General features: G+C 48.6%; 3 protein-coding genes across 15 annotated transcripts; 1 reads left to right on the top strand and 2 right to left on the bottom strand.

Moving 5' to 3' along the window:
* Positions 1–28,684: 28,684 nt before the first annotated feature.
* On the top strand, positions 28,685–32,605 carry LOC123167642 (oxysterol-binding protein-related protein 4C). 4 transcript variants are annotated; one of them, XM_044585477.1, is made up of 6 exons: positions 28,685–29,120; positions 30,135–30,326; positions 31,117–31,362; positions 31,482–31,578; positions 31,686–32,187; positions 32,282–32,605. In XM_044585477.1, the coding sequence occupies exons 1-6, from the start codon at positions 29,118–29,120 to the stop codon at positions 32,493–32,495; spliced, it is 1,254 nt and encodes a 417-aa protein (XP_044441412.1). In that variant the 5' UTR covers positions 28,685–29,117; the 3' UTR covers positions 32,496–32,605. The 4 variants fall into 4 exon arrangements, with proteins under 4 accessions (XP_044441412.1, XP_044441410.1, XP_044441409.1 ...); XM_044585475.1 differs by lacking the exon at positions 28,685–29,120 and adding an exon at positions 29,230–30,043; XM_044585474.1 differs by lacking the exon at positions 28,685–29,120 and adding an exon at positions 29,232–30,049.
* Positions 32,606–33,182: 577 nt separating this feature from the next.
* LOC123164410 (thaumatin-like protein 1b) lies at positions 33,183–55,020 on the bottom strand. 10 transcript variants are annotated; one of them, XM_044581874.1, is made up of 10 exons: positions 54,075–55,020; positions 48,419–50,559; positions 48,137–48,235; positions 46,460–46,543; positions 40,527–40,689; positions 39,718–40,114; positions 35,657–35,790; positions 34,462–35,530; positions 34,118–34,379; positions 33,183–33,930 (listed from the first exon to the last, which is right to left on the bottom strand). In XM_044581874.1, exons 8-10 carry the CDS (start codon positions 34,985–34,987, stop codon positions 33,522–33,524), a joined length of 1,197 nt encoding a protein of 398 aa, XP_044437809.1. In that variant the 5' UTR covers positions 34,988–35,530; positions 35,657–35,790; positions 39,718–40,114; positions 40,527–40,689; positions 46,460–46,543; positions 48,137–48,235; positions 48,419–50,559; positions 54,075–55,020; the 3' UTR covers positions 33,183–33,521. The 10 variants fall into 10 exon arrangements, with proteins under 10 accessions (XP_044437809.1, XP_044437812.1, XP_044437811.1 ...); XM_044581877.1 differs by having other exon boundaries at positions 34,462–40,114; positions 48,419–50,012; positions 50,417–50,559; XM_044581876.1 differs by having other exon boundaries at positions 34,462–40,114; positions 48,419–50,012; positions 50,457–50,559.
* A 123-nt stretch (positions 55,021–55,143) lies between these two features.
* LOC123164411 (RING-H2 finger protein ATL16) lies at positions 55,144–56,413 on the bottom strand. Its single transcript, XM_044581881.1, has one exon. It carries the CDS (start codon positions 56,133–56,135, stop codon positions 55,245–55,247), a length of 891 nt encoding a protein of 296 aa, XP_044437816.1. The 5' UTR covers positions 56,136–56,413; the 3' UTR covers positions 55,144–55,244.
* Between the last annotated feature and the right edge of the window lie 14,313 nt (positions 56,414–70,726).

Here is a 70,726-nt window from a genome sequence, read left to right as displayed (position 1 = left end):
ACCGACACAGCAATAGACGAAATGGTTAAATCCCTTCTGAATGAAGACCCAGAAGATTGCACTAAAGTAGGCCTGGCTCCTTTCTGCAAGCTTAACCCGCCACCGGATGTGAGTCTCTAAACTTTCTTACTTTTACCTCATTATTCCAATACGTTATTAACTCAACTTTTGATGACCTATACAGGCTAAATCTGAATTTTGGAAGACGGAATATGATCATGAAGCTGCCAAAAAGGCCAGGGCTGCCAAAAAAGCCGCTAAGAAAATCGCCAAGAAGACCACCAAGAAGAAGAAGAAACCAAGCACCTCTGATCTGCTTAAACTGGATGATACCTCTGAGTCGGAGGTAGCCCTTGACTCCCTTGGCTCTTTTTTCAATCATCTTATTGACACTGACTATTATCAGGATGACACGGGAGCCAGCCAAGCAGCTGAAGAAGAGGTAACTATTATTTCCTCCGGCTCAGAATCTTTGCCAAGACAGAAACTTCGACAAGTAACCCAAAGAGTAAGGTTTTCACACCCCTTGGCTTATTTAGATCCTCACTTTCTTTTGAAACAACAGCAACACGAGAATCGTCGTCAGGCCCGGACCAGTGGAGGTGACGAGTTGTCCTCCGGCTTACCAAACACTCCCGCTCCTCGCAAACATCGAAACGAGGTTCTTTTTAACTTTAAACTCTTCCCACCCGCCGCAGGTCTTATATTCTTACCACTTAACTCTGTTGATTCAGTTGACTAGGAGATTGCCCGTTCCTCCTCTGGCGACTCATCGCAAACCGAGTTGCCGGCTTTTAAAACTGCCCCTGGGTAATGGCAATTAATTTTACTCTGTAACTCTTTATACTCTTATATTTGTACTGACTTGTCATAACCCGTGTAGTGGTCAAGCAAAGCCTAACAAGAAGGCGAAGGTGACCAACCCAATTGAGGATCCTAAAGCTGCTGAGCCGGAGAAACAAGTCTCTGGACCTGAAGTTTCTGACAAACAGCCGGAAGAACCTGCCACTGACGCTCCGTCTGAGATTCCTGACCTTTCTCGTGACCACACGGATGTTAATCCTGTGCCCACCGAGTCATCCAACCCTTTTAAGCCGCCAGAAGAACATGGTGAAGACATTATGATTACTGGCACCAGCTTCAGAGAACCGGGACATCCAACCGTCTTGGCCAAGCACTCCGCTAAAGACAAGTTCATTGAGAGGCAAAAAAGGAAATTTGACATTGCTGATTATTCTCAACTGACCGTCAATGAAGTATTCTCTGGTTATCTTAACCAAGTTCATTCCAGTCGCGACCTTGAGATTGATATGGTGAAACAGATGCACCAGAAATATGAGGTATGACTTCCGGCTTTTCAATAAGTTATGTACCTCCTGCCAGCCCCCAAGTCTACTGGTTATGATAATATTGAATAGGCTGTAGACTTAGAAGAATCCATAAGCTTCTGTCATATACTCCCTCCAAGTCTGGTTTAAAATCAAACCAGATGTTTAAGCTGTTTAATTTTGCATCTGTAGTCTCCAAGGGCCGGTTTAATCAGCATAAATGAGCCGGTCCTATTTATCATTGTGTAAGAAAGGAGAGCTTACCTGCATAGCCCCCATGAGTCGGCTAGTACTGTTTACAGCACAGCCGGCTCATCATTAAGAAGATACAATCGATATGCATTAGCCCCCAAGTGCCAAGTAGTCTTGCTTGCAAAGTGCTTGGGACTTTATAAGAGCCGTTTCCTTGAAAAATTCATTTGGCATACATTAGCCCCCAAGTGCCAAGTGTTGTTGCTTGCAAAAGACTTGGGACTTATATTTTGATATAAATGTGTTGATAACTCTGTACTTCATACAGGCTGCTACTGCTGAACTGGAGTCTCAATTAAATGATGCAAAGCCACGGCTCGCAACTCAGGAAACCGAGACCCGGAAAGCTGAGTCAAAGTTCCAGTTTAGCGTGGCTGAGTCGGAAAAGCTGAAGACTAGTTTTGAGGCGGAGAAAAAGACTTGGGCTGAAGAAGAGACTGCTTTAACGCAGTGGGCTGAAAAAGCAGAGGCGGCTCTTGAAGAGGTGACCACTGAACTAACCGACTTAAAACACCGTGTATCTCAGATGGTTTCTGCTATCTTTGGTGAGCCACCTTGCTAGTCATCAAAAGTGAATCCTTGTTGTGAAAATATAAACCGTCATTTAACCAGTCTGTAATGTATCCAGGTCCCAGGAGCAGCAACTTGAACCAAGACATGCTTGTGAAGCTCAAGGCTGTCTACACACTTGTTGAACAGCTGTATACCAGAACCCAACGTGCTTTGGCCGCAATTTCTCCAACAAACCAGGCGCCCACTCTGTTGATAGATGTGTTGAAAAAGCTTTCTGTGCTGCCTGCCAAGTTTGAAGAGATGAAGCAATCATCTGCAAGAGCCGGCGCAGTGACGGCTTTGAGCCGGCGCAGTGACGGCTTTGAGCCGGGCCAAGGCATGGGTACCAGACCTTGACCCGTCTGAGGTAGCCACTGGATACCCAAGTTTAAAAGAAGATGGCACTCCGTTTGATCAGAAAGATTTCTCAGCTTGCGTAAAGGAAATACGTCCAATGGCGACTCTGATTGCCAATGATTCTGATCTTGTGAAGTACCATCCGGCTTATAACCAGGAGAATCAGAAGATGCCGACCCCGGCTTATAGAGTGATGGACTTAATCCCCCCAATCCGTAAGCACACTTTTGCCCCTGAAGTTGAGCCGTCTGATCTTATAGATGATGAAGCTGAATTTCAAGCTTTATCTGCCATCAATTGGTCATCACAAAACTTTCAGACGGCGGAGGAGGACAAAGAACTGGAAAGGGATGAATCAGAGGCCTCCAATCAGTAAGGCCAAGAAGGTTGAACCGCCTGGTGGTTTATATATTTGATCCTTGAAAAACTTGATCTCATTCAGCTCATGGAGCCATGTAATAGGGTAGTGAAAACTTCAATCTGTCGTGCCATCGTGCATGTTTCTTTCTTTTGTGCAAGACTGCTGATCTCCATTGTGGAAAAAACATCACCTCATGCTTATGAGATTATTTGATTTATGTAGATCTGTCTGATTATTATCCTGCACACAAAGAAAGTACAAGTGCCCTGGCGGCTTACCGCCGGGTGGGTCATGATATCTAATTGAAGACACTGGGGACAAATAGTCCATAACCAGGGCTAGTCTGACCGTAATATTTAACATAAAATATCATACCTGTGGCTTTATGCTTAGACTGCCGGTTGAGCAACCTTATGCAGTTAGAGGCGGTAGAGCCGTAATTGTAAACATAAGAGTATGATATTCTGGCGACTTAGAGTCTGCCATCCTGGCGGGTTATAGAGACCCAAAAGATGCTTCAAATATGAGCCATAAGCAGGGCAGCTGGGCCCGACTTGTAAAAAACCAGAAGTCAAAGAAAAGACCATAGAATATAAATGAGAAATCAAAAGAAATTTGAGGCTTTTGTAGGCTGCCAAGCCAAAGTGTCTTCTTCGATGAAACTAGCCGGAGCCACTGGATTGTTCGTGCGTTCCGTGAGCCTGACTCACACTACCCAATCGACATTTGAACCCAGATAAAGTCAGGGCTTGCTTAAAGACCTTTATCAGGAGTACACGGGGTCAGAGTAACATCATACATCACGTGCCGATTTATCCAAGTTTCAAGGAAGGCGGCTTACGAAGCCTGTATCTATCCTGACTATCTGTAAGCTGTGCTCCCACATGACAAGCCACCATTTGAACCTTAACAAGCTCAGATCTTGGTCGAATACGCCGTAAGATTGATCGTTAAGAGTTCAACGGGTCAATCGGTATAACCCGATGGAGCTGAAGCAGCTGGCTACAGGTAGGATGACCCGGAAAGGTTATGTCCTCTTTGGTCGAATACGCCTATGTTTGGACAAACCTGGTCAAGAGGGTAGTAATGCTATGTTCTCTTTGGTCGAATACGCCTATGTTTGAACAGGAAGCCCCCAAGTGACAAACTGACAAATCGTGCTCACCAGGGACCTATGTTTGAGCTATCCTCTGCATCCAACTCTCTTTGGTCCCTGAAGTTTGGGCGTCAAGCCTCTTAAATGAATATGATGATAAAGACTCAGCTTCGAGGAAGTGAAACGGCAGAGGCCCTGAATTATCAGGGATGCCGACTTTATTAAACTGCTTATAATATATACATCATGTAACTATGTACATCATGAGAGCCGGTGGCTCAAGTATAGTAGGGCCGAAGATGAGCAATATTCCATGGCCGATGGGTCTCCTCCTCCGACTTACGTGAATCCTTGTGTAACGCCCACGATGCGGCTATATCTCCCACGTGTCGAGGCACGACTTAGAGGCATAACCGCATTGTGGTTTTGTCGCAAGAAGGGTCATCTTCACACAATCCCATGTAATGAACAAGAATGGGATAAAGAGTTGGCTTACAATCGCCACTTCACACAATACATAAATAAATCATACATCAATCAGAGTACACACATAGGTCCGACTACGGAACCAAAAGAAAAGAAGACAACCCCAAATGCTAGATCCCCGATCGTCCCAACTGGGCTCCACTACTGATCATCAGGAAACGAAACATAGTAACGACCAAGGTCCTCGTCGGACTCCCACTTGAGCTCGGTTGTGTCATCTGCACTGGTATCATCGGCACCTGCAACTGTTTGGAAGTATCTGTGAGTCACGAGGACTCAGCAATCTCACACCCGCGAGATCAAGACTATTTAAGCTTATGGGTAGGAGAAGGTAGTGAGGTGGAGCTGCAGCAAACACTAAGCATATATGGTGGCTAACATACGCAAATAAGAGCGAGAAGAGGAGCAACGGAACGGTCGTCAACTAGTAATGACCAAGAAGTGATCCTGAACTCCTACTTACGTCAAACATAACCCCAAAACCGTGTTCACTTCCCGGACTCCGCCGAAAAGAGACCATCACGGCTACACACGCGGTTGATGCGTTTTAATTAAGTCGAGTGTCAAGTTCTCTACAACCGGACATTAACAAATTCCCATCTGCCACATAACCACGGGCACGGCTCTCGAAAGTTTATACCCTGCAGGGGTGTCCCAACTTAGCCCATTATAAGCTCTCACGGTCAACGAAGGATAAACCTTCTCCCGGGAAGACCCGATCAGTCTCGGAATCCCGGTTTACAAGACATTTCGACAATGGTAAAACAAGACCAGCAAAGCCGCCCGATGTGCCGACAAATCCCGATAGGAGCTGCACATATCTCGTTCTCAGGGCAACACCGGATGGGACATCCTACGAGTAAAACCAGACCTCGAGTTTCCACGAGGGGGCCCCGCAGTCTACTCAGTTCGGACCAGCACTTAGAGGAGCACTGGCCCGGGGGGTTAAAATAAAGATGACCCTTGAGTCTGCAGAACCCAAGGGAAAAGGGGATAAGTGGCAAATGTTAAAACCAAGGTTGGGCCTTGCTGGAGGAGTTTTATTCAAAGCGAACTGTCAAGGGGGTCCCATAAATCACCCAACCGCGTAAGGAACGCAAAATCAAGGAACATAACACCGGTATGACGGAAAACTAGGGCGGCAAGAGTGGAACAAAACACCAGGCATAAGGCCGAGCCTTCAACCCTTTACCAAGTATATAGATGCACTAATTAAATAAGAGATATTGTGATATCCCAACAAAGTTCATGATATCCATGTTCCAACATGGAACAAACTTCATCTTCACCTGCAACTAGCAACGCTATAAGAGGGGCTAAGCAAAAGCGGTAACATAGCCAAACAACGGTTTGCTAGGAAAGGTGGGTTAGAGGCTTGACATGGCAATATGGGAGGCATGATATAGCAAGTGGTAGGTAGCGCGACAAAGCGATAGAGCGAACAACTAGCAAGCAAAGATATAAGTGATTTCGAGGGTATGGTCATCTTGCTTGAGATCCCGCAAAGAAGAAGAACGAGTCAATGAAGAAGACAAGCGGACGTAGTCGAACGAATCCTCACAAACGCGACGTTATCGGAACTAACTCGAAGAAGCAACACCGGAAAGAAGCAAAAAACATGGTAAACAACCATCACATAAACATGGCATGATGCACAACCAAGTATGATGCATGTCCGGTTTAATGAGGCATGGCAAGGCAAAGTGCAACAAACAACACTACAAATTAAGTGTAGCTCAATATGCAAAAAGTTGCATATTGACGAAACACCACATGACTTATTTAGTTCTCTCTCGTTTATGTACCCAACAATATTAAATGTTGATTAACATGGCAAGAGGTGAAGCATAAGTAAACTAACTATTTAGGCAAGTTTAAATGAGGCCGGAACAACAAATAACAATTCCGGAAAATCCTCATGTGCATATTTAAGATTTGGTACTGTTCTGCCCTAAACACAATTTTAATGTTGTTAAACAGAAAAATAAAGTGCACCATGTTCAACTAGGCATTTTTCTACCCCATTTACATATAAATTTTATTAAATTTGGAGCTACGGTTATTTAGTTATGAAATAAATCATTTTAACATGGCATTTAAGCAAAATTAAACAAATAGCATTTTAAACATTTTAAACATGGATGCAAGCAGCATATTATGAAACTAGATAAAATTCTAAGCATTTTTCATATATAATGTTTTTACAAATGATGCATGGTTATGGAGTTATTGTATGCATGATCTAGAGGGACTTTTCTGCAAAACGGTAATTCTCTGGATAATTGGCAAAATTCGCAGGACCAGGAAAAAAACATATCGGGCCGAATTAGAGCTACAGGCCGGAACAGGACATGGGCGCTAGGGGTTTCTCACCATGGGCTTGGCCCATCTGCAGAGGAGGCCAGCTTGGGGCGCTGGGCCTCGCGCGACGGAGGGGAGCAGCTGGGCCTGGGCGCGGTCAACGGGCGCTGCAGGACTTGGCGCTGGTCGTCCTGCTCGTGCAGGAGCGAAGCAGGGAGGTGGCGCGGTGAGGGACTTGGCGAGGAGGCGACCTCCGGCGACAAGTGGGTGGCGGGGACGACGGGATCCGGCGGTGAGACGGCGACCCGGCGAGAACTAAGGCGAGGCAGGGGTCGGGGCGCGTCTCGTCCTCCTGCTCGAAGCAGAGGATGCAGGGGAAGCAGAGGCCGGCGGCGAGGGATGCAGGGTCGTGAGGCGGTGGCGCTCGGGCAGATGGGAGGAGCGGGCGCGAGGGCTTCCCTCCCTGGAACGAGGCGGAGGCGACGGGAACCTCCAGGAGATCCATGGGCGGCAGGCTCCTACAAAACGGCGGCGTCACGACACCATCAGAGGGAGTGAGAGAGAAGAAGTGGAGGAAGGAAGGAGAGGGGTGACGGGGCTGGTCCTGCTGGTATTGCTCCGGCGAGGGCAATGGGTGGTGATGGAGCTCCGACCTGGAGCTGCTGCTACGCGGGTGGCTGGCAGCCATCGGCGCGAGGAGGAGCATGGAGGAGCTCCTCTCCTCCGGATCGAACAGGAAGGAGAAGGCAACGGGGCGCTGGTCTCCGACGAGGCCGGTCGAAGACGTCGGGTTCAGGCAGGGGAGCTCGGGCTCCTGGATCGAGAGGGGCGCTGGAAAACGGGCACCTTGGTGCTTTGCTCCCCGGCGAGCTCAAGCGAGGCAAGGGGATCCATGGGCGCGAGGAGAAGCAGAGGAGGCCGAGGCAGGGAACGACGAGGTGGTGGCTGCTCCTGGGATCGAGCGAGGACGAGGGAAGCAGAGGAGACCGCGGTGCCTTTGGGATTGGGTTGAGGAGGAGACCGAGGAGAAGGGGATCTGGGAGGATCCCGAGGAAGAAGGGAGTTGGTCGGCTGGCGGCGGAGGCGGGATGGATGGATTGGACTAGGGTTAGCTATTTATATATTAGGTTGATATTTGGGTAGGTGTTCCCTCATCCCTCCGATCGCAATCGGACGATCGAGAAATAAATAGGTAGAGAGTCCAAACAAGAAAACAGAGATGTTTTATAGATATTTGGGGATGATCCGGATCCAATGGTAACAACAACCCGGGTCGGGTTCGGGACAATTTTCGGACGCGCGCGAGGAGGGGTTTTGTGCATTGTGCAGAGAGGCTCAAACGGTCGGACAACAAAAGAACGGTTGGTCTCGAAAGGGACAACGAAGGCAACAGGGAGAAGCGGGAACTATGAACGGATGCAAGTTTTGAAAACAAATGCGGATGCAGTGCACATGATGCGATGATGAATACAACAAACAAATAATTAACATAGCTGACACGCAAAACATGGAAGGCGACTGGAGCGTCGGTCTCGGGGCGTTACAACACTCCACCACTACGAGAGGATCTCGTCCCGAGATCTAGGATGGCACCAGAGAGAAACGGAAGAGGAAGAGGTAAAACAAAGTTGCTTCTTTGACAAACGAGTGAAACCACGAACCTTGAGAGATTGAACGAACGAAAAGAGAGAATACAAGGGAGATGAACGAGATTGAAAACACTCTGTTATCAAAGAGGAACAAGGAACATTGCGAGAACCTTTGTAGGTTGAAGAATATGGAACAAGAGATGGATCAAAAGGAATATGAAAGCACACCGGTAGAAAAGAGAAACAAGGATCTCCATGTGAACCTTGGAGTTTGCAAAGCTATGAATGACGAGAACAATGGACGAGAAGTACATGCAAGCACTCCGGTTGAAACGAGATGTACAATGAACGATAATGATCAATTACGATAATGCTCCGGTTGGAAAATGGAAGGGGTAGAATATGAACTTGGCAAAATGAAAGCACTTGGATGAGACTCCGGTTAAAAGAGGAATGATAGACACGGCACTCCAGTTAAATGGATAAGTAAGAAAAGAACACGATCCTCACAATTCGAGAAGACGAGTGAAGAGAGAAACATCACAATGCCACCGGAAGAAACAAATAATAGAAGATAGATCATTGGAATAAAGAATGGAGAAGAAAATGACAACTTCTGCCACAAATGAGCTTGGAAAGCATCCTTCCAAGAAGGTTATAACGGAGTTGTTGGGAAATCAACAACGAAAAGAACAAGCTTGTTGTGGGCTTATGGAACACATCTCAAAATTATGAGGTGACAACGCGCCACTAACGGAAACAGTTGATTGGATTGAGATCAACAAGGAGATGAAAACTTCTTCACCAAGATGAGAAGGAGAAAATTTGATCATTGATAAACACCACAAATAGCTACATTCCTTAGGGAAGGCTATAGGTGAAATATAACCCAATACAACTCCAACAAAAAGATTGATTGGTTGAAAAGATCTCTTGAACGAAGATAAAATGATGGATTTAAATATGTCACTCTTGAAAACTTTGTGAATCATGAACCCGAAGGGAAATTATCCAGAATGACATAGCACCACCTCAAAAGATAAGGTAGAAAGAATTGCACTTCGGAATGCGAGATGAAGAATGCTTGAACTCCTCAAGACAAACATGTGTTGAGCACCATGTTTATTTTAGAGTATAGCTTGACGGATCATAACTCTGAGAAAATCTTGAAGAACAAAACGAGAATGAAAGGAATCCTTGATGAGCCACCATGTTGATCCTCCATGAAGAACTCCGATAATAAAAGAATGATCAAACGAAAGGGAAAGTTGAAAAGAACTCCGGGAGAAGCCTTGCAATGATTAGATGAAGCTTTGAAATGATATAATTGAAATAACTTGGAGCTCCGGAAAGAAAATTGAACAAATGAGATCAAGAATTTTGATGAATCCCCGGAATAAGGAATTGAATTTACTCGATGAAACAAGAATAAGAATTACATTATGCTCATCCTTCACCAATTACATTGATGACAAGCAATGGATTTGTCATACTACTTATTCTCGTAGAAAGGATTAAGATAGATATGGCGCAAACTTGGGAAGGTCTTCAACGAACCACCGGTAGGATTGGAAAGAACGAATGAATCTATATGATAACGAAGGAAGAGAACTCTTGAACGAACCACTGTAAGAATTGAAAATGAACGACGAAAAGATAAAGAAACACCGGGAAGAATTAGAAAATGAACGAAGATACTTGAGAGAATTTAGATACAAGTGAACGAAGAGATCACGAGCTGATTAGAGAATACTTGAACGATGCACCAGAATAATATGGAGATGACCGAAGAGACATCAATTTAGAATAATTGGAGAACGAGGCTGAAAACTTAGAACGAAGAGATCTTCTGAAATGATGGCCTTTGGATGATCAAGAAACGAAAACAACTCATGAAATGCTCCGGATGGGTATGAAAATAATTTTCACAATCGAAAAACAATTATGAGAGGATGGCATCAAGCTTGAACTACGCATCTTTGGAAATACGGGTAAGGATTTGGAGGAAAAATTCTTCTTCGGTCTTCAAATGTTGAGAATGATGACAAGAAACACCACCATATATTGTTGAGATACTCCAGAATGACAAATAGAAAGATTGAACGAGCGATGAAAAGAATTTGAAAGATCTTGGAGAAAGACATTTGACTGATGATAACCCATTCTTATGTCAAACTTTGCAATGAATTTGAGAATAACTCCGAAAAGAATTAGAAGAGTCAGGTAAGATCCTGGGAAAAGACCTGTGGGTTAGGGCCCACTCAAAAGAACCATCGTTGAATGATTAAAAGAAAGATTGCGCCGGTTGAATTAAATGGCTTGAATGAGATAACAACCTCGAAATAACTTGAACGGGTCTTGAATGAAATCACGAATCTCCTGAGATATCTTCAACACTCCAGAACACATGGAAAGCGAGAGGTGAATGATTAAGAGATACACCGGCATGAGAAAGCATTTGAAAGGACGAAAGGAATGTGACCAACATTGAAGGCTAGAATTTAGTCCACCGGAGAAGAAAAACAATGAAGAATGATAAACTTGAAGAACATCTTCATGAGAACCATCGGGTAAGAACATTGATTGAAAAGAATGAAGGGACTTCACATGAATAAAATGGATACTTGGTTAAGAAATCTGATTCCTTGAAGAAAAGGGTGGGAGGGCGGGAAAACAAAGGCAACTTGGGATGAATGAAACATACATCATTGAGAGAACTTAGAATTGATCTTGTAGATGGCAAGACTGATGGGATCATCTTGAAGAGAAGCGCACCGGTTAGAAATAGAATTGGGATGGCACTCTTGATGACCAAGAAGGATTAACACTCCCATAGAAATATGAGAACACCGTTTAGGGAAGGTATGGATCAACACTTGACAATGAAGCAACTCGAATACCACAACTCAAGACAAAACAAAGGATTGGCTTGCAAAATAAGCCGGAACAAACATATGATAGAGATTTCGTCCGAAGTTTTCGTGGTGGGGCCCACACGGGCTCGATCGTACAGTGCCATCATGTACAAGGCAGTGCACATGACATACGAAGCGTCCCCGAGTCGGCATAGCCAAGGACTCTTTAAGACACTACGAGACCACTGTAAAACCAACCGTGGAAAGGCGGACCACTAGGCGTCGAACCCCAATCTCATATCATGCATCTGTCGGAAAGATATCCTAGGAGCTACTTGAATTCCCACTTATAAACTCCCGAAACGTTCTGGTTATGCAATCTGGTGTTGGGGATACAGGGGACGCAATATATCTCACCCAAACTAACAATACCTAGATCCAGTTGTATCCATCCTTCAACACATAACCAAGAAACCTTCGGAAATCATTTACCTCAACCTTCGAAAAGCATCCGTTATACGAGTTATGGAAATACTCCCGAACTCCCGCCCCAGTACTGGGTGGCGTCGAGGTGATCTCACCAACAACGGCATAAAAGAGATTTTCGATGTCGGCGAAACTCAGGTATTCCAGAACTGCAACGATAAAATTGTGACGACAACACCTCGGAGCTCAACTCCCCGGGACACTGCCACAACCCCTAAATGTCAGGAGGCACCAAGAACAATGTTCTCGTCACAAAACCATCGGAACGATTCCAAGATACCCGCGTGATCCTAAAAAAATTTAGTGAAATTTGAGGAGAGGACAGTCGAAACTTCTACGTCAGGGGGCCTCACCAGAGCGACGAAGGGACTGAGGAGTAAAAAGAATCCTACTCTCCGATATATATAATCCTAAGACTCAAAACATTTTTGTTCTAGACTCAACAACGCCAGCGATTCGATCAAGCAGGGGGCTCCTAAGTCGGGGATGGCTCTGATTACCAACTTGTAACGCCCACGATGCGGCTATATCTCCCACGTGTCGAGGCACGACTTAGAGGCATAACCGCATTGTGGTTTTGTCGCAAGAAGGGTCATCTTCACACAATCCCATGTAATGAACAAGAATGGGATAAAGAGTTGGCTTACAATCGCCACTTCACACAATACATAAATAAATCATACATCAATCAGAGTACACACATAGGTCCGACTACAGAACCAAAAGAAAAGAAGACAACCCCAAATGCTAGATCCCCGATCGTCCCAACTGGGCTCCACTACTGATCATCAGGAAACGAAACATAGTAACGACCAAGGTCCTCGTCGGACTCCCACTTGAGCTCGGTTGTGTCATCTGCACTGGTATCATCGGCACCTGCAACTGTTTGGAAGTATCTGTGAGTCACGAGGACTCAGCAATCTCACACCCGCGAGATCAAGACTATTTAAGCTTATGGGTAGGAGAAGGTAGTGAGGTGGAGCTGCAGCAAACACTAAGCATATATGGTGGCTAACATACGCATAAGAGCGAGAAGAGGAGCAACGGAACGGTCATCAACTAGTAATGACCAAGAAGTGATCCTGAACTCCTACTTACGTCAAACATAACCCCAAAACCGTGTTTACTTCCCAGACTCCGCCGAAAAGAGACCATCATGGCTACACACGCGGTTGATGCGTTTTAATTAAGTCGAGTGTCAAGTTCTCTACAACCGGACATTAACAAATTCCCATCTGCCACATAACCGCGGGCACGGCTCTCAAAAGTTTATACCCTGCAGGGGTGTCCCAACTTAGCCCATTATAAGCTCTCACGGTCAACGAAGGATAAACCTTCTCCCGGGAAGACCCGATCAGTCTCGGAATCCCGGTTTACAAGACATTTCGACAATGGTAAAACAAGACCAGCAAAGCCGCCCGATGTGCCGACAAATCCCGATAGGAGCTGCACATATCTCGTTCTCAGGGCAACACTGGATGAGACATCCTACGAGTAAAACCAGACCTCGAGTTTCCACGAGGGGGCCTTGCAGTCTACTCAGTTCGGACCAGCACTTAGAGGAGCAGTGGCCCGGGGGGTTAAAATAAAGATGACCCTTGAGTCTGCAGAACCCAAGGGAAAAGGGGATAGGTGGCAAATGTTAAAACCAAGGTTGGGCCTTGCTGGAGGAGTTTTATTCAAAGCGAACTGTCAAGGGGGTCCCATGAATCACCCAACCGCGTAAGGAATGCAAAATCAAGGAACATAACACCGGTATGACGGAAAACTAGGGCGGCAAGAGTGGAACAAAACACCAGGCATAAGGCCGAGCCTTCCACCCTTTACCAAGTATATAGATGCACTAATTAAATAAGAGATATTGTGATATCCCAACAAAGTTCATGATATCCATGTTCCAACATGGAACAAACTTCATCTTCACCTACAACTAGCAACGCTATAAGAGGGGCTGAGCAAAAGCGGTAACATAGCCAAACAACGGTTTGCTGGGAAAGGTGGGTTAGAGGCTTGACATGGCAATATGGGAGGCATGATATAGCAAGTGGTAGGTAGCGCGACAAAGCGATAGAGCGAACAACTAGCAAGCAAAGATAGAAGCGATTTCGAGGGTATGGTCATCTTGCCTGAGATCCCGCAAAGAAGAAGAACGAGTCCATGAAGAAGACAAGCGGACGTAGTCGAACGAATCCTCACAAACGCAACGTTATCGGAACAAACCCGAAGAAGCAACACCGGAAAGAAGCAAACAACATGGTAAACAACCATCACATAAACATGGCATGATGCACAACCAAGTATGATGCATGTCCGGTTTAATGAGGCATGGCATGGCAAAGTGCAACAAACAACACTACAAATTAAGTGTAGCTCAATATGCAACAAGTTGCATATTGACGAAACACCACATGACTTATTTAGTTCTCTCTCGTTTATGTACCCAACAATATTAAATGTTGATTAACATGGCAAGAGGTGAAGCATAAGTAAACTAACTATTTAGGCAAGTTTAAATGAGGCCGGAACAACAAATAACAATTCCGGAAAATCCTCATGTGCATATTTAAGATTTGGTACTATTCTGCCCTAAACACAATTTTAATGTTGTTAAACAGCAAAATAAAGTGCACCATGTTAAACTAGGCATTTTTCTACCCCATTTACATATAAAGTTTATTAAATTTGGAGCTACGGTTATTTAGTTATGAAATAAATCATTTTAACATGGCATTTAAGCAAAATTAAACAAATAGCATTTTAAACGTGGATGCAAGCAGCATATTATGAAACTAGATAAAATTCTAAGCATTTTTCATATATAATGTTTTTACAAATGATGCATGGTTATGGAGTTATTGTATGCATGATCTAGAGGGACTTTTCTGCAAAACGGTAATTCTCTGGATAATTGGCAAAATTCGCAGGACCAGGAAAAAAACATATCGGGCTGAATTAGAGCTACAGGCCGGAACAGGACATGGGCGCTGGGGGTTTCTCACCATGGGCTTGGCCCATCTGCAGAGGAGGCCAGCTTGGGGCGTTGGGCCTCGCGCGACGGAGGGGAGCACCTGGGCCTGGGCGCGGTCAACGGGCGCTGCGGGACTTGGCGCTGGTCGTCCTGCTCGTGCAGGAGCGAAGCAGGGAGGTGGCGCGGTGAGGGACTTGGCGAGGAGGCGACCTCCGGCGACAAGTGGGTGGCGGGGACGACGGGATCCGGCGGTGAGACGGCGACCCGGCGAGAACTAAGGCGAGGCAGGGGTCGGGGCGCGTCTCGTCCTCCTGCTCGAAGCAGAGGATGCAGGGGAAGCAGAGGCCGGTGGCGAGGGATGCAGGGTCGCGAGGCGGCGGCGCTCGGGCAGACGGGAGGAGCGGGCTCGAGGGCTTCCCTCCCTGGAACGAGGCGGAGGCGACGGGAACCTCCAAGAGATCCATGGGCGGCAGGCTCCTGCAAAACGGCGGCGTCGCGACACCATCAGAGGGAGTGAGAGAGAAGAAGTGGAGGAAGGAAGGAGAGGGGCGACGGGGCTGGTCCTGCTGGTATTGCTCCGGCGAGGGCAACGGGTGGTGATGGAGCTCCGACCTGGAGCTGCTGCTACGCGGGTGGCCGGCGGCCATCGGCGCGAGGAGGAGCATGGAGGAGCTCCTCTCCTCCGGATCGAACAGGAAGGAGAAGGCAGCGGGGCGCTGGTCTCCGACGAGGCCGGTCGAAGACGTCGGGTTCAGGCAGGGGAGCTCGGGCTCCTGGATCGAGAGGGGCGCTGGAAAACGGGCGCCGTGGTGCTTTGCTCCCCGGCGAGCTCAAGCGAGGCAAGGGGATCCATGGGCGCGAGGAGAAGCAGAGGAGGCCGAGGCAGGGAACGACGAGGTGGTGGCTGCTCCTGGGATCGAGCGAGGACGAGGGAAGGAGAGGAGGCCGCGGTGCCTTCGGGATTGGGTGTAGGAGGAGACCGAGGAGAAGGGGATCTGGGAGGATCCCGAGGAAGAAGGGAGTTGGTCGGCTGGCGGCGGAGACGGGATGGATGGATTGGACTAGGGTTAGCTATTTATATATTAGGTTGATATTTGGGTAGGTGTTCCCTCATCCCTCCGATCGCAATCGGACGATCGAGAAATAAATAGGTAGAGAGTCCAAACAAGAAAACGGAGATGTTTTATAGATATTTGGGGATGATCCGGATCCAATGGTAACAACAACCCGGGTCGGGTTCGGGACAACTTTCGAACGCGCGCGAGGAGGGGTTTTGTGCATTGTGCAGAGAGGCTCAAACGGTCGGACAACAAAAGAACGGTTGGTCTCAAAAGGGACAACGAAGGCAACAGGGAGAAGCGGAACTACGAACGGATGCATGTTTTGAAAACAAATGCGGATGCAATGCACATGATGCGATGATGAATACAACAAACAAGTAATTAACATAGCTGACACGCAAAACATGGAAGGCGACTGGAGCGTCGGTCTCGGGGCGTTACACCTTGTGTTCTCCAACGTCGATAAGATAGTATGACCCGTTATGCAGGTTCTTGCTGACAACAAAAGGTCCTTCCCAGGGCGGCGAGAGCTTATGCATGTCTGTTTGATCCTGGATGAGCCGGAGCACCAAGTCGCCTTCTTGAAAGGTTTTGGTTTTGACTCGGCGGCTGTGATAACGACGTAGATCTTGCCGGTAAATCGCCGAGCGAGCCGCCGCAAGGTCACGCTCCTCATCTAACAAGTCAAGCGCATCTTGACGTGCCTTTTCTTTGTCAGCTTCAACGTAAGCCGCCACCCGGGGAGAATCGTGACGGATGTCACTAGGGAGAACCGCCTCTGCTCCATAAACCATGAAGAAAGGTGTGTAACCCGTTGATCTGTTGGGGGTTGTATTGATACTCCATAACACTGAAGGTAACTCCTCCACCCAACAACCCGGCGTTCTTTGCAAAGGAACCATAAGTCGGGGCTTGATACCTTGCAAAATTTCTTGGTTAGCCCGCTCCGCTTGACCATTGGACTGAGGGTGAGCCACAGAGGAGACGTCAAGCCGGATATGCTCCCGTTGACAGAATTCTCTCATAGCACCTTTAGAAAGATTAGTGCCATTATCTGTTATGATGCTGTGTGGAAAGCCAAAACAGAAGATCACCTTCTTGATGAATTGAACCGTCATTGCCGCATCACACTTACTGACCGCTCTGCTTCAACCCACTTAGTGAACTTGTCAACTGCCACCAAAAGGTGGGTCTTCTTATCCTTGGAACTCTTGAAAGGCCCAACCATATCAAGCCCCCAAATTGCAAACGGCCAAGTAATTGGAATCATCCTCAATTCTTGAGCCGGCACATGAGCTCGTCGTGAAAATTTCTGACAACCATCACATTTGCTCACCAAATCCTCAGCATCAGCATGAGCCGTCAACCAATAGAACCCATGACGGAAAGCTTTGGCTACAAGAGATTTAGAACCGGCATGATGACCACAATCTCCTTCGTGAATCTCCCGTAGAATCCCAGGCCTTCTTCACGAGAGACGCAACGCTGAAACGCCCCTGTGACACTGCAATGGTGCAACTCCCCATTGACAATTGTCATTGACTTAGACCGTCGGGTTATCTGTCTGGCCAAGATCTCATCCTCCGGCAACTCACCCCGGGTCATGTAAGCCAAATACAGAACTTCCCAATCAGGAATAGCATGAAGAGCCGCCACCAATTGCGCTTCCGGGTCAGGGCCAGCAAGATCTTCCTCTGTAGGCAATTTGACAGAAGGGTTAAGCAAAATATCCAGCAACATGTTAGGTGGCACCGTCTTATGCTGAGACCCTAGCCGGCTTAAAGTATCAGCCGCCTCGTTCTTCCTGCGATCAATATGCTCAACTTAATAACCCTTGAAATGACCCGCAATAGCATCAACCTCTCGATGATAAGCCGCCATGAGCAGATCTTTAGAATCCCAGGTGCCGGAGACCTGTTGGGCTACCAGATCTGAATCGCCAAAACACCTCACCCGGCTTAAATTCTTCTCTTTAGCCATCCAAAGACCATGTAGCAAGGCCTCGTACTCAGTTGCATTGTTAGTACAAGGGAACATTAGTCGGAGAACATAAGAAAATTGATCACCTCAGGGGGGGAGTCAAGACAACTCCTGCCCCCGAGCCCTCCAATTGCCTGGATCCATCAAAGTGAATAGTCCAATATGTGTTATCCCGCTTTTCCTCAGGTGCTTGCAACTCTGTCCAATCATTGATGAAATCCACAAGTGTTTGGGATTTGATGGTTGTACGAGGCACATACTTTAAACCGTGAGGTCCAAGCTCAATGGCCCATTTAGCAACTCGGCCTGTGGCTTCCCTGTTTTGAATGATGTCTCCTAAAGGAGCAGAGCTAACCACGGTAATGGGATGACCCTGAAAATATTGTTTGAGCTTCCGGCTTGCCATGAAAACCCCATACACAAGCTTCTGCCAGTGTGGATATCTCTGCCTAGACTCAATAAGCACCTCACTGATATAATAAACCGGCCGTTGAATCGGGTACTCCTTGCCTGCCTCTTTCCTTTCCACCACAATGGCTACACTGATGGCCCGGCTATTCGTAGCCACATATAACAATAGAGGCTCTCTATCAATAGGGGCAGCAAGCACGGGCGGCTCAGCCAATTGTTTCTTCAGATCCTCAAACGCTTGATCAGCAGCATCACTCCAAACAAAGTGGTCTATCTTCTTCATCATCTGATAAAGAGGAATAGCCTTCTCACCCAGCCGGCTTATGAACCGGCTCAGAGCCGCAATACGACCCGCCAGACGCTGAACATCATTAACACATGTCGGCTTAGCCAATGAAGTGATGGCTTTGATCTTCTCCGGGTTAGCTTCAATGCCTCTATTAGAAACCAAAAAGCCCAATAGCTTGCCTGCTGGTACACCAGAAACACACTTGGCCGGGTTAAGCATCATCTTGTAAACCCGGAGATTGTCAAACGTCTCCTCCAAATCATCAATCAGGGTCTCCTTCTTCCTGGACTTCACCACAATGTCATCTAAATAAGAGTGAACATTGCGCTCAATCTGATTGTGAAGGCAATTTTGCACACACCGTTGGTAAGTCGCCTGGGCACTCTTGAGCCCAAAAGGCATAGATACATAGCAGAAGGCTCCAAACGGAGTAATGAAAGCCGTCTTCTCCTGGTCCTTAACTGCCATCTTGATCTGATGATAACCAGAATAAGCATCCAAAAAACTCAGACGTTCACAACCCGCCGTAGCATCAAAGATTTGATCAATACGGGGGAGAGCAAACGGATCAGCCGGACAAGCCTTATTTAAGTCCGTGTAATCCACACACATGCGCCAAGTGCCATTCTTCTTAAGCACCAGCACCGGGTTAGCCAACCACTCAGGATGAAAAACTTCAACAATAAACCCGGTCGCTAAAAGCCGGGCCACCTCTTCACCAATGGCCTTTCGCCTCTCCTCGTTAAATCAATGAAGAAACTGCTTGACCGCCTTAAACTTTGGATCAATATTAAGAGTGTGCCCAGCGAGTTCCCTCGGTACACCCGGCATGTTTGAAGGCTTCCATGCAAAGATGTCCCGGTTCTCACGGATGAACTCGATGAGCGCGCTTTCTTATTTTGGATCCAGATTAGCGCTGATGCCAAACTGCTTAGATGAGTTGCCAGGGACAAAATCAATCATTTTAGTGTCATCCGCCGACTTAAATTTAAGCGAAGGATCATGCTCTGTGGTTGGCTTTTTCAAGGATGTCATGTCTGCCGAGTCAACATTATCCTTGTAAAATTTCAACTCCTCCGCTGCACAAACTGATTCAGCATAGGCAGCATCACCTTCTTCACACTCCAAGGCCACCTTGGTGCCCTTGTAACCCGGCATCTTAAGTTGTAAGTAAACATAACAAGGCCTCGCCATGAACTTAGCATAAGCCGGCCGCCCAAACAGAGCATGAGAAGGGCTCTTGATCTTGACCACTTCAATGGTTAAAGTCTCAGACCTGGAGTCATGCTCATCTCCAAAGGCCACTTCCAAAGATATCCTACCCATTGGATAGGCTGAATTACCCGGCACCACGCCATGGAAAACAGTGTTTGACGGCTTAAGATTTTTATCAGTCAGTCCCATGCGATGGAAGGTCTCATAATAAAGTATGTTAATGTTGCTGCCCCCATCCATGAGTAACTTAGTAAATTTGTAGCCCCCAACCTGAGGCGCCACCACAAGAGCCAGCTGACCCAGATTATCAACCCGGGGCGGGTGATCCTCACGAATCCACACTATAGGCTGCTCTGACCACCACAAGTAACGTGGCACTGCCGGCTCACAGCATTGACTGCCCTCTTATGAAGCTTCTGATCCCGCTTACATAAGCTAGTGGTGAAGACGTGGTACTTTCCACTATTCAACTGCTTCGGGTTGCTCTGATTACCAGATTGCTGCTGGTGCTGATTTCCCTGATTATTCTGCTGGTCGTATCCGCACTGGTTACCGTGGCCTTGAAACCCGGAATTTGAACCGCCACCTCCTTGACCCGGACCATGAGAGCCGGACCCTGGACCGCCGTTCGGGCCGTGGTTGCGTTGGATGGACTCCCTAAAGCTTCTCATTATGCTGCAATCTCTCCACGTATGGGTAGCCGGCTTCTGATCCGTTCCGTGTTTTGGACATGGGTGATTTAACACTGCATCAAGGTCAAACCTGGCCCCTTGAACCGGCGGCCCCTTACGACGCTGGTTATAATTGCGCGCCCCGGTATTGGCCACAAAATCATCAGCCTTACGCTTCCCGTTGCCGCCCTGATTGGCAGGGTTGTACTACTGTCCCTTCATGCCGCTACTCTTCTTTCCCTTTCCCGATCTTTCATCCTCAGAGTCGGGGTCCTTGGTACCATCAGAGTCGGCATACTTAACAAGAGCCGCCATAAGCTCCCCCATGTCTTTGCAATGACGCTTGAGCCTCCCAAGCTTCTACTTGAATGGAACAAAACGGCAATTTTTCTCCAACATTAGAACCGCTGAGCCGACGTTGATGTTATCTGAAGAATGTATAATAGTCGAGACCCAGCGCACCCAGCTGGTTGTTGATTCGCCCTCAGCTTGAACACAAGAAACCAAATCCACGACCGACATTGGCTGCTTGCATGTATCTTTGAAATTCTGGATAAACCGGGATTTCAGCTCTGCCCATGATCCAATGGAGTTATCCGGCAGCCCCTTCCACCATGTACGAGCCGTCCCTTCCAGCATCATGGTGAAGTACTTAGCATACACAGCCTCACTAACATCCAGCATCTCCATAGCCATCTCATAACTCTTAACCCAGGCCTCAGGGGGCTCATCTGCTGTGTAATTGGGCACCTTGCGAGGGCCTTTGAAGTCCTTGGGCAAACGCTCGTTTCGTAGAGCCGCCGTCAAACACGGCACACCGAAAGCTCTAGAAGTTACACCCGCCTCAACTGAAACCATCGGGTAAAACGGCGCGTGCCGGTGAGCCGCCAGCTCGGCCTCCCGGCGCGTTCTGCCCTGGTCCACCAAATCCTGTGCATTGGCACCATTGCACGCCGGGTCATGTCCATGAGGTTGGTTACGACGCCGCTCAGTACTCGAAACCGCTGGTGAGTCGATGTGTCGGCTGTAGCTCTGGCTCGGACGAGGGGTCAAATGAATCCGGTCACGACTATAGGAATAAGCCTGCTGCTATACCAAAGCTTTTTTAAGAAGCTCCCTGGCCCTTCGGGTTTCAATCGCCGTCGGTCACTTGCCCTTGACCGGCAGAGCCGCCAACCGTGTTGCTGCCGCAATCATGTTGTCCAGAGAGGTGGAGTAATGACCTGGTGGTGTTACGACATGCTGAGACGGGGTGTTATCCAGGTGCGGAGAATCTGCTATGCGCGGCTGACCCGTCACCCCACCCCCTGGCGCCTCAAGCGTCTGGTTTATCACCGGCGGGTTACTAGCCCCCGCTCTGGGTGTGTTGAAGATGTTCCTTGACTCATAAATCGAGGGCAGACGACTCTGGCGTTTTCTCCTCAAGACTTCATTTGAAGCGTTCTGATCCACCATAAGCCGGTACGAATCTGCTTGAATCCGCTGTGCCTGGGCGTTTAAGACGGCCCGCTCTGCAGCCATCCTAGTGTTTTCCGCTGCCAATTCCGCCTTAGCTTGCGCTTTCTCATCACGCAACTTAGCCACATCCACCTTATGCTGTTCCTGGTTGTCTGCAGTTACCTCCACTCCCATCAGAGTCGCCAGATTGTCCAACAGATCTGTTAAAACTTGAGCCGGCGGGCGAGCTGACCCGCCAGCACCAGCCGCTGTTACCGCCGCTGCATTGGAAGTCATGGCCGCGGCGGCTGTTGAACCAAGAACCGGCTGTGTGCTAGCCATGAAAATCGCCACTCTATTCGGCGGCTCGTCGGGGTCCGGAATACTGTCGCCACCGGAACAGCCCCCAAGCCGTCCGTCTTGCAGTTGATACATCGAATCGGTTTCGCCTGTGGATGACTCACCATCGGAGTAGATGGCCGTCTCACCGCCAGACGCAGAGCCTTCAAACTCAGCCCCATGGATACATCCAACAAAGGCATGCTTCACGGTGGGTCTAACCCGGGAGGGTCGTGCACGCTGAGCCGTCTCGATGATGTCGGTGTAGATGTCCGGCTCAGGGCCCGATTCGTCGATCTTGCTGATGAAGATGTGGATTCCGCCGAAGGGGACCCGGTACCCGTACTCAATTGAGACGGCCTCGGGGCCCCAGCCTGCATCGTCGATGTAGAGCTTGCCGCGACGACTCTTGGTCATCCGGCCCACAGCGTATCCCCTGATCCCTTCGAAGCTACCCTTTAAGAACTCGAAACCACCGTGCGCGAGCCCCACGGTGGGCGCCAACTGTCGTGGAAGTGTCATGGAAGATGTCCTCATGGAAGGACTTAGTTGTGGAACCATTGCGACGAGGTTAGCTTAATGGGGTTAAATGGACAAGGACACGAGGAGTTTATACTGGTTCGGCCCCTTGCGGTGAAGGTAAATGCCTAGTCCAGTTTGAGGTGGTATTGCTATGGTTTCGATTACCAGGGAGCAAACACGCTTTTCCTGGCTCTCGAGTTGTTGTTTCTTGCCCTAAGCCACTGCCGGGCCGTCCCCTTATATACATGGGTTGACACCCTGCGGCCTACAGAGTCCCGCCCGGCTCATACAACGTGTCCGGCTCGGTGACTTATCTTACATGCCTTACTATATAAGCCTACGCATACATGGCGGTTTACACTTATGGGCCTTAAAGCCGCCTTTGGGTTTGGCCCTTTAACAAGCCTATCTATGAACCGCCATCTTTAATATCCTCTTGGGCTTCATTTAGATGAACCGCCATACGGATGACCCGGCCCCTCCTGGGCGGGTCATATCTGATAGTCATATCCCCAACAATATTTGTCACACTTGATGCATCAGAACTACCATGATCATTCTCAGTAGTTTCAACACTTAGAATATTTCTTGAATCAGACTCTCTAATTGGCGTTACAGCATCTAAACCTGCAAGTGAACATTTACCAAGGACAATATCGTTCATGAAAAAAAAGATGTAATAATTATAGCGAAGTAACACCTTTACCATCTCTCACACTTATTGTACTTTGCCATTCTCTTGTATTTTGGCTTCATATTTGTCATTGAATTTCCTCTTTGAACCAATTGCATTGTTACAAGTAGAAGTTTCATCTGTAGAGCCAACAACTAATGAATTAGAATTTTATTTAACATAAGCAACAAACAACGGATTCTAAAAGTATTTACCTTTTGAAGTTGCAACACTATTACTGCGAACAGATACTTGTTTCAATACAGCTGATTGAATTTCATTGTCTGACACAATAAACTAAAATACATACGTACAAACAATAATTTTAAAAGTCAACAGAATACACAATTTTATTTGTGCTCACAATACCTGTTGCCTTATTTGACTTCTCAAGCAAGCATGGAGTCAAACCTCATTGAGTGGAACAAATGCAAGTTTTCTTTAATAGTAAGAAAATGTTGTCTATAAATTCAATATCGTCTCTAATTATATCATACTTTTTTAAACTCCGTTCACAAATTCTTTTAGCATGCCTCAGTTTCAATTCATGAGTTAAAAATGACGTACCTTCAAATATAAGCCATATTAGAGTACATACATTAACAACATTTCAAGTTTCAAAATATATAAATGAAAATTTACCATATGTGGATAAATATCTCTTACATGATCACTCAATTTTCCATTTGATATAGGTTCTAGATTTGTTGAAGGTAAAACTGCATGTTTGTTTTGAACAACTTCAAGCTTGTTGACATTTGAAGTACTCTTCATTGATTCTTTAGTCAAAATATGACAAACATATCCAATTGAGTGTGATTTCTGTGAAACCATTAACCTTTTAGACTTTTCAACAATAATATTATTTGGCTTCCTCTTAGTGATGCTCCTCTCATAACATACAACTTGAACTCTTTCAATCTACAGAGCAGTAAAAATAGAGTATTCTTGTTAGTTACAACAACATTTGTGCAGACCAAGTTATCCAAAAACACACTACATACCATGCATGCATCATATGTTGGGGGTCCATCTCTTGTTTTCTAACAAGCTGGGATCATAAAATTAATGTGCCTCTTATCATAGTCTATAATCCTAGGGAGATTTGTGTGTCTCCTCGGTACAAACTGGTAATGATTATCAAGATAGAATATCTGCATACATAATGTATATGTTTGGAGAATTATTAAACTTAGTTATCGTAAATAATATGGACATGATAACTCATTTGTAGAAAGAAGTGACATGCATACAAATATATGGGGCTATTTGATTGTGTATTTGTAATAGCATCAAGGAGATAATTCATTGCATACTCACACCAGTTATATTATTCTATGTAATCGGTCCTACACAGAGCTCCCAGATAATCAACAATAATGTGGTCATCTTTAAAAGAAGGTGTCCCCAAATGGCCCATAAAAAATATAACACATGCTGCCTTAAAGCATGCGTTTTTAGCTTTACTTGATAACTCAATTATATCTCTGGCTAAGAAATTTTCTGCTGCCTTCAAACCGTGAGAATCATTTCCAACCATACCTATATTTTTCTTCAAGAAGTCAATAGAAGCAGTTGTCTGAGCATCAATACCATGAATATTTGTACGTCCACAAGGAAACTCAAAAACTTTGTGCATATCTGGAGCACATAATTTGAGTTTCCTATCCTGAGACATCTGAATGCGTTGATCTCTGACATCTGTTGAATTTACCAGAAATGCACTAAACTTAAGATGAACTTAATTGTAGCTAGGTTCAACAACCCATCAAATTTGATTTCGCACAACATAAATTTCTTGTAATCAGTGAATCCATTTGAAACAGCACGAACATGATCTATTTCAACATAGATTCATAGTTACACTTGCCATCCTCATTTTCTCTGCCCGAGTCATCTCCTTCAGTGTAATAATATCTCAAATCTCTTTTACATTTTGTTGTACCACTTGCTGAATGACTTGACTTATAGGACATACTTTAGCACTAGAACGTAAACGAAGACAATAAGAATAATAAATAAGTTTACTTCCAAATACAAGTGAATTAATATATAAAGTCATTTTCCAGTATAGGAGTAGATATTATTCACAAACTTAAATATGTGCTCTTTCTATATGTTGCCTTCTTATTATATTTCTAAATACTTTTCATAAACTTAAGTAACTTTTAATATACATATTTTAAATTTACATTCTTTAAGTATTTAAGAATTTATTTTCATATTTCTTCTAAAGGTACAACACAGTACATGTGTGCTATAAGTTTTTCTCTAATTAACTAACATAACCTCGTAAGTTTCAATGTTGAGAACGGACATACTTTTCAAGTTTTTTACTTTTAATTTCCAATATATACAATCACGTCCTAGATTCGTAAACCTCAGACCTACCATATTATTTATTGTTCTCAGATCCATACCAATTTTTTTTGTTCCAACAAAATTGCCTAAGGCAGGGCTTTATGTTGTTCAAGAAAGAGAAAGTGAAACAAAAGGTTACAGAAGGAGCTATCAAATATCGAACAAACTTATGTTGACACTGTGCTTACGAAAACATTGGAAGAACAGCAAACATACAACGGAATACATGATTGACTAACCTGTGCTGGGTAACTGTACGCAATACTTCGCCTTGTGTCTTTCAGTCGTTGCCGACTCTACGTATTTCGGAGCAAATAGCTTCAATCTGTTCTCCTCTATAGCGATGCTTCTTTAGCAAGAGTTCTAAGAAAGTATTCTAAGAAGAGAAGCAGAGTGTACTTGAAGAGAACAATGAGATGGAAGAACAGAATGAACACTTTAAGGACAACCGTAAAGTTTAGTAGCCACTTGTTGCAGAAACTGTTCCTCGTAATATCTATATCTTAGAAACAGGACCCACAAGAAAACATATAATACTTTAGCTTTACAGTAAGAATACAGATATATGAGAAACGATACACGCTAGCGAATACAAGAAATGCAGCCCTGAATATACGAATCTTGACGTAGATCAATGGCTCACAATCCGCGTGCCCGGTACTTGCTTGCCCTAAATCCTCTCCCCGAATTCTACCGAGGCAGTACAGAAGATTCTTATGTTGGTCCATTTCAAGATTCCATCAAGGTGGCGTAATCAGTCAATGAAATGTGGGCGTTGAGAGTCGAGAGCCGGCAGGTGGACCGAGCAGCAGTGCGGCTGATCCGGTCTTCCCGCAGAAAAAAAGAAAAAAACAAAGTCAATAACCGGTCTCGGGTGGAACCAAGAGCAGCAAGCCAGCAAGTTAAGCAGACGGTCTCTGCTTTCCATGATACTCGAGGGTTTGCACGTTAATAATTCTTGTAACACGCGATGAAGCTAGATGGTCATGCCTCCTTCGTGTCGCTTTTGCTTGCTTCGGATTTGCCGTGGATTGTAACGCAAAGGCTCGGTCTCGCTTGCAAGCATGCTCCAACACCATCTTGGCACCGCTTCGACGTCTCGCTTTCCGCGTGGCTAAAATTATTCTGTGTGACCATAGAGTGTCACACGTTAGACATGGGATTTTCGGAGCATGTACCTTCTTAAAATACGCAGTTAACTTCGTATTGTGTTGATCAGAAAATACTGCAACTATTTCTTTCTTATTGTTTGAGTAGGTAGTGCGTCTGCAGTTTTCCCGGGGAAGAAGCGAGTTGCGATTTTTCTTAACACGGTACAGACGCAGACGCTTATACATACGCACATACATTCATCCTTATAAACACACACGCGCACCACACCCTACCACTATGAGGGGAAAATATCCAGTACTACCAAGGCTCAGGTACTATCGTGATAGGGACTTCTAGGCCGTCGGATTATCAGATCAGACGGTTCCTAGTAATTCTGTAACATTTGCAGAAAAGCCTTCTAGGAATACAAAAAATACACATAGGTCTAGCAGATCCAACAGCTATCAGAAGCAGTCCGATTTGAGAATCCGACGGCACGGAAGCCCGTATCATGGTAGCACTTTATTCTTGGTAGCACCAGATGCTATCTCCCCGTATGAGCACCTCCAAGAACTGAGCCGGGCACATATAATCAAGCTTCTAAATAAACAAGTAAACAACAGTAATGCACAAAAGAACCCCTAAAAAAGGTAATGCACAAAAGAAGAGGATGGCCCGTTTAGAATTGAAAAGAAAATGACTCAAACCAGATACTATGAGCCAACAACAATGCTACTACTATCGGCGATGCAAGAGCTGTCCTCATGAAACAAGCGCAGACGAGTAACAATCGAGAAGCAAATCGTCACCGACATTGCTCCAAAGATCTTTGACCTATCCAGGAAGAAAAGAAGCTCCGTCTACTTGGCTCTCACCGACAAAACTTGGGTTCGCAACATTATTACCTCTCAGGGCCTCACTTTTGAGCACATTGAGCAATTCGCCACCCTTTGGGAGAAGCTCTCTAATGTCATACTCACCCCTGGAGTCGACGATAAAATTATTTGGAAGTTTTTTTTTTGAAACATAAATTATTTGAAAGTTTACTAAAGATGATGTCTACTCCGCGTTTTCTGCGTCCAATACTCGGTTTGAGGGTCTCATCGCCTCGACCATGATCTCAACAGTTTGGAAAGCTTGCCCCCCTCCCCCCCCTCCCCAAAGTGCAATTTTTTTGCTTGGTTGATAATCCAGAATAGGGTGTGAACCGCCGATAGGTTGCAACGTAGGGGTTGGCCGAGTTGCAACCTTTGCCCTCTTTGCAAGCAGGTTCAAGAGGACAGGGCGTCAACCCGTTGGCTGGGCAGCTGAGGTTGCTGCCAGCCTACCCGAGTTCGAGTCCCGACTCGGACACGCGGTCCTCACGGAGTTTCTCCTATAAAAAAATGTCAATGAGGGTTAGTCCTTGGGTTGGTCTCTTTTTTTTGCAAGCAGGTTCAAGAGACGGCGGCCCACCTCATCTTCCAGTGCCGGTTCATTGTGAGAGTGTGGACGGAGATTAAAACTTCGCTTGGTTTTCACGACATCGACCCGACAGATTGGAGACTTGTGCCCTCGATGAGGGTTTGGTGGGACGAGGTTTGTCACAAGAGGGGTGACTCGCGCAAGGCTCGTAACACCTTGATGATGCTTGTTGCGTGGGAAATCTGAAACAAGCGCAATGCGAGGATCTTCCGCAACACCGCCGCCCCTACTACCGTAGTCATCGCCAAGATTAAGGATGAAGCCTCTCTTTGGGCTCGTGCGGGTGCGAAGTATTTGAGTGATATAATGCCGTGAGAGTAATTTGTAATCGCCCGCTTAGCAAAACCATGTCTACTCCTCTTCTTAATTAATAAAAATGGTAAATCTTTTGTCTTGTTTAAAAAAAAAAGCAAATCGTGTTGGATTGCCAGCGAATGATGTGAGGTCGACGGCCGATTGAACCACGCTCCAGCGCTATGTGATTTGCGAAGGAAGAAACAGAGTCCACATCTTCCCAAATCAGGCGGGCAGCCGTGCGCGCTTTACTCGCGATTGCACTGGCCCGGAAAGGCGGAAACGTTTTGGCCCGTGCCGAGAAGCGTTCACACGCACGCGCCGACGGGACACGGCGAGGCCGACGTCACCGCGCGCGGCCGCCGCCAGCAACGGCTCAGACAGAGGCCCGTGCCTGCCTCTGCCCCAAGGAAGGCGAACACCGCACGCACGCACGCGGCCTCAAAAAAAGGAGAGCCTCCTGCTAAAAAAGAGAGGAAGGAGGTCAATCCAGCGATCTGCTTGCTTCTTCCCCGCCCGCCCGCCCTTATCGAGGATTCCATTCCAACCCCCCGTCGCCAGCCCACGCACCCACCATACCCAGCTCGAAAACGAGAGGATCATCCGCAGGCAAGGCCGGGGAGAGGATCGAATCAAGGAGGGCTCGCGTCGGGGATTGGAGCTCACGCGAACCAACCATGGTACGCCCTCTTCTCGATCAATTGGACGTTCTCGCAAGCTTGGCCTTTCTTTCAGCAAGTACCGTCGGACTGCTCTCCGCCGGCGGCCAGAGCGCGAGATTCTCTCGATCGAAGATTTGGGGGGCGGCGCTTCGAGCGTCAGGTCGTGGCCTGCGTCCACGTCATGGTTGCGAATATCGCCCATGCTTTTGCCTCTGGCCCGCCCGCCGTTCCGGGCCTTTTTGTCCTGTCGCGCCAATTTCCCCCTTCCGCATTCACCTTTTCACCTGTGCGCTTCCACGTGTACTTTTACTGGGCGGTAAAGGTGGTCATCCGTTTTCCTTCCGTCGGAAAACAGAGCAAAGAAATCATAGACGCCGGCCAAATCAATACCGGGCGATCGAGCTAAGCATGTGACGTCAGATAAGATTTTATTCGGCAGGGGCAATAATCTTTGATAACCTCGTGCGCTTAGTCGCGATGTAACAGACGGCTTTTCTGTTTTTTCTTTTTTGAGTTGTTGATTGTCTTTGCAACGAAGAAAGAGGAAGAGGCACCCACGAAATGGAGTCCCCGTTCCGTCTCCTTTCCATAGCCGCGTCGGGGGCGTGCACTCCCATGTAAACGCAACGCCAAGACACATACACATAGCACCAGCTTTCGGCTGGCCGGCAAATAGCAGCAGCATCTTCAGCCGGCACTGACCTCTTCTCCACTTTATTTAGTACAAACACACACCTAGCTACTCCTACATATTCGACGGCAGGTGGACACGTGAAGGGGAGGGAAACCACACGGGTTTGATTTCGTTTTCGTTCCCGTTCATCGGCCAACTCGATTGGACCGGACTTTTCTTGGAGCCTCCCCTCCAAGGAAACGAAACCTGAATGCAACAAGCAAGAGCCTACATGGGGCGACGGCGGCGCCGACGAGCGATCCGCCATGTCTCGGTTGCTGCTACCATTCAGTTAGCACTAGAACATCACAATTGGAGCCCGTATGTATCTGACTGTATTGGTAATTGATTGGATGCAGGTTGAATCGGAGGTCGACGCATCGGCGGCACCGACCGCCACGGCCACGGCCAGGGCCTCGGCGGCGGTGCTCACCGCGCCGCTGTCGCTGGAAGGGGGCCTCGCGGCGGAGCTCCAGCCGGCGAACCTCGTGCAGCGGGTGCTCAGCCTCTTCGGGAACGTCAGGCCGGGCGCCGATCTCTCGCACTTCCAGGTAAAAACTAAACACCACCACTGCTCACTCTCATGTGTGAATTGATCCTACAAAATCAGCCATGCATGTGAGACTCCGATCTCGAGAGCCAAATTTGAATTCACTTGCTAGTTTACTTACTCCAAGATTAGGAGCACTAGGTACTACCCTGAATCCGGCATAATTCAGGGGGCTGGGTACTGTACTATAGTAATCAATTAATCAGGGCAGGTTGATTTGCTTATGGGAGATTGGAGTAGGTGGGGTTCAGCTAGGCATCAAAAACAAGTTCAATGAATTCGCGCGGATTTGAAACAAACCAAATGGGGCCCCAAAGCTTGGACTGTGCTGTACATGATTAAACATGGGAGCTTCTCTCATGGTTTAAGAATTAGAGTGATTGGGTCATGTCACTTTATGTGCCAAGATAAGCTTATTAGGGGTTAGTTAGTGGTGTGGAGATCACTCCTACTAATGATTTGGTTAGTCCTTTTCCAGGGACACTAAATCGTCGGTTAGCTCCCAGATTAAATTCATGAAAGTCTGATAGGTGCACTTCACAATCTTAATTTTGTAAGAAAAATTTCTACACTTTAAATGTGCCACATGTTGTTTTGTTATCTTATTCTTTTATTCGTTGAACACTACTCTTTTGTATAATTTGTTTGAAAATTAATAAAAATACACAGCAGAGTCCTGCTGCTTCCCTAAAAGAAGATCTATGTTCACCGTCGCCGCATTACTATTTCACGCAAGGTTTTAAGCACACTACTTCACTGATGAAATGACTGACGAGCCTCATCATTTCCAGCTGCCTGCTACGTTCAACCTGCCAAAATCGCAGCTCCAGTTGTACGGGGAAATAGTCTACTGCGACGGAGACGACTACCTGAGCAGATGCGGCAAAGGCAAGGACAGCCTCGAGCGCTTCACGGCGGTCGTCGCATGGAGCATCTCGACGACGAGGCCGCCCATCTTTGGTTTCGCGCCCTACAACCCGGTCCTCGGAGAGACGCACCATGTCTCCAGAGGGTCACTCCATGTCCTTCTTGAGCAGGCAACCCAACTTGTCAAAAATTACTCATTTTCTGAAAAACACATAATCTTTTCAACAACGTGAATGATCATATGGCACTACTTTTCGAAAAAATGGTCGTATGACATTAACATTTTCAGGTGTGTCATAAACCCCCGGTCTCTGCGCTTCACGCTACCGATGACGGCGGGAACGTCGAGCTTGTCTGGAGCCAACACCCAGTGCCGAAATTTAATGGTAGGCCACCAGATCAACAAATTCCAAGCTTCAGCATAACGTTGCTATTCAAGCAAGGATGCAAACTTATATAAACTCCTGTACCCCTTTCACTTGCTTCACTGAAGGTGCTAGCATAGAGGCAACGGTGCACGGCAAGAGGCAAGTCAGGCTTCCAAAGTTCAACGAGACATACGAGATGGACTGTCCAAATCTGCTCATCAGGCTGCTTCCTGGGCCCTCCGTCGAGTGGTCCGGCACCGTCAGGATCGTCTGCAAGGACTCCGGGCTCGAGGCAGAATTGAGCTACCACAGAAGCAACTCCTTCATGGGAATGGGAGGTGACGGGAGGTGCGTTAAGGGCAAGGTGTTCCATTCATCGAGCCCGCAGGACACCGTCTTCGAGATCGATGGCTACTGGGATAGGACTGTTTCACTCAAGGATGTTGAGAGTGGGGAGGTCTTGGTTCTCTACGACGCGAACCTCTCCATCGCTAACCTCGTCACACCGGAGGTTAAAGATGAAGAGGTGAAATTCCAACTCAGAAGAAAATATATTGCACTTTTCTTGTTCTTTCAAGCCAATATAAAATTTCACACTTTCTGTACTTGTGATCAAGTGAAGACATGGTATGGCAGTACTTGCTTTCAGTTCAGCATGGCTGAAAAAACTTGCAAAGCAGCACAGGGGTAGTACTCATGAATGATGGTGATAATTTGGCAGGGCTTGTCATCTACCGAGTCGGCGGTCGTCTGGAGCGAAGTCAGCGAGGCTATCCTGGCAAAGGATTGGGAGAAGGCTAGCGAGGCGAAGCGGAAAGTCGAGGGCACAGCTAGGAGCCTTGAGAAGGAGAGGAATGAGAAGGGAGAGGTGTGGATGCCCAAGCACTTCTCATTGTCCCAGGACAAGGATGGGAACTGGGAGTGCTGGCCATTAGAGAAATCAGTGCGTCCAGCTCCTATCGTTGTACCTTCTCCTTCTTCATGACACTACATTACATGTAATAACAATGTTAAATCATATAATCAAGCTGACCATTCTTTTTTACATAATCTTTTTTGGATTGTTGGATTTCCATTGATTCTTCAGAGGATATATCCTTGTGATTTCTTTCCCTATAAGAGCCCTTCGGATCATAGAATTGCGGTTGCTGGATTTTGGCTAGGCCAGCAATCCTGTGACCGTTATTCCATAGGAAATACAGTATGACATGAGCTCAAATCTCATTCATTCTTTCATATGAGACGTCCAATACATTTTGTCTGTGTCTCTTTCTACTCTCCCCATTTCTCTGAAATTCCTCTGTTTATTTCTAGTGATCCATCCTTAGGCATCATTGCAAAAACACTTCTTGTGCCTCGAGTCCTGTAGGAATCCATAAGTCATGTTCCGGTATTATTTTCTACTATTTCTTAGCACATTTCAATTGAGATTTTATGCTATCCAAAGAGGCCCTTAGTTGCTTCCTTTTCTTGTTTGTTTGATCGTCAGATTTCTTGGGATGAGAAATTTCTCTCGAGAATTAGATGGGGCTATTCAATTCAAACTATCGTAACACTACAGAAAAAGGAGAAGGTTTATCACCCGACAGTGCTAAAGTTCCTAAAAGCAGAGAAATTAATAATGGAATTAATGAGTATACCATTCCTTATTAATAATGGAATTAATGAGTATACAATTTGTACTACTGGAGTAGATTTCATTGTTGGTCTACATGAAAGAAGCCAATATTTACATCTCCCCCAATCTGCACCACCAGTACTATCTAGTTACTGAATACAGGAGGGTTTTAAGTTGCGACTACTGTGAATCTGTCAGAAACTCCTACAAGATCTATGCTTGGATGTACTCTGCTTCGAGCCTCTTCTTTCTTCCGCGCCTAAGATCATCCAATCCCTCATGTATTCGGAAGCTCGAAGGCCGGCTCGACATGAAACACTGGCTGGCCTTTCATGGAGATTGATCATTTAAAGAACACGAGCGCTGCAGGTAGCAGAAACCATAGCTGACCGTATCGCGTGCTCGCCGACGACGGGGTCATCCCCGGCTGGTAGGCGCTTCTCACGCCATTGTCGTCGCCCGTCAGGGGCGGCTGGAAGGCACTTCCGACGCCATTGCTGCTAGCCAAGGGTGTCTCGTAGGTGCTTCCAATGCCATTGGTGCCAGTCGGAGGTGTCTGGTAGGCACTTCCGACGCCATTGTTGCCTGTTGGAGGCGGCTGGTAGGCACTTCCGGCACCATTGTTACCTGCAGGGGGTGGCTGGTAGACGCTCCCAGCCCCGCTGTTGCCTGTCGGGGGCGGCACGTATGCGCTTCCACCACCATTGTTGTCAGCAGGAGGAGCACCGTTAGCATCAGCAGGCATGTTCAACCTGTGTGAACCATGGGTCATCCATCAAATTCCCAGTATTTCAAAGCACAAAATTTCAGCTGTACATATCATGTTGAAGTTTGGCACGTTGGAACTACCGAGTTCATTCAGAAGCACATTTCAGCGACCAATGTTAATTACTACTGGTTGCAAATTGCAATACATTTCATGTCGACGTGATTGGTTACCCGGCTGGAGGGAGGCAGAACGCGATGGTGTAGTCGACGGCGTTGCAGGTGAAGAGGCTGCTGCCGTCGTCGTAGGCGTAGCTGTAGGCCCGCGGGCACGCCGACTTGAAGACGGACGAGTAGGCCGTCGGGCTGCAGGTGTCTGGCGTCGCGTAGGCGCCACTGCAGCAGTACTTGTCCTGCGTGAACGCCTCGCACGCGCTCTGGCATGCCACCGGGCCGCCACCATTGCCGCCGGCCACCTGCAGCTCCTTGGGACATGCTGCAGTAACATGATTGTCGTCTATGTGTCAGAGTATACACTTCTGCAGAGTTGCTTCATAGTTATGCTACATGCCACGTACAGAGGTTGAGGTCGGCGGCGCAGCCGGTGGCATTGCAGCTGCCCTGCCGCGCCCGCGGGACGGCGACGACGGGCAGGTTGTACCCGTCGACGAGGCTCACGTCATAGAAGTCCTGGTCGGCGGGGCCGCCCTTCCCCAGCGTGATCTCGAAGAGCGTCGCTGGCGGCTTCCCGCCCGTGCCGCCGCACTCCATGTGTCCACCACCGCAGTCGCCGGTCTGGCACGCGACCGCGCCGGCGGCCGCGCCTGAGCCGTCGGTGCTGAAGTTGCACCCCGTGCGCGCCCATATCCGGCCGGACCAACCGGCCGGCGCCGGGATCCGCACGGTCTGCCCGGGGTCTAGCCTGAACCCCGTCGTGGGCAGCTGCGGCGTGCCCGCGCCGGCCATCGTCCCCGGCCAGATGGTGTGAGTGCAGTAGTTGGATATCGTGAAGCTGCAGCTCGCCGTCGAGACACTGCACCATTGGGCAGCTAGTGCCAGCAGAAGGAGCAGGCATGGCGCGCCGTGATTTCTCGGTGCCTCCATGGTCTTGAGCTGTTCTTGATTTCCTTGTCACTTGTTGCAATCCTGTTCTTCATCAAATATATAATGCCGTGCAGGGTTCAAAAAACGGAGTGAGTTGCTTGGTGAGATTGGTTTAGCATTTCCCGTGGATGGGGTGGCCTCAGAGAGAAGAAATACCTTATGTAAGAATCCAAGTGACACGCACAAGTGAAAATGCTGCTAGGAGCCTATAAAAGAACACTCGTAGGTGTGCATGCCTTAATTTCACACAAGGTAACTTCATTTATCAGTCTAAACCAATCCTCATTTTCCATAGAATGATCACCATAACCAAAAGAGCATTGAGCCAGTGTCCTGTACATGCATGTCCCGTGCTCTATCTACCCACTTCCACGAGGCATCAGGCTATGATATGACCATTCCAGTCCACATTGACCAATCTCAGATAAAATAAATTTTTGAAGGGGACCATTCTCAAATTAGAGCATTCGACTATCCCATTTTTGGCACAACTCTATGGTGTTCTCTGACATTGCTTTCAGGGGATGTAAACTGCAGACTTGGCTTTGCGGCAGTAAGAAGTAGTACAAGAGAGCAAGGAAGGCATCAATTTCTCACATCCATGGTACAGATTATGCTTAGTATAACATAAACGATATCTTAGGTATTTAAAGAGATGCCAGGTGCTACCTTTGCAGATGCAGAGAACAGAAATGCCGTCTTACCCATCAGTTCAGATAAAGCATAGCTTCCAAGTGGGTGTTACAACAAGAATAACCATCCATGCACAACTACTTTATGCTTCAAATAACCTATGCTGCAGCCTATCAGCATCTGTGTCACAAACTCACGATACAAATAGTAGATCCTTCAAAGTACCAGTTCGTAGTATAACTTTCTAAGAGCGTCTCTAGCAGACCCTGCAAAAAGCTCCGATCTGCAAAATAACCGTTAAAATGCGAGTCGGCGCTGAAAATCCCGCCCGAACAGGCCCCGCAAACGCGGCCGGTCCGTAAAATTTTTTGAGGGGCACGGTAAAATCTTGACCCCAACCCGCGAATACGCGGATTCCCCCCCCCCCCGCCCGTTGGTGCCCTGCATATAGCGGGAGCGGTTGGTGGAGAGGACATTTCAGCCCGCGCTTTCCCCCACCTACCATCTCCCCTCTCCCCCTCGCTTGGCCGCCGCCCACGATTCCGGCGAAAGTAGCTGGCGGGGTCACGCCGAAAGGCCGCCACACGCACGAGGTTGCCCTCCGCCCCCCCCCCTCCTGCGTTGACGGGCCGGAAAGTTGCAGATCTGCGACCCTTCGTCACGGGCGGCCGGACTTGGCTTTTTCGGCCGCCGGTGGCTGCGCCAAGCGATGGAATGGTCGGGGAGCACCTCGCGCAGCCCCGGTAAAGTCCCATCGCCGCATGCAAGTACGGGTTCGTCCTGTCGCCGCCGCCGACGGTTTGTCGGCATGGATTCGGCTAGCCGTCCGCCGGGCTCGGCGCTCGCGCAGAGACTCTGTGGCTCGCCGATGCCGCTCATACAGTGCCACGACTGCACGCAGACAGTGCTGCGGCTAACTTCGGGCACGCCGAAGCACCCCGGATGGGTGTTCTTCAAATGCGAAAACGACAGGGTACATGTTGTTTTCATTCGGCTTTGGCACCGCATTCTTTGGTTCAATTGCGATAGCTCATTTCGAACATCATCATGTGTGTAGAAAGATGGATGCTCATTTTGGTTTTGGGAAGGCGAATACATTGATTTATTGATAGAAAGAAACTTAATAGACGTCCGTGCACTCCTTAGTAGAATTGAAGGAAATGAAGCGGCTGCATGTGCAACTAGAGGGGAAGCAACGTCTACTTCTTTAGAACCAAAGAAGAAGAATGAAAAATGCAAAATCAAGAATCCACAGATCAACAATGAATGCATGGAGAAGATATTGGTCCAACTAGTGGGAGCAGTTATGGAAGTTGGAAATCTTCTAAAATGCATAATTGTGGTTCTTGTTTTCTTTGGTCTTGCTATTCTAGCAAAGATTTGGTGATGTCCTATGTATCCAATGTTGTTGAAAAAGCAAAGAAATGCATTATCTTGTGTCAAATTGAGGTGCAAATTTAGAATTTGCGGGCCGGCGGGAGCGGCACCAGACCAGACCCCGCAAAGCCGACCCGTAAAAGAGCATATTCCGCGAATATCCTTTTATATGGGTCCGTTTTGCGGGGTCTGCCTCTGCGGCCGTCCGCGCCGGCCCGCAAAGCCGTTTTTTCGCGAACTGCAAACGCGTTTTGCGGGTCGACGTTATGCAGGGTCTGCTAGAGATGTTCTAAGGAAAGCATACTTTAGTGAGTGCAAAATTTACGATTCACATGCAGATGACGGGTAAGTAGCAAAAGACTACAACAATTGTGTTAGGGTTCCGAAAGACTACCTACTTATTTTTTTCCGTTGATACCTATGGTTTTGTCTAGTTTTTCCACAGAAAACACTAATGATCGATTGGGCTCAAATTGAATCTGATTATAACATACTTCATGTTGGTCCAGAGCACTGCGAGACAGCTGCACGCGCTACGGCAACCTGCAATCATGCTTAAGCTGGATATTTCTAAAGCATTCGACACGGTGCAGTGGCCTTTTTTGTTCGAAGTCCTCCGTGCTTTGGGCTTTGGCAGTAGATGGCTGGAGTGGATTGCGGGCCTGCTTGTCACCTCTTCTACCCGCATCATGGTTAATGGCGTTCCCGGAGCTCCGATATTCAACTGCAAAGGACTACGGCAAGGTGGGCCTTTGTCCCCCATGCTCTTCATCCTTGTAATGGAGCCGCTCCACCATCTGTTTAGGCTTGCTGTGGACATGGAAGTTTTGACGCCGCTGGCAAGTCAAGGGCTAAGGCAGCGGGTATCCCTCTTCGCCGACGATGCAATTGTATTCCTTAAGCCGACGGATAATGATCTTCAAGCTTGCTCGCGCATCTTGCGCCTGTTTGGGACAACCTCTGGCCTTCAAGTGAACTTCAACAAGACAGCAGCAATTCCCATCCGCTGCTCTGACGACGAGAAAGCGCTCACCGCTGCTACCCTGGGCTGTGAACTCGAGACTTTTCCATGCCGATACCTTGGCCTGCCGCTATGCCTGCGCAAGCCATCTGCCGCACAGCTACACAGCCTGGTGGAACGCATTGCCCAATGTCTGCCAAAGTGGAAGGCGGCCACACTACCCAAGAGCGGCAGACTCACCCTCGTCCTTTCGGTTCTATGCTCTATTCCAATACACGTGATGCTCGCACTCGCTCTTCCGAAGAAGACCATGCATGCCATCAACAGGATCATCAGAGGGTTTTTGTGGTGCGGCAAGAGCCAATGAAACGGTGGAAACTGTTCGGTTGCTTGGGCAACGGTATGCGCACCAAAGTGGACTGGCGGCCTAGGTATCCCAGACCTCGCATGGCTGAACGTGGCTTTGCAGGCGCGTTGGCCCTGGCTGCAACGAGTAGACCATCAAAGGCCGTGGAGCGAGCTCAACATCAAGGTTCCCAAGGACTCGATTGCCCTCTGCAATGCCGTGACTAGGATAACAATTGGGACGGGAATCTAACTCTTTTCTGGGAGGATCGTTGGTTAGATGGATTCTGTCTTCAGGAGCTTGCACCACTGGTATATGCAGCTGTTCCCCCGCGCAAAAGGAAAGTAAGATCTCTCAAAGAGGCTGTCAATACAGGAATCTGGGCAACGGATATAAACCCGGACTTACGGCTGGAAGCTCTCAGACAGTATCTGCGCATGTGGCTACGGATTCAGGAGATTAATCTGCAAGAGGGAGTGCCGGATACCATAGCTTGGGCCTGGGAAAGTAATGGTATGTTCTCTGCCAAGTCTGCCTATGCGGCAAGGTTTGCAGGAAGGGAGGTGCCAGCTACAGCACAATTCACGTGGAAATCCAAGGCACCGTTACGCTGTCGTTTCTTCCTCTGGCTTGCCATGAAAAACAGATGTTGGACGGCAGATCGTCTTGCTCGACGAGGCCTACCGCACCCGGATGCCTGCCCGTTCTGTGACCAACATGAGGAGACTTTGGACCACATCGAGCTAACCTGTGTCTTTGCGCGGACGATCCGGAGAACACTTTGCACCACGATCGGCAAGCCGGCTTGGACTCCCGAGGGCCATGAAACTTCGGTGGATTGGTGCGCGGACAAGCCAAAGAACATGCGCGTCATCATCACCCTAGTCCTTTGGGAGATGTGGAAGCACCGCAGTGCGATCGTTTTGATGGTGCTTCACCCTCGCTCAGTGGGCTCATTATGCAAATTGTGGAAGAAGGTAACACTTGGTGTATGGCGGGCCTGATCAAGGGGGATTGGAACGGCGTTGCTGCAGAGCTAGCAAGGTGGGCACGACGTGAGTAGTAACCATAGGCCTCCTCCTTAAGGAGTAGTAGATGTGGGAGCATGGCTCATGATGTACTAATATTACCGGTGGATTTGGGTTATTTACCCACCCCCTCTTTATAAATATGATACGGACACTCGTGCGTATTCAAGAAAGAAAATAACATGGATGGCCAGCTGTCAGGGCCGAATGTTACATTTGACCGTTAATAGACAGAGTGTGTGTTGACCGTTCATTAAGTTAGAAGTAGCAACATAGCCACAAAAGGAAATTGCTGTCATTTTTAAATATAAATAGTGATTAGCTGGGCACAACAGGTACACTGCCGAGTGATGATTAACATGCAAGAAGTTGAAAGAAAACTAACTTGGATGAATCATGGATGGATCTTGCCGGGTAAGGCCACATGGATGATAAGATCGGGTTAAGTAATATCCAGTAATATTTATGTACGGGCTTCCAATGAGTAACACGTAGCAAGGTCTTTTCCGAAGTGGGCGCTGCTACGCGTCCGCCGGCCGATATTTAGATTTTATCCGTCGCCTCGACGGCCATTGAATACCCGAGCTGATAGCCGTCCGATGCGGTGTCCACGCCCCGCATGCCCACTTGTTATTTCCCGCAACAAACGCTCTGTTGCAGAAACAAGACAATCTTGACCCGACCTTGACTGAGTTGCGCCGCGCGCCAACCAAACGCAAAATCAGCCCGCCGGCGGCGTGTAGGAGCTACTCTAGTTGCCAAACCTCCTCTTCTCTAATATCCTGCAAAAAGAGCTTTCTTGTGAAACTTTCTCATCTCTAATTTCCTGCAACAAGAGCTTTGTTGCGAAAACTCCTTTTCTCTAATTTTCTGCAACAAGTCCCCAGTTGCAAAAACTCTTATTCTCCAATTTTCTGCAACAAGACCCTTGTTGCAAAAATTGAAAAGACATCTCACGCCGCGCCTAATTTTCTGTAACAAGACCCTTGGTACAAAAATTGCAACAACATCTCCGGCCGCGTCGCACAGTCTTGGCTGCCGCCGTTCCGCAACAACGTTGTTGTTGCAGAAACTTGGAGTCTGCTTGGACGTAAGGCGTTGTGATGTGGCTGTGTCTAGTGTTGGTCGTGCCAGGACGGTGGTCGCCCAGAAATGCGGGGGGAATGGAGGGGGGAGGGGGTATCCGATCCATACCTGCTAGAGTCGACGTCGCCCACCGCCGAACCCGTCGCCGTCGCCACCGCGCTGGATATGCCCCAGTCGCCGAACGACGCCGCCCCCGCCGCCCTCCCAAATCCAGAAGCGTCGCCCTCCCAAAGACACGAGTCAACGGAGGCCAGTTGCACGAATGCTTATCCTGAAACAATATCTCTGTTTCAGAAAACGAACGCGCGCGGCGCGGAAAGCGGGGCGGTTCTCATCCGTCTGATCAACAGGCGATCCAACGGACACGGAGCCGGTGGATGCGCGCGCGTGATCGGTCGGCTGAAGGTAAGCTTTTCCCGTTTTTTATTCTGGATTAGACTATTCTTTAGTTGGCTGCCCTACGTTTTCTAGATTAGACTCTTTTTTTAGAACGAAGACGCAAGGAGCGTCTGGCTTTAAATAAATTAATAAAGCCCACCAACAGGTAGCATTCAAGTTCAGTACAGAAAACACAACACTAGGCCTAGCCCATAGGCTTAGAAGAGTGCTTGCATTAGAAGAGTGTAGCATGTTACTGCTTTCGGTTAATCCTATTCTGCTGCATAGCCTGTCATTGTTGCTACAGTTGTTACCCTTACCTGCTATCCTACTGCTTAGTATATAGGATGCTAGAGTTCCATCAGTGCCCTTACACTCTTGTCCGTCTGCCATGCTATACTATCGGGCCGTGATCACTAGGGAGGTGATCACGGGTATATACTATATACTTTATATACATGACACATGTGGTGACTAAAGTCGGGTCAGCTCGTTGAGTACCCGCAAGTGATTCTGATGAGGGGGCTGAAAGGACAGGTGGCTCCATCCCGATAGAGGTGGGCCTGGGTTCCCGACGGCCCCCGACTGTTACTTTGTGGCGGAGCGACAGGGCGGGTTGAGACCACCTAGGAGAGAGGTGGGCCTGACCCTGGTCGGCGTCCGCGGATACTTAATAATAACACGATTAACGAGTTCTTGGTATTTGATCTGAGTCTGGCCATTTGGTCTATACGCACTAACCAACTACATGGGAAAGTTATGGGCACTCGACGTCGTGGTATCAGCCGAAGCCTTCGTGACGTCAGCGACTGAGCGGCGCGCGCCGGATTGGAACGTAAGCCTGCTCTTGTATTAAGGGGGCTAGTTCTGCTTCCGGCCGCGTACACAACGTGCAGGTGTGCAATGGGCGATGGGCCCAGACCCCTGCGCCATAGGATTTAGACCGGCGTGCTGACCTCTCTGTTGTGCCTAGGTAGGGCTGCGACGTGTTGATCTTCCGCGGCCGGGCATGACCCAGAAAAGTGTGTCCGGCCAAATGGGATCGAGCGTGTTGGGTTATGTGGTGCACCCCTGCAGGGAAGTTTATCTATTCGAATAGCCGTGTCCCTCGGTAAAAGGACGACCCGGAGTTGTACCTTGACCTTATGACAACTAGAACTGGATACTTAATAAAACACACCCTTCCAAGTGCCAGATATAACCCGGTGATCGCTCTCTAACAGGGCGACGAGGAGGGAATCGCCGGGTAGGATTATGCTATGCGATGCTACTTGGTGAACTTACCATCTACTCCCTTCTACATGCTGCAAGATGGAGGTGGCCAGAAGCGTAGTCTTCGACAGGATTAGCTATCCCCCTCTTATTCTGGCATTCTGCAGTTCAGTCCACCGATATGGCCCTTTACACATATACCCATGCATATGTAGTGTAGCTCCTTGCTTGCGAGTACTTTGGATGAGTACTCACGGTTGCTTTTCTCCCTCTTTTCCCCTTTCTATACCTGGTTGTCGCAACCAGATGCTGGAGTCCAGGAGCTAGAGATCCCGAGGATGATTCTACGTGGAGTTCGGCTTCGAGGAGTAGTTAGGAGGTCCCAGGCAGGAGGCCTGCGCCTCTTTCGATCTGTATCCCAGTTTGTGCTAGCCTTCTTAAGGCAATCTTGTTTAACTTATGTCTGTACTCGGATATTATTGCTTCCGCTGACTCTTGTGTTTTCGAGCTTATGTATTCGAGCCTTCGAGGCCCCTGGCTTGTAATATAAAGCTTGTTTTATTTTAATTTGTGTCTAGAGTTGTGTTGTGATATCTTCCCGTGAGTCCTCGATCTTGATCGTACACATTTGCGTGTATGATTAGTGTACGATTGAATCGGGGGCGTCACAACTTCCCAGCTTTCGAGCCACGCTCCTTCGATCTGTCGGCCCTCGAGCTCCCATTCTCTACCGACGAGATTTGGCACGCCATCAAGCTCTTGCCCACCGGAAAAGCGCCCGGGCCTGACGGATTCACGGCTGAGTTCCTTCGCTCCGCCTGGGCGATCATCAAGGACGACATCGTCGAGGCCTTTGGGAAGCTGTACGAGCTAAACGGGCAGAGCTTCCAGCGGTTGAACGAGGCTCTCCTCACACTGCTCCCCAAGAGACCAGACGCCGCCTCCCTCTCCGACTATCGGTCGATTAGCTTGATTCACCTCCTCGCAAAGCTCTTTGCGAAGGTTCTCTCCCTCCGGCTCGCCCCTAGGCTTGGGGAAATGATCTCCCCTAACCAAAGCGCGTTCATCTCGGGCCGTTGCATCCACGACAATTTCTTCCTTGTCCAACAGACCGCCAGGCACCTTCATCATCGCAAGCTGTCTAGGATCCTCCTCAAGCTCGACATAGCCAAGGCGTTCGACTCGGTTTCTTGGCCGTTCCTCCTCGAGACTCTTCGCCATCTCGGATTCAGCCCAAGATGGAGGGAGTGGATTTCCATCCTCCTCTCCACGGCCAGCACCCGGGTTTTGATCAATGGGCATCCTGGACCACCCATCCCCCATGCCAAGGGCCTCCGTCAGGGGGATCCGGTCTCCCCGATGCTTTTCACGATCGTCATCGACATGCTCAACTCCCTCATCCAGCACGCCGTCCGTTGTGGTATCCTCAGACGCCTCACTCCACAATGCACGTCCTCTAGCGTGTCCCTCTTCGCGGATGATGTGGTGATCTTCTGCCATCCGGATGCCCACGACCTCGACGCGGTGCGTGAGATACTCCGGATTTTTGGGGTGGCCTCTGGCCTCCATACCAACTACGCCAAGTGTTCCATCTCTCCCATTCGCTGCTCCGAGGAGCTGTCTGTGGAGGTGAGCGCCGCCCTGGCCTGTCCCATTGCCCAGTTCCCAATCACCTACCTGGGTCTCCCTTTGTCACTCCGAAAGCTGCCATCTTCCGCCTTTGATTCGCTCATTGTTCGCCTTCAGAAGAAGATGCCCACCTGGCGAGCCGCCCTGCTTTCTAGGGGCGAAAGACTTGCTCTGGCTCGCCACGTCCTCACTGCCATGCCTACTCACATCCTGGCGGCGATCGCTCTGAATGCTAGCACCCTCAAGCACGCCAACCGGGTCATCCGAGACTTCCTGTGGCACGGGCGCAAGGACGCGGCGTCAGGATGCTGCCCTGTCAACTGGCGCAGGGTGTGCATGCCGCTCGGCCTTGGCGGCCTTGGCGTGCGCGATCTCTTTCGTGTGGGCATCGCCCTCCGGGTCCGTTGGCTCCAGCACACTGACCACAACCGGCCATGGAAACACCTCCAGCTCCCCCATGATGCGGAGGTCCGCGCGATCTTCAGGGCGTCTACCACTTGGATCATTGGCGATGGCCATACCTGCCGCTTCTGGACTGATCACTGGATCCAAGGACAGTGTGTGGCCGAGTTTGCACCGGCGATCCTTGCCCTCGTGCCCAAACGACGTCGGAAAGCCCGCTCTGTGGCGGACGGCCTCCATCTTCGCTCTTGGACCCAGGACATCCAAGGGGCACTTGGCCCCCTTGCGGCTCTTCGGTACTTGGAGCTCTGGCGTCGCGTTCGCGACATCCCCCTCTCCTCCGCTCCTGACGCCATCCGCTGGCGCTGGACGTCCTCGGGCATATATTCTGCCAAGTCCTGCTACGATGCCCTCTTTCTTGGTTCCACCTCGTCGTCGCACGCCAAGCTGATCTGGAAAACGTGGGCTCCGCTATGCTACAAGGTCTTCATCTGGCTAGTCACCCTCGACCGTTGCTGGACCGCGGAGCGCCGCGCCCGCCATGCGCTTTCCCACAGCCCTACCTGCGTCCTCTGCGACCAGACCCTCGAGACGATCGACCATCTCCTGGTCGGCTGTCCGTTCTCCCGCGAAGTATGGCACCGCGTGCTCTCGAGCTTCAGAATCACCGCGGCGATTCCGACGGCAGGACAGATTCATCGACTGGTGGAGCGCCGCCACCCTCAACACCCCGCACTCGCTTCGCAAAGGCTTCGCCTCCCTTGTCGTCCTTACTGCTTGGAGCATTTGGAGGCACCGTAACGCCGTGTTTTTCGACTCCGCCCGCCCATCCGCCGACCTTGTGACGCAAGGCATCCTCGACGAGTCACGGACCTGGGCCTTGGCTGGGGCGAGAGGGCTCGCCACGATCAGCCAATTCGAGCCGCCATCACCCAATTCGAGCCGCCCTAGGCGCGCCTCTGCTCTGTTTTCCGGGCTGAGCATCCCGGTCTCTTGCTCATCCTAGTTGCACGCTCTCCTGCTGGTGTTGGAGTTTGTAATTGGGCCCCTGTAACTCTTGCTTTCTACCTATCAATGAAATGATACGCAACTTGCGTATTCGCGAAAAAAAAAGATATAGATATAATATATTGAGTTGTCCGCACCTTAGTTCATTTGTAATTTTGTGAAAAAACCCTTCCACCTTTTAAACTGTTGCTAATCAGCCCCCCACTACTTCTTCCTCCTTCCTCCGTCGCCCGCCCGCACCGTGGTCGCCCCAGCCACCGCCGGCACAAGCCATCGGGCCTAGAGCTTGACGACGGCCAACCTGCGCTGGCCTAACGGAGGCTGCTCAAGCTCATGCTGCTCCGTGTTCATTGGGAAGAACTGGAGCGAGGCCCTGGCCCCCGATCCGGCCCCCGCCAGCGAGGCCCTGACCGCTGATCCGGCCCTGGCCGCGCTCTCCCTCCGTGCCGCTGACCTGCTCGCAGACTTCGCCGCCGCCGGCCACGAGATCGCCGAGGAGGACGAAGACGAGGGGTACGTGACGGCCGCGTCCGGGGGGGGGGGTTCCGGGGGCTCGTTGAGGAGGAGGATGGCCGGCGACGCCGGTCCGCCCAGCCCCAGCAGCAGCGGCTACGCCGGCGAGCGGGGGGAACAGCGTCACCTCCAGCACCAGCGCCACCTGCGGCATCGAGGATCCCGACCCCACCCCGCCCCTTGCCCCCGGCGCCGGGGACTGGCGCGCAGCAAGAAGCACGCTGACGAGGTCCTGCTCCTCTGCCCTGCTCCTTGTGCTGCCGCCAGAGCCCAGAGCTCGTGTTCCTCAGGAAGAATAAGATGGTAAAATTCAGTTAAAATTTCAGGTTTCAGGGTTCAGTTAATTTGCTAGTACTCCAAACTCTGAATTTACTATGGCTGTTTTTTCAAGTGCTGATGAACCTGCAAGATAATTGCTGAAGATAATTTGTAAACTTTTCTTTCCATGTATTCGTGGAGATGTTTGTAAACTGTCAAAATTCATTCATGGAGAATTTGTAAACTTGTCTTGCTGAATTTATCTTGCTTGTACACAGTGTATGTACAAGCAAAATTCATTTGTGGAGAATTTGTGGAGATGTCTTCATTTATGGAGAATTTGTAAAATTCAGTTATGGAGATGTTTGTAAACTTGTCTTGCTGAAGATAATTGCTAGTACTCCAAACTCTGAATCTGTAAACTGTCAAAATTCATTTATGGAGATGTTTTCAGTACTATACTGCTCCATGATACAGTGATACACAGTGTACATACACAGTTTTCTCAGACCTTTAATCCATAGTCATTTTCTCCTTTATACAGTGATACACAGTTTTTCAGTTGAAGTTCAGTTAAAAATTCATACACTTGTTGCAACGGAGAGCAGGGGATAGCTTTCTTAGAAATTAAGAGGAATTACCTAGCCAATGTGAGGAGTGGCAGCAGCCAGTAGAGGTGGTTGGCTGGTTGCAGACTGTGAGAGGCCGTCAGGTACTGCAGTAAACTGAAAATGTTGAAGGTACATCAGGATTAACACTTCATGATCATGGGAGCAGTAGTACTGGGAGTAGTAGATTATCTTCCCAGGAGGATTATCATACTGAGGAATAGTGTACAATTATGCTGATCAAAATTGATAGTGGATTGGCAATAATTTACAAGGAGCAAGTGATGTAGAGCAAAATTGAAAAGGGGCCAAACTGATCTAAATAAGGAAATACTCTTGCATAATTAACGGTCAGCAGCACTTGCATAATTTCGTTTGCATAATTACAGTGAAGTTTAAATGAAGTAGTCATGTTAAATGCAGTCACTGTCAGTGTTCAACCTTGATTTTTTGCTGTCAATTGATTCTCGTTGTCTGGACCAAATTTGAGATGTTGTCAATTGAGTATGGATTAAATCAAACTGAATTAAACTGGACAAGAAGCAAATTGCACAAGAAACAAAGTTGGAAATAAATGGAGTAGAAATGGTTCAGTAAAATACAATTTAATGATTCAGTAAAATTCAGTCAACTTTTATGCTGCCATGCTGATCAGTCAGCTAGTCCAGATTTTGGAAATGGTACAATGCTCAATGTTTTTAAAATCATAGTCCTAATTCACTTGAGCATGCAAGAGTAATTTTCTTAATATCATTGCTCTTGATTGAATGTTTTCAAGACAGAATTCAGAGTAGTTCAAACAAGATCCACTCTTGATTTAATGTTTCAGAATCCAGTTCACTGAGAAACATGATTAACAGGAACATGATGTAGTTTCAGAATTCAGATCCATTTTGCACTCTTGATAGCAGTGATTTTGGTAGGTGTACTCTAGAAACTAACAACAAATGAGATGGAGTAGCAAGGACAAGTAGAAAGCCTTTAATTCACATAGTCCTAAAATTTCTACACACAGATTGGACAAGCAATATTCCTAAAATTTCTGCAATTACAGTATATTTGATCAATGCAAATTAAGCACTCATGAAACAAGTCTATTTGGTTAATGCAACTATGTGGTGCTAGTGCCTTTTGTCTTTGTGGTTGGGCACAGTTTGGCACAATCTAGTCATCTGACCAAAACAAAAGGTGGGCAGATGTCTTGAGATGCTGTAGTGTAGTCTGAATTTCTTGAGATGCTGCAGATGGTAAATGCTCTTTTAGTTACTCCTGTATTTGAGGATCCAAACAGCTTTGCCTACGGTTTACACCAGGTAAAATGGTCAAAAAATTCAGTTTGCCGTTCCATGTAAATATTCAGAGTAATTCACAATCTTGTCTAACATGATATTTTTTGAATATTCAGAGTAATTCAGTTTGCTGTTCCATGTAAATATTCAGAGTAATTCACAATCTTGTCTAACATGATATTTTCTGAATATTCAGAGTAATTCAGTTTGCTGTTCGGTTTGCACTGGCATATGCACCTTGTTCGAAGACAAGATTTGCAAATTCGGTGAACATTCAAAATCAAGACTGAACATTCAGTGTTAAGTGTTAACACAACACTGGCATATGCACCTTGTTCGAAGACATGGTCAGTTTTTAGGAAAGACAAGATTTACTAATTCGGTGAACATTCAGTCTGAACATTTCTGAATCTACACACACCTTGTTCGAAATCGATTTGCAGGGCATCCTATTGGCTTTCTCCCTTCATCAACTTTGGGCTGGCCTTCTTCCAGGTGCACACGGTTCGAGCTGGCCCTACTGAATACAGCAATGCAAAGAGCATCAAGCAATAATAGAGAGCAGAGAATGGAAACCTATGACATGGTAAGTAAGTCGATGAGTAAAATGAACTTCAGTCCATGAAAGTGCAGAGTTTAAGCTCTATTCAGCAAATGAAAGCAGCAGTACGAGGCTCTAGGCTGGCTTAAGTAAACATTCGACCTCCCTTGACGAACTCAGGGGCGGGCTCGGTGGTCTCGACGGGGGTGGGCAGGAGCGCGAGCCTCCGGCGCGCTGCGGCGTCGCACACCTCCTCGAGCACCGTGACCAGCCGGCCCGCGGTGGAGGCGAGCGCGGCGCCTCCCGAGATGACGGCGTTGGCGTCGACGACGTCCACGGCCAGGCCACTTGAGTTGGCGCGGCTGGACACGATCCGGCTCACCGCCTGCGCGCGGACGATTCCTTGGCCACCGTCTCCCGCCGCGCCGTCGCGGCCGCGCCCCACGCCACGGGGGCCGGGGCGGGGGTGGGAAGGCCGCGTCGCCGGCCGCCAGGCCGAGGGCTGGCCACGCTTCTTCCATCAACGCTAGGTGGGAGGTGGTGGGCTCGAGCAAGAGACACGGCGGGAGGAAGAAGAAGCAATTTTTGGGGTCAAAGAGGGGAGATTCGGGAGGCAGGCAAGTGAGGCAGGGGAGCTGCGCGAGGCAAAAGGGAGCGGCGGAGGAGGTAGCTGCGGCGGCGGCGGAGGACGCGGCGCAGGGGAGCTCCGGCGTCCGTGCGCCTGTGTCGGAGCGGCGAGCATCGTCTGGAGAAGACGAGGAGCGCAGGTTGTGTCGGGAGTTTGGGGAGGTTTTTTTTTGTAAAATCGCCATGGGGACAACTTTTCCCGGACGGAGGGAGTATTTGTGAGGCCGTTGTAATTGTCTGGTATCAGTAAAAACCCTCTTTTCTCTCTATCAATACAAAGACATGCGATTCTCGCGCGTGTTCTTGAAAAAGATGTCTGGAATTCCATTTGAGTGGTTGAGTGCTGCTTTTTTTCTTTTCATCTTGTTTCTCTTTGAAAGATTAGGCCTTCTGTGTGCGCGTGTGTTTCCCCTGTTCGTTGTGTGTTTTGTCGGCAATTCGCCAATTAGCATGTGTTTCCGTGTCCGTACCTACCTTCCTGCTGAATACTACTCCCTCCGTCCCAAAAAACATGTCGCGGGCGTAGTTCACCGGTAATTTTGCAAAAAAAAAACCTCGTGGTTTCAAAAGCGTTTCAAACAAGTCCCTCCGCCCCGTCTTCTTCCTCTGCCCGTCGCCTGCGCGTCGCCAGGGGCCGGCGCCGCCCAGCTGCGTGATTCGCCAGGGGCTGGCGAGCCCAGCTGAGCTCCTCCTCCGTCGCCAAGTACCTGCTCTCGCCGCCTTCGCCAATTACCTCCTCTGCCGCCGCAGCCCAGACCTGCGCCGCCGTGGTCTCCTCCCGCTGCCTGCGGGCTTCGCCGGAATCTCCTGCCACGTCTTCCTCGAGGCCGCGCGCTTCCCTCCTGGAGCCCCCGCGCATCCTCCTGGAGCCCCCGCGTGCGTCCTCCCTCGTGCTCCCGCGCATCCTCCTGGAGCTCCCGCGCGTGCGCCGCCGCGATCCCCTACTGTCGTCGCCGGAGCTTGCCTCGACAATCTGGTGGACCAGGAGCTCGCCGGTGGAGATCTGCCTGTGCTGCTGCTGCTGCTCCCTCTCCCCTGCCCGTGCTGCTGCTGCTCCTCTGACCCTGCCCGTGCTGCTTCTCCTCTTCTGATCCTGCCCGTGCTGCTATTGCTGCTACTCCTCTGCACTCTGTAGAAGGTACAGTACTTATTCATCAGAGTACTGTTGATTTACTGTTACCGATCAGAAAATTAAAGAGAGCATGATTAATTCAGAGATCAGATGATGCTAATTCAGATGATGCCAATTCAGAGTGAAACTGTAAAATTCAGAGGATGCAAATTGTTGTAGCACTAGCAGCATTCATAAAACAGTCCAGGTTAAAACTTTGTAGCACTAGCAAATTCAGATGATGCCAATTCAGGTTTGTAGCACTAGCAGCATTCATAAATCAGTCCAGGTTAAAACTTTGTAGCACTAGCAAATTCAGATGATGTCAATTCAGGTTTGTAGCACTAGCAGCATTCATAAAATAGTAGCCTCATTCCGTGCATGTGAACCATGTTAAAACTTTCAAAATTGTCCAGTATCACCCGGTTAGCTGGTTAAAACCATCATCAGGTTTTGGACAACCATGGGACAAAGGGACAACTGGCTTTGTGGTGCCATTGGGTGCAAGGGCAGTTTGTTGAGGTGCCCGCGGAGTCGCCGATGCTCCGAGCAAGTCGTCCAGCGGCTGAAAAGAAAGTACACACACTTATTAATTACTGTAATCGTAGCTGCTCGGATGTTCGAGTAAATGGGTAGTATGGTTTTGTGCAGAGCAACTGTTGCCAGCCACAAGAAGAAGCCAATTAGACAAACTTCCATAGCTTATGATGTTGCTCTGTTTAACTGAAGCACTAAACTGACTAGAACTGCAGTACTAGCTTTGAGTGAAAAGAGAACAGTGGAGGTCATATATTATGTCAACAAAATAAATACAGAGGAGGTCGTACTGGGTGCCTAAATGAGCATTTAGCATTCGCGCTGTTGCCATTGAACCAATACCAGCAACCCCTAAGGGTCTCCTTGTCACTACTGTTTTATTCATTACGATTCATGTTATCAAAAGTAAATACCAGTTTCATAGTGAATGCTAGCTCCAAAGTAACCAAGGCAATTAAGTTTAACTCTTAAAATACCCTACGGATGTCTATTTCTCACTACCAAGCTCTACTTAGGAAAACAATAAAAGCATAACAAGCCAAGTCAATAAAAGGGCAAAAATAATCGTGAATCTGCAAGTTGGAAGCCATGGCCTTGCAATTGCCATCAAGCAAGTGGATGAAGTGGCTTGCCCTGTTTAAATGGAGGGTCACAAAACTCCTGGTCTTCACCTCCTGAATTATTTCTCTTTGGAAATAATTTTTCAAAGCATTTTCAATAAAGAGAAAAATAAATCCCAAACTTTGCAAATAGAAAGGAAATTAAATAAAAATAATAATGAAAAAGGAATCAATTGATTTGGACTTATAGTTTAGGAGATATTCATGGTCAAGGTTGGGATTCTCACTGTAAGTTGGTTATCTTGGTTTGCATGTACTCCTCATTAGGAACATGAGGAGTACTTGACCAAGAGCTGCTGCTGCTGGTTATTAGGAACATGGAGTACATGTATGGAAATGAATCATTTACGGAGTACTATGAAAACATGTGTTGCTGCTGCTGTTTTTGTGTTGTCTGCTGTTATTACTTGAATTTGAAATATGATCTCATTTTAGATGGAGAATGGAAATTAGAAAACAAATACAGTAAATTGTTCAGTAACAGAGTTGAAGGCAAACTAGAATACAAATACATCGATGAGAAGTGGTTTGACATGACGCGAGTGAAGAATAGTTACTATGTACTTCCAGGAGAACCTGAACCGAAGCGCACCGTGTCAAACACTCACAGCATTGGGAAGGTAATGTTCCTAACAGCTGTTGCCAGGCCACGATATAACAATGAGGGGGAGCTAACATTCGATGGAAAGATCGGCATTTGGGCATTCGTCGAAGAGACTGAGGCGAAGCGGACAAGTCAGAACAGAACAAAGGGAACAAAAGTGTTGACATCAGTGAAAGTAACCAGGCCTGTGTGTAGAGACTATCTAATCAATAAGGTTATCCCGGCAATTCAGGGTAAGTGGCCTGACGATGATGAGGGAGCAACAATATTCATCCAACAGGATAACGCAAAGCCTCATGTCCTTCCCAATGATGTAGCTTTTCGAGAAGCTGTGGAACAAACTGATCTTGACATCCGATTGCTACAACAGCCCCCAAATAGCCCTGAGTTAAATTGTTTGGACCTCTGCTTCCATAACTCTCTCCAGTCTCTAACCGACTGCAGGTCACCTACAAACATTCAGGAACTGGTACAGGGTGTGGAAGAGGAATTCGAGAACTACGATCCCGACAAGTTGCACAGAAGCTTTATCACATTAGAAGCAGTTATGTTTGAAGTTATGAAAGACAAAGGAGGAAATCAATATAAGTTGCCCCACTTGCACAAGGATCGCGTTCAGAATGCTGGAATGGAAATAACCGGTGTATATTGTGACAGTCGGGTAGTTGTTGATACTAGGGCCCTTATAGAAGAAATGGAAATTGCAATAGGAAAAGAAAATGAAAGGAAAGAATTAGCTAGAGAAGGGAAAAGAAAGAAAAGTAAAGGGAAGGGAAGGGAAGAAGTGGCCAGAGAAAGAATGTAGTCAAGAGGGGGCAAAGAGGCCCTTATGTCATGTAGTCAGGTGCTCCCTGTGTATGTCTTGTGTAATCTTGTGTCAAGAGGGGACAAAGATGCCCTTATGTCATGCCCTTGTGTATGCCTTGTCTAATCCTTGTATATCAACTCCTTGTTGGAATTTATTGAAATTATCTGGGTTATTTGGATTAATTGAATTATCTGGGTTATTTGAATTAATTTGGGTTATTTGAATTAGTTTGGGTTATTTGGATTAATTTTAGTTATTTGAATTAATTTGGGTTAGTGGACTGAAATTTTTGCTTGACAACTACAGCAACTAATGAGGCAAGCAAGGCCTTTGCTAATACCATATCATCAGTAGATGATATGGTATGAATTTGGTTTTCTTAATTAATGTTAAATCAGCAAAGCTATCAGCATGGAACAAATAAAAGGACGGTGGATGACAAGAAATCGCTTCTATTTAGTTAAGAGGTCCATTTCATGCTATCAAGGACACTTCCAGTTTTTCTTTAGTTTCATCAAAGGTTCATCAATACAGATGCTAAAATCTAGCATATCACATGGGATGGATCAGCTAAAATAAGAAAGACCATCTTTGGTACAGTAAATAAATATGCAGCCATAGCATGGATAGATTAGATAATGAGAGGAGTAGCACTGGATTAATCCATCTCAATGTCCTTGCTAATTAGCTATCAGTATATATTTCCCAGCTTCTTAATTAGCTATCAGTATATAAGTACAGCCTTATACATCTCTCCTTCATGATCTAAACATATACAGCCTTGGGTAGAGAGAGAAGAGTGGGTTTCAGTTTGCTCTGGGCAGTGATGTGCACTGGAGTAGCCCTGTTGACATAGCTCATAGCAGTAGGTATTTCAAAAAATATGGAGTAATGCATAAATTTGTACTCCAGCAAGTTTACTCCAGTACTCAGTTTAAAATTCAGTTTACTGTTAAATGACAGTAATTCAGTTTACTGTTAAATTTCAGTTTCACAAGCTAGTTTCCAACAAACAAAAGCCTATGCTTATGAAGAATAAATCAGCTGAAATGAGATACTGATCCTTTTTACTTTGTTTGTTCAGATTGTTGGAAATTTTAAGCTCTCAATCACTGAAGGCCACTGCAGTTCTTTGAATTCAACCATTTAGGTGAGCTACAACTAGGAGGATTTTGGAGTAGTACTCTGAAACTATTGCTGTTAGAACATGCTGTTACTTGCTGTCAGTTAACTGAATCAGTACAAAACTCTTCTATGGAGTTAACCGAAGATCAGCAAGCAAATCAAAATCTGCAACACATTTTCTTCAGTCCCTAACTGACAACACAATTTCTTCAGTCTAGTGATGCAGCAATTTCTTCAGTCTAGTAAAGTGCCACTCCAAGCATAGCAAGTCCACTGACAGTACGCCAAATGAACAAATTGAGTTCAGGAATGCAACAATGGAGCAATCAGTAGAAACTTTTACAAGAAAATAAGGTGGCAGGAGAAGATGGCGAGAAAAACAAGACCTTTTTACTCCGGCGAGCTCTTTGCCTTGATGCAGATGTGTGCAGATGCAGGTGAGTGGCACCGGCGTGCAGATGCAGGTGCGTCGGGACTGGCTTCGTGGTCGACGGCTTCCTTGCTGATGCGTGCAGGTGCAAGCGTGTGGCGCCGGCGGGGAGGTGGTCGACGACGGCAGGGGAGAGATGACCCGCCGTGGAGTCCGAGAGAGGAGGGGGCCCCGCCGCCGTTCCGGCAACGTACACTCCCAATTCTCCGGATATAGACAAGCAGCGCTGCAACTCGCCGTCGGAGAGCAGGTCGGCAAAAAAAATCCAAAGTTGGCCGACTGGAGGATCTCGCCCTCGCTTCGCGGCGTCGGCGGCACCGTCGTCGTCGACGGCGAGGACGACACCCGGCTGCTCGTCGGCCTTTAGGTTGTTGTTGGTGGTCCGGATCCGGTGCCTGCGGGCTCTCCGACGGCGGTTCCGACGCAGCCGAAGCAGAGCGCGGCGGTAGCTGTGGGTTGGACTAACATGGGATCCAAATCAAGGATTTTTTTGAGAAAGGGGAAGCTTGGGGAGGCAGGCGAGCGGTAGCTGCGGCGGCGGAGCAGGAGGCAGCTGCGGCGGGGGAGCAGGGGAGCTGCGGCGGCGGGGGAGCAGGGGAGCTGCGGCGGCGGGAGAGCGGGGGAGAAGGGGAGCTGCGACGGCGGGGAGCAGCGAAGCAGTGGCGGCGGAGAGCAGCGCAGCTGCTGCTTCTGTCGGAGGAGGAGGACAAGGAGCGCGGGTTTGGTCTGGAAAAACGAGAGGATTTTTTAGCAAAAATGCCGCCGCGACATGTTTTTCGGGACGGAGGGAGTATATCAATCTCCGATCAGCATCACGACGGGTCGGGTTCTCCTCTGCCTTTTGAGATTTCCTCTGCACTTTCTCATCTGAAGACATTAGTAATTTGAGATTGGTGTTTTATCTTTCAGATACAAGTCGAGTGGGTGCTAAAGTACGCGCTGTACTCCCATCTAGTCAAGACTCGTTCGATTTACTTCCTCAACACCATCGATTAGAGTGCAACATAAAGCTGAACAAGCGATCATGAAAACAGAAAACAAAGAAATGAAGTCGTATTACTCGAGTGGAGTTCATCATCTAGTCTAGCTACAAGAAATGTACAGTTTAGTACCACGAACAATAGTTTCAGATTGGCAAGATGGCACTTCTGGAGCTCCGGCTGTGGCTGAAGGAGAGGAAGGATCGCCGCAACCTCCCTGCTGCCCGGCTGCTGGCTGCGGCGGCGGGGGTGCTGCTCTCCCCCTTGCGGTCCTCCCCGAGAGAAGCAGAGTGAGAGTGGTGGTGGCGCAGGACCTTCTGCAGGGCGAGGTACAAGTGCTTGTCGTTGCAGGAGTCCATGGACAACGACCTTCTCATCGGCTGCTGCACGTCCAACAACTCGTCCCTCCTCGGGTCAATGCGCTCGTCTCCCATGCTCACTATCGTCGCAGGTACGCCAGCGACGTTGCTCGTTTCTCCCCGGGACGGCGAGGCGATGTCGATGACTACGTGGTCGGCTTGGAGGACGTTGACGATGTCGATTTGGTTAAGTATAACGTGGGGCTGGGGCTGGCAGGCGGAGCCGGAGATGGCGGTCCTGCAGAGCGGGCAGTTGGCGGTGGCGTGGAGCCAGGCGTCGATGCAGTCGATGTGGAAGAGGTGGAGGCAGGGCGGCAGCAGCCGGAGCCTCTCCCCCTCCTGGAACTCGCTGAGGCACACCGCGCACTCGCTCGCCGCCTGGGCCTGCGGTGCCTGCAGCTGCTTGGACTCCCGGTACCGGAGCGTGGGTATCCGGCGTATCGCCGCCTCCTCCAGGCCGCGGCTCGGCTCTGGTGCTGTGGAGTAGACGATATGGTGGTGATGCTGCGTGGTCGTGACGACGTCGTCGTGGTCGCGGCGCCAGGAGGCGAGGCCGCACCGGGTGAGGAAGAGGTAGTAGGCGAGGAGGAGGAGGCTGGTGGCGAGGATGCCGACGACGGCGACGGAGAGGATGACGAAGCTGTTGCCTGCTAGGGGAGCTGCGCCTGGTGCGCCCATGGTGGTTGGTTAAGCGAGATCGATCGCTCGCAGTCGCAGCCCGCCCCGGTGATGCTCGGGAGTGAATGCTGCGCTGTGGTGGCGGTGTTGTTTGTTGAAGCCGTGGAGGCGAGGATGACTGAGCATCCTCATATATAAAACATCCCATTGACGAGTGCTTGAGAAGGAATCTGGTAGGGATGGTGCCACTGCCACTGCCACTGCGTCAGTCAGCGACACGCCTGCTGCTGTTAGCGTGTGGTTGCTTGACCTTTCTGGCGGGGAGGAAGGAAGGAAGGAGAGTAGACTTCTGGCAGTCGGTGGTCGTGCCATGGGTGGGAAACGAAGCCCGCCGGTCAACACAAATTGAGCAGGGAGCGAGCATAACATACAGAAAAAGCGATCCATACCACACCCGCTCCAGGACACCACGTGAACGAGAGAAAGAGCGTGGAACTGGAACCACGTGAAGGAAAAGAACGCCACCAACTACAGAGCGCCGCATGCTCTCCGCCGGTCATCATCGCCGACCGCGTTCGGTGGAGGCTGGCAAGTGGGTCCATCGGATCATTGCACGCACGATACACCGTGTTTGCCAGCCCTCCGCTGGTCAACGCGGCCACACCACAGTACTTCATTGCTTTAAGGGCAGGTACAGTGTCACGTAGGATAAATGATGAGATGAAGGAGAGAACTCGTAAAAAATAAGAAAAGATAAGAGATGGTCTCTTAGCACAATATGCCTCGTCATGTTTGTAAGAATAGTTAGTTATTGAAGATAAGGCTAAGAGATGACCCATTGTAGATACCTTTTTTTTGTCATCTCTAAATTACATGCAAGGTTTAAGATAAAACTATCTTATCAATCATTGTACATGACCTAAGAGTATTCCAACCCACCCAGCCCAAGTGTGACTATACCGTGGATTGCTCGGGAGTCGAACAGAGAGCAGCTAGCAAGCAGCCATGGTCGGATTTGACGGCCTATTTTGTTTCTGCCAAAAAAGATGCAGACACTGGCAGCAAGTACAGTCAATCTAGATCCATTCGACATGCACTCTCCGTCGGCGCAGCGCTGAATGAAGCCATGCCTACCAGAAAATAATTATCAGGGCATCTCCGTGACCCGTAAATTTGCTCCGGTATCCGTCCATGGACATGGAGCCATCTTATGTTGCCCGTATATATTTCAATAACTGTTTGAATTAACCGTACGAAATTCATGCAAATATGGCGGATTTCAACAAAGTTTAGAAAGAAAATAGCATAAATCACGCATACATAATATGCAAGTAAGTCTAGTATAACAATAGTTCAAATTCAACAAGATTAACCGGATGTTCAACAAATTTATCATGAACGGACCCTGTCGTCCCACACATACTGCCCCTTCAGCTTCATCCAATAGCGGAAAAAAAGCTTCATCCAACAGTCTATGTACGTAAAAGGTTGTCCCTCTATCCTGCGGTACATCACGACAACGCATATAGGCTACACAATGTGTAGAGCAACATTGAGTAAACGAATGATTCAATCGACAAGTTGAGCAAGAAGAAGTAAAACTTATGATCTCCTCCTCTGTCGCGTGCAATGGCCACCTTGCGTCCAGCGGACCAACCACGTCACAAACTTGGTGACGAAGGTCTGCATGGCGTGCCATCAATACGCCAATGACCTCACATTGCATTGTTGGATGATGTGCATGTCGTAGGGGCGCATTGTGTTTTCGCACGTGAAACGAATCATGCACGCGCTGCCAAAAGGAACCCCCTCTGCTCCTGCCTACGAAATAAGCGGATAAGGCCAACCATGCATCCCACAACAGCTCATCCTCCATGAATGAGTACCTCCGCCATCCTTTGTACTCTAAAAAATGACATGGCGTTCGAAAGTAAGCTCAATGGCATTTGACCAAACACTTGTTGGGTGTGGTGACCGCCATGGACGAATTTGACACGGGGGCGGGGTCTGCGCGCCTACGGACAGGCCCTGGGTGGATGACGACGTCATAAAAGGCGAGCAGGCGCATTGGTGTTTTGGTTGCAGAGGTACGACAATGCTTGTGTGCCGGCCGGAGAGGAACAGTGATGGCGGAGGAGGAGGATGGTGGGGATGTAGGGCAAGGGGAAGAAGGGGCGGATTGGAAGAAAAAGAGACCGGGAGGGGTTTGGGTGGGCCAGGGCGGTTAGACGCGAGCGTGGCAGCGGTTCGGACTCCCGCAAAGCCCCCCTAGCTTGCCTCGTTTTGCAGGAAAAAGTGTGTCCAGACCACTCAGTGGACCGATACAGTCCCGCGTTTCATGGCACAACACATCCGGACTGCGGTCCGGAAGATGCGGGCGATTTGAGAGTTTGGGTTGGAGATGCCCTTAGCAAAAGACATGAAAGTAAACATGTAAGCATAATAAAACAAGAAAATGCTTGGAATAGTATGAACAAACATTTACCATTCATATTCTATCAACCATTTGGATTACACAAATCATCAAAAGTCAATCCTCTACTACTCCTTCATCCTTTCCCATCACCGTCGGAACCACCTCTACCACGACCACCACTCCTACCCCCTCTAGGGTCTCCATTAGTCTCACCTTTACCACGGCCAGCAATCCTACCCCCTCTAGAGCCTCCATTAGCCTCACCTCTACTGCCACCACCACCAAAACCCCCTCTACCAACACCGGCGTAACTCCTGATAGGATTTCCCTCATTTGATATTTTTCTTTTCTTAAAGCATGTTCTCTTGTGTCTCGTATCATCACATCCATCACAATTGTTAGTTTCCGGAGTCTCAACAAAATGCCTGCTACAAATTGCTTCATGCCAGTGTATCCATCTAGGTCATCCATATCGCCTCTCAGCCGCTTCTGTCTCCTTGTACCCTTGGGCTCCACCTTGAGGATAGGATCGGGCCTAAGGTCGGGGCCATTATAGTCAGGCCACTGTACTGGGTCCAAGAAAGGGTGGAATCGAGGAGCCCATGTTTACCTAGTAGCTTTGAGATTAAACTCATGCCTCCGCGCGGTTGTCCCACCAAACACATGTATATTTCTTGATGCTGCCGCCGTCAAAATATGCGAGCACGGCTCATGTTAAGGCATATCTCTCTAGATGTAGTTTTGGTAATTGATGACAACATGTTTGCGGACTAATCGTGTGCTTTGAGCATTTCAGAGATTCATCCTTTGGCACGAGACGATTACTTTCCCCTCGGAGTGTCATTCAAGACGGTGTAGCTTTTTCGCTTCTTTTTGGTGGACTAGTTTCGTAGGAGTCACCGTACTATCAAGAGGGGGTCCGCTTTGGTAAGGCTAGGGTGGAATCAACATGTACACATCCTTTTACACCCTCTGAGCCTTTTCGCTTCAATGGAGATCTCTTTCCCCTTTCTTTGGGCTATGTCTGGTCTCAGCGGTAGTACCGCTTAGGGGTCACAGGCGGCAGTACCGCTCCGCAGCGGTAGTACCGCCGGTGGGTCCTCAGAAGTAGTACCACTGCGGTACCAGGCCCCTACCGCGTCGACTCGAGGGGTCATTTCTCGTGTCGGATTGTGCGGTACTTTGCAGCGGCAGTAGAGCGGCAGTGCCGCTCATGAGCAGTAGTTCCGCCCTACCACCGCGGCAGTACCGCTCGGGTCCGTCTCTCTCTTGCCCTCCAAACTTCACGGTAGTACCGCCCGGGGGAGCGGTAGTTCCGCTGTGCTCAGGGGTAGTGCCGCTGCCTCCTGTGGTAGTACCGCCCTCTGCAGGGCTGTTTTGGGGGTAACGGTTGGATTGTTCCCCCCACTATATAAGGAGGTCTTCTTCCCAAAGTTGACTCACCTCTTCCCCCAAAAGCTCCATTGTTGCTCCAAGCTCCATTTTCGCCCGATCTCTCTCCCTAGCCAATCAAACTTGTTGATTTGCTCGGGATTGGTTGAGAAGGCCCCGATCTACACTTCCACCAAGAGAAATTTGATTCCCCCCACTAATCACTAGCGGATCTTGTTACTCTTGGGTGCTTGAGCACCCTAGACAGTTGAGGTCACCACAGAGCCACAGTCCATTGTGGTGAAGCTTTGTGGTGTCGTTAGGAGCCTCCAATTAAGTTGTGGAGATTGCCCCAACCTTGTTTGTAAAGGTCCGGTCGCCGCCTTCAAGGGCACCAATAGTGGAATCACGGCATCTCGCATTGTGTGAGGGCGTGAGGAGAATACGGTGGCCCTAGTGGCTTCTTGGGGAGCATTGTGCCTCCACACCGCTCCAACGGAGACGTACTTCCCCTCAAAAGGAAGGAACTTCGGTAACACATCCTCGTCTTCACCGGCTCCACTCTTGGTTATCTCGTCCCTTTACTTTCGCAAGCGTACTTGTGTTAAATCCCTTGCTTGCTTGTGTGCTTGTTGTCATTGCATCATATAGGTTGCTCACTTAGTTGCATATCTAGACAACCTACTTTGATGCAAAGTTTAAATTGGTAAAGAAAAGCTAAAAATTGTTAGTTGCCTATTCACCCCCCTCTAGTCAACTATATCGATCCTTTCAATTGGTATCAGAGCCTCGTCTCTTTATTAAGGACTTTACCGTCCGAAGAGTATGGTTGACGTCGTAGACGGTGTGGAGGAGCACTCCGGTGTGAATCCGGTCTCGTCTACGGGAGATGGGGGAACCGCGGTCTCTCGTGAGGAATTCAATGTGGCGTTGGACACATTGAAAACCTCCATGACTACCGAGGTCGAAAGCATGTTTAATAAATTCTTAGAAGGGCTTAAACTTTCCACCGCACCGTTGAAAGTGGGTGATCCCGCCAACAAGGTGACGGATGCTACCTCCGACAAGGGGGAAGCTACTAGCGAGAAAGCTCCTTCTTCTAGTGGTAAAAATGGCACCGGCATCTTTGCCCATGTGGAACCTCCACTTGTCTATGGTGGACCGCTTCCTTCCACTCATTTGAATCATGCCGGCCCGGCCCCTAAGATTGAGAAGAATGTAGATTTTGATTCTTGGGTCTATCGTTTTAAGCGTCATTTAAATCATGTGAACACTAACCTTTGGAGAATCATTGAAGAAGGTTTCTATCCGCATGACCGAAGTAACTTCACTCCTAGAGAAGTCGTGGATCATCAATTCAATGAGAATGCTCTCTTCATCATCCAAGAAGCAATCCCACCCGAAGATCTTCCTCATCTCCGGCCCTACACCGTGGCCAAAGATGCTTGGCTCCAAGTGGTTTCCCTCTATCGGGGAAGCGCAAGCATTCAACGCTCCAACTATGAAGTGGTGCAAGATGAAGCCGATGAGTTTGCAATGAAAGAAGATGAAGAACCTCGTGAGCTTTTTCGGAGAGTAACCAAACTCGCGGTCTCTCTCCGAGATCATGGAAGTAAGGACACGGATGACAATTGGATCAAGCGCAAATTCCTCAAGGCAATGATGCCCTACCACAAAGCCATGTCCTCCGTCATTCGTCAAAGGCCGGACTTCCACACCTTGTCCTCAAGTGAAGTGTTGGATGAGTTCGTTGCTATGAGCATCTTGGACAAGACCGCCGACAATGCGGTTCTTCGCTCTCAAAGAGTAAAGAAGCCCAACCTTGCTCTAAAGGCCAAGGTTAGTATGGAGGAAGAGGATGAAGAGGAAGAAGAGGAGAGCAACCTCGAAGATACGAAGTATGCCTATCATGAACACATGGCTCTTGCTTCAAGGCAATTTTGGAGCAAGAAGAACACAAGGCCAAACTTCAACAAGAACAATTCAAGTGGCGCAAAGGGCAAGCAACGAGTGAGGACTTGCTTCAATTGTGGCAATGTGAGCCACTTTGTTGCGGAGTGCCCTTACGAGAAGAGGGAAGACAATGGTGGCAAGCTCATCCGAAAGGACAAGGCCAAGTCGTTCCCCAACAAGAGCAACTTCACCAAGAAGACTCCTCCCAAGGCATTGGTGGTACAAGAAGAGTACAATGAGGATGATGACGATGATGAAGATGGTGAGTCGGTTGCCATGGCCTCCGTTGCCATTGCGATGACTCCACGGATGTCTCTCTTCGACTCACCCAATGAGAACATCACCGCCAAGTGCCTCATGGCTAAAGCCACCAACAAGGTAACCCCCAACATCAAAACTACCATCATTAATCATCCTTCTTCGACGGATAGCATTGATGAACATGAGGGGACAAATGTGGAGGAAAATGAGTTTGAGACCTTTATGGGTAAACTCAAGGGTAAATCCAAGAAGCACTTCGTTGCTCTCTTGGAACAACTTGGTGAAGCCAATGACATGATCGAGGCTCACGAAGATACCATCTCTAAGATGGAGGGGCATAGTCGTGACTATGCCGATGAGATTTCGGATCTTTCCAATGCTCTTGACGAAGAGCGTGGTCTTCGTTTGGCTCTTGAGGAGTCATACAACGATGATCATGCTAAGTTAAAGAAAGATCTTGATCATGCTCTTGTTGTGTCTCGTGTGCTAAACTCCGAGAAGGCAAAGCTTGGGGTTGATCTTGCTAGACTCAAAGAGGAGTTTGACATTCTCGACAAGGCTCACAAAGTCTTGAAGGGTGTTCATGCTAGCCTCAAGGAGTCTCATGATCAACTCCAAGTGAAGCTAACTAAGGAGAAAGCCACCTTTCCTCATATGGTGTTAATTGATAATGCAAATGCTACTAACCCTTGTTGTGAGCATGTGCATCTTGTTGAGGAGAATGCTAAGTTGAAGGAGCAACTTGAGAAAGGCCTTGTGTCATGCATACAAGGTGAGAAGAACCTCAACGACCTTTTGAGCAATCAAAAGGAAGTTGTGGCCAAGGAGGGGATTGGGTTCGCACCCAAGCCCAAGAACAAGAAGAAGAATGACAAGACCAAACGACCTCCTCCTCTCAAGCAAACTTTTGTGAAGGAGGGAGAGGGTGCTTCCAAGGAGAAGAAGAACAATGCGAAGGGTGGCGGTGTCAAGAAGGGCAATGCCACCCCTTCCAACAAAGCCGGCGACTTTAATCCTTCTTATGTGCTATGTCGTGCTAGTGATGGGCATGTTTATGCCAAATTTGTTGGTTCTCCTCATGAGTATATTGAATGGTCTATTTGGGTTCCTAAGACCCTTGTTACTAACATCAAAGGACCCATTACAAAATGGGTACCTAAAACCAAGCATTGATCTCTTGTAGGTGTTTGCTTCCGGTGGGGGATCATGGTTGCTCGATAGTGGAGCTACAAATCATATGACCGGAAGCAAGGACTTGGTGGTGGACGTGCACAAGATTCCATCTATGCCCACCAATGTCGAGTGGGGTGATGCCTCGTCTTCTAAGGTATTGGGACTCGGCAAAGTTGTCATTTCTCATGATCTCACGATCGAGAAAGTCATGCTTGTTGAGTCCCTTGCATACAATTTACTTTCCGTTCGTCAACTTGCAATCATGGGTTTTGCCACCTTCTTTGATATTGATACCGTGGCCCTCTTGTGGAGCAAGACTCTTAAAGTAGCCTTTGTTGGGCATGTCGAGAACGGTCTCTATGTGATTAACTTTTCGGAGCGACCCACTAAGACCGCGACATGCCTAATGGCTAAAGTTGACGTGGGATGGCTTTGGCATCGCCGTTTAGCCCATGTCAATATGAGATCTTTGCAAAGTCTTCTCAAGGGGGACCATGTCCGTGGACTAACGAACGTTAGTTTTGCTAAAGATCGTGCTTGCAGTGCTTGTATCGAAGGAAAGCTTCATGAGAAGGCTCACCCTCCCACGACTCTCATTTACTCGAAGAGGCCTTTGGAGCTCCTTCATTTGGATCTCTTTGGGCCTCCATCCTTTGATAGTCTTGGGGGTAGGAAGTATTGCTTGGTGATTGTGGATGACTATTCAAGATACACTTGGGTGTATTTCTTCAAGAGGAAGAGTGAGACCCAACAAACCGTCATTGACTTTGCAAATGAAGCCCAACGTCAACACAATGCAAAGATCTTGACAATAAGAAGTGACAACGGCACCGAGTTCAAGAACTACACCTTGGATGAGTTTCTTAGTGATGAGGGGATCAAGCATCAATATTCCGCACCTTACACCCCTCAACAAAACGGTGTTGCGGAGAGGAAGAACCGGACGTTGATGGATGCCGCAAGGACCATGATGGCGGAGTTCAAGTCTCCATACAACTTTTGGGCCGAAGCCATCAACACCGCGTGTCATGCATCCAATCGGCTCTACCTCCGCAAGGGCTTGAACAAGACTCCATATGAGATACTCACCGGTAACAAGCCCAACCTCAAGTACTTTCGGGTGTTCGGGTGTAAGTGTTTCATTCTCAAGAAAGGTGTTCGGTTGTCTAAATTTGAGGCTAGAGCTTATGAGGGCATATTTGTTGGTTATGCTACAAACTCTCATGCTTACCGTGTCCTCAATAAATCCACGGGACTTATTGAGGAGACGTGTAACGTGGAGTTTGATGAGAATAACGGCTCCCAAGTGGAGCAAAGTGGCACTTGTGATGTAGGTGATGAAATTCCTCCTCAAGCCATAAGAAGAATGGGTGTTGGTTTTATCCTACCCATTGAGGAACCCCTTGTGGCCGAAGGAGAAGGACAATGCTCCACTCAAGTGGAGCCATCACCAACCCAAGGCCCACACGCTTCCGAAGAACAAAGTGAAGGCCCTCAACCTCATGAACAAGACCAAGGGCAAGATCATGCTCAAGACGGTGGTGACACACCAAGTGATGCCCAAGGTCAAGTTCTCTCCTCCGAGCAAGTTCAAGATCAAGAACAAGCTCAAGACGGCGCTCAAGATGATCAAGTGACCGCTCCTCAACTCACCACCGAGGAGGAATTGGAGCGTCGTGCCGCCAAGATTGCTTCCAAGCTCTCCACCAAGGGTCATCTCATGAAGAATGTGCTTGGAAGCATTCAAAAGGGGGTAAGCACTCGTAGACAATTGGCAAACTATTGTGAACATCACGCGTTTGTCTCTTGTGTGGAACCCCAAAAGGTATATGAAGCACTCGAAGATCCGGATTGGCTTAATGCCATGCATGAAGAACTCAACAACTTCGAGTACAACAAGGTGTGGAGATTAGTGCCAAGGCCAACGGGGAACCACAATGTCATTGGAACCAAGTGGATATTCAAGAACAAGCAAGATGCTCATGGGACCATCATCCGCAACAAGGCACGATTGGTGGCACAAGGCTACTCCCAAGTCGAGGGTATCGACTACGGTGAAACCTTTGCTCCCGTTGCTCGCCTTGAATCTATTCGTTTGTTGATTGCTTATGCTTCTCATCACAACTTTAAGTTGCAACAAATGGATGTGAAGAGTGCTTTTCTTAATGGTCCTATTAATGAGTTGGTTTATGTCAAGCAACCCCCCGGGTTCGAGGATCCCTACTTTCCCGATCATGTGTATCAACTCGATAAGGCACTCTATGGCCTTAAACAAGCCCCACGTGCGTGGTATGACCACCTTACCGAGTTGTTACAAGATCGTGGGTTTGAAGTTGGGCTAATCGACCCCACTCTTTTTACTAAGAAGGTCAAAGGGGAGTTGTTTGTGTGCCAACTATATGTTGATGACATTATCTTTGGTTCCCCTAACAAAGCTTTCAATGAGGAATTTGCCGCACTCATGACCTCAAAGTTCAAGATGTCTTCCATGGGAGAGTTGAAGTTCTTTCTCGGTTTCGAAGTAAAGCAAAGAAGAGAAGGAACCTTCATCAACCAAGCCAAATACACTCAAGACATGCTCAAGAGATTCAAGCTAAGTGATGTCAAGCCGGCGTCCACTCCAATGCCCACCAAGTGCCAACTTGACATCGATCCCAATGGTAAAGCGGTGGATCAAAAGGTATATCGCTCCATGATTGGTTCCTTACTTTACCTTTGTGCATCTAGACCGGATATCATGTTGAGTGTGGGAATTTGTGCACGTTTTCAAGCCGCACCTAAGGAAAGCCACTTTGTGGCGGTCAAGCGAATCTTTCGATATTTGGCTCATACCCCAAACTTTGGCTTATGGTACCCAAGAGGAGCAAACTTCAAGCTTGTAGGGTATTCGGACTCCGATTGGGCGGGAGACAAAGTGGATAGGAAGTCCACTTCCGGAGGGTGCCAATTCCTTGGTTGCTCTTTGGTAAGTTGGTCTTCTAAAAAGCAAAGTTGTGTGTCTCTCTCGTCCACCGAAGCGGAGTATGTGGCGGCCGGCAGTTGTTGTGCACAACTCTTATGGATGAGGCAAACTTTAAAGGATTACGGTGTCATTTGTGACAAAGTGCCTCTTTGGTGTGACAATGAAAGTGCCATCAAGATTTCTCTCAACCCGGTGCAACACTTCAAGACGAAGCATATTGAGATTCGGTATCACTTCATCCGGGATCATATTACGCGAGGGGAGATCGAGCTCAACTACATCAACACTCATGATAACCTTGCAGATATTTCCACGAAGCCGTTGGATGAAGCAAGATTTCGCGAGTTAAGGCATGAGCTAAATATCATTGATTCGAGCAATGTTGCTTGAACACTTGCACTCCCCACCATACTCAACTTGTTATCTTGTTTAGGTGTAGGCATGGACATAGGGGGAGTGTTGTTCTCTCAATGAACTCTCCCTCCCCTTATTCTGCATAAATTGATCAACTCTTTCACATTAGCCATTTTTGATGGTATTTGTGCTTCAAATATGAGTTTTGGTCATGGGCCCAAGGATAATTCTTCGCGGTGCCATACCAATTGACTCAAACATAGGTGGCTCCGGCCACCGCCCTCTCCTTGGAGTGGTTGTGTCTTGTGGTTGGTTCTCGTTGTCTCTTGCCTTTCTCTCTGCCTTTTCTTAGTCTCCTCTTCTTGCCGTTTGTTTTTCGGTCCTTTTTTTGAGCCAAGCCTTCTTGTCTAGTAGTTGCATCTCGCTGGGCAGTACTACCGCTGGTGGTGCGCGGTACTACCGCTTATGTTGACAAGCAGTACTACCGCCCACCCGAGCGGTACTACCATTGGGGGGCGGGACCAGGGGGTTATGTCGGGGCAGGGGGAGGTTTCTCCTCTCCCATACCCATTCGCACCGCCCCCTCGTTCCTCTTCCTCTCTCCAGCGTCGCCTCGCCGCGGGAGGGCTCCGGCGGGCTGCCGTCTCCGGGCCATCCCTCTCCATTCCCTTTGGTGGAGTTGATCCCCACCTCGTCCTCTTGCCATGGATGTCGGTATTTCCCTCGCTCCTCTTTTTTTGTCTAGTTCTCAGATCTAGCGTCTTTGGGGCAATAGTGGTTGCATCTCTCGATTTTTGGCTAAATCTCGGCTTGAGTAGTTTGGAGAAGGCGTCTAGACTGTGTGGATTAAGTTTTGGTAGGAGTATTTTTGAATTTGGCAGCCCGGTAGTGCCGGATCTGACCACGGTAGTAGGAACCGCCGTTTCCCAGTCTTGAGCGGTACTACCGCTCCCACTGGAGCGGTACTATCGCTTGTGTGTACTGCCGCCTATGGCCAGCGGTACTACCGCTGCTTGCCAGATTCCATCATTTTCCTACCACTGTTTGATCCATGTTGTTTTGTTTGGAAGCTTATGCTCTTTCTTTCGTGTTGGCTCTTCTGTCATGTGTTTGGTTCCAGGTGATGAACATCCTGAGCAGCAAGTCCGCCGTGTCAACCCCGGACGTGCAACATCAAAGCGCTACCGCACCTCTGAGTCAGCAGGTGCTTCCTCAAGTGCGGCACCTCCGCCTCAACTCCAGAAGAAACCTGCCAACAGGAAGAAGGCAAGGGGCAAGACTGTGACTGAGTTGACTGCCAAGGAGTTCTGGGAAAGGCGTCGCCGCAACCCCTATGTGGAAGACCAAGAACCCAATTTGGTCAACCGCCCATTCTGGAACCGCTTTCAGTTTGCCATCTACTTTGATGTGATCAAGGCCAAGAAGAATCTCTATGTTGATGTTCGCTCCATCGACACGGATGCCATGGAGAAGGATCCTGAGTACTTTGGTGAAGCTCTTCAGATGTGTTCTCAGCTAAACATTCTCAAAATCATGCAGTTCAACAAGGACTTTGATGCAGATTTGGTGGCTCAATTCTATGCTACTGTCCATCTTGGAACTGATGAAGAAAGGACTCTGACCTAGATGGCAAATGGCAAGTTGCTGTCAGTCAAGTGGAAGGCCTTCATGGAGTTACTTGAGGTGGAAGATCACGGGCTTGAGACTCCTGTCGGCTTTCGCCCTCACCGCAATGTCAACTCCACTCACAAGCAAGCCCTCTGGCCCTACTGCACCGTGAAGGTTAACCCTGTGACTAAGAAGGAAACCTATGAGCTGTCTACCTTACCTGGACATCCTTCATCGTGTCTTTCGGAGACCCTCTTCCCTCGCATCGGGAATCTGGATATGGTCCACTCCTATCTCGTGGATATGCTTCTCTTCTGCCAGCATGAGAAGGAACCAAACACTGGCGAGTCCCTGGACATTTCTCATGTTATGTGGTCTGAACTTCTTACTGCCATTTCTGAGCGCAAGTGCCCGATCTATGGTCCGTTCATCATGTTGCTCATTGAGAAGGCTTGGGCACGTGTCTATCCCCAGGTGATGCTGGAAACTGGAGAATTGGTTTGTCATGAGATCAAGCGTCTGAGGAAGAAGGACAATTGGGGCACCCCAGCCCCTAAATCCGGGGGTCCATCTACTGCTGCTAACATGGAGACCGAGGATGGGGCTGAGGCCGATGATGACGATGAGGATTATGAGCCTTCTGGGACAGAGCCCTCTTGGGCAAAGAAGCTCAAGCGCAAGATGAAGAGCTCTTCTACATGGAGTCACATGGTCAGTACATGACTCATGTGGCTGAGAAGAAGGCTAGGGGCGTCACAAGGAGCTCATGCGTCAGTTGGGTGCGACCGTTGTCAATGGGTCTGAGGGCCAGATCACTGAGGAAGAGGAGTGGATTCAGCAGCACTGTCCGCGGACCGATTCCGACACCGAGCAGTTTCCGACTGAGGATGGCTGTGCAGATGACCCTGCCAGGATGTGATGAGAGAGCTCCTCAGTTTGCTTTCACCTGGAGCCGTAGCGTCGCTCTTTGCCCTTTTGGTGTCTCGATGCCAAAGGGGGAGAGAGCTTAGGGATTTGTGCTTTGGTGCTTTATGGTGTCGTCGTTTCGTCGTTTTCTTTGTAGTGTCGTTGTGTTTTCTCGCCATTTGCTTTGTTTGGTTTTGTGCCAGTGAGACCTAAGTTCCAGACATATGGTGTAAGACATATGCTACCTTATCTTTATCTATGTCTTTCTAGTACTTTGGTATCTTATGAGTTGCTTGTCTATCCTGTTATATTACCTGCTCTCATGTATCCTATGCTTAGGTTGTTGGACTATAAAATATAGGGGGAGTGTTGATCCTAATGTGTGTGTCCTACATTCCAAAGGCACTACTAACTAGGTGCACACATTCAGGGGGAGCCCGTCTATATTTTGTAGTTCTAAGTATCTTTACTTTCATGATATATCCTTGTGCAAATCCCTGGTTGTCATCAATCCACCAAAAAGGGGGAGATTGTTAAGGCATATCTCTCTAGATGTAGTTTTGGTGATTGATGACAACATGTTTGCGGACTAATCGTGTGCTTTGAGCATTTCAGAGATTCATCCTTTGGCACGAGACGATTTCTTTCCCCTCGGAGTGTCATTCAAGACGGTGCAGCTCTTTCGCTTCTTTTTGGTGGACTAGTTTCGTAGGAGTCACCGTACTATCAAGAGGGGGTCCGCTTTGGTAAGGCTAGGGTGGAATCAACACGTACACATCCTTTGTACACCCTCTGAGCCTTTCCGCTTCAATGGAGATCTCTTTCCCCTTTCTTTGGGCTGTGTCTGGTCTCAGCGGTAGTACCGCGGTACCCAGCGGTAGTACCGCTTAGGGGTCACAGGCGGCAGTACCGCTCCGCAGCGGTAGTACCGCCGGTGGGTCCTCAGCAGTAGTACCGCTGCGGTACCAGGCCCTTGCCGCGTCGACTCGAGGGGTCATTTCTTGTGTCGGATTGTGCGGTACTTTGCAGGGGCAGTGCCGCTCATGAGCGGTAGTACCGCCCTACCACCGCGGCAGTACCGCTCGGGTCCGTCTCTCTCCTGCCCTCCAAATTCACGGTAGTACCGCCCGGGGAGCGGTAGTACCGCTGTGCTCAGCGGTAGTGCCGCTGCCTCCTGCGGTAGTACCGCCCTCTGCGGGGCTGTTTTGGGGGTAACGGTTGGATTGTTCCCCCCACTATATAAGGAGGTCTTCTTCCCAAAGTTGACTCACCTCTTCCCCCAAAAGCTCCATTGTTGCTCCAAGCTCCATTTTTGCCCGATCTCTCTCCCTAGCCAATCAAACTTGTTGATTTGCTCGAGATTGGTTGAGAAGGCCCCGATCTACACTTCCACCAAGAGAAATTTGATTCCCCCCACTAATCCCTAGCGGATCTTGTTACTCTTGGGTGTTTGAGCACCCTGGACGGTTGAGGTCACCGCGGAGCCATAGTCCATTGTGGTGAAGCTTTGTGGTGTCGTTGGGAGCCTCCAATTAAGTTGTGGAGATTGCCCCAACCTTGTTTGTAAAGGTCCGGTCGCCGCCTTCAAGGGCACCAATAGTGGAATCACGGCATCTCGCACTGTGCGAGGGCGTGAGGAGAATACGG

Source organism: Triticum aestivum, chromosome 7D (genome assembly GCF_018294505.1).
Source record: "Triticum aestivum cultivar Chinese Spring chromosome 7D, IWGSC CS RefSeq v2.1, whole genome shotgun sequence".
NCBI lineage: Eukaryota > Viridiplantae > Streptophyta > Magnoliopsida > Poales > Poaceae > Triticum > Triticum aestivum.
This window is presented reverse-complemented; position numbering and strand designations above follow the sequence as displayed.

What these genes read in the sequence shown, in the direction of transcription:
- LOC123167642 (XM_044585474.1), top strand. Translation starts at nt 29,987, where the DNA reads ATGCAACAAGCAAGAGCCTACATGGGGCGACGGCGGCGCCGACGAGCG. An exon ending in TCCATGTCCTTCTTGAGCAG is followed by an intron (nt 31,363 to 31,481) that starts GCAACCCAACTT and finishes TAACATTTTCAG; the next exon opens with GTGTGTCATAAACCCCCGGT. An exon ending in CCCAGTGCCGAAATTTAATG is followed by an intron (nt 31,579 to 31,685) that starts GTAGGCCACCAG and finishes GCTTCACTGAAG; the next exon opens with GTGCTAGCATAGAGGCAACG.
- LOC123164410 (XM_044581870.1), bottom strand. Translation starts at nt 34,987, where the DNA reads ATGGAGGCACCGAGAAATCACGGCGCGCCATGCCTGCTCCTTCTGCTG. An exon ending in CGCCGCCGACCTCAACCTCT is followed by an intron (nt 34,380 to 34,461) that starts GTACGTGGCATG and finishes ATGTTACTGCAG; the next exon opens with CATGTCCCAAGGAGCTGCAG. An exon ending in TTCTGCCTCCCTCCAGCCGG is followed by an intron (nt 33,931 to 34,117) that starts GTAACCAATCAC and finishes TGGTTCACACAG; the next exon opens with GTTGAACATGCCTGCTGATG.
- LOC123164411 (XM_044581881.1), bottom strand. Translation starts at nt 56,135, where the DNA reads ATGGGCGCACCAGGCGCAGCTCCCCTAGCAGGCAACAGCTTCGTCATC.